We start from the raw sequence: 60,146 nt of genomic DNA on the forward strand, positions 1-60,146 counted from the left end.
TCTCCTAAGCATCTGCGTCCATGTTAGATTCTTTATAAACATGGATAAAATGTACAGTCTCCTCCTCAGAGTATCTTTGATTTCGCAAAATTCCTGGTATAATCACTTTTCGACATGTAATGGTATTTAGAGACCAGTATAAGAACCGGTGCATTAAAAATTGTTGAAGCATTTTGAATTTTTTTTAACATATAAACCGTATAAACATACTAATTAGTAATTAACTATATAAAACTTATATCTAACACAATTTACTCAACTGAGGAAAGGGAAGAAAGAGAAAGAGAAGGTCAGCCACTTCCTTTGTGTCTCTCTCTCTCAACCCATTGTATTTGTCAATTTTTATCGAAAATAACAACCATCATTTGCTAGAAAGATAATTTCATGGCCCATGTTTACCTTTATATAACATCACAAGTAGAGGTAGTTGGTATTATAATGCCATTTAATTATTTTCATTTGGATGGCTAGATCTAAGTATTTAAAAACTTAAAATCCAAATATTGTTTTTTTAATAAAAATAATAAGGGATTCTTAAGTGAATCTCAGAATAAGTGAATCTCATAATAACTATTTTGCTCGAGGGGATAATATGCTCCTGCAGTAACATGCTATACGCGCTTTCACTGAGAGCATACATCAAGCCAATTCCTAAAAACAACACATTAGCGTTAGGGTCCCAATGAGGTTTCACGCTAGTAATATTTAAAAAGGTATATATATATATATATATATATGAAAAAAAGCTTCTATACTTCCTCTACAACATAAAAAATCTATGCTTCCCCTATCAACCAGCCGTTCAATTTTGATCAAGAGAGCTATTCACCGTTTGATCTTAGATCTGACATATCAAAGTATTTTGTTTTTAATTTTTTTTATACAAATTGTATGAATATGAAATTTGGTATGTACCATTTCTCATTGGGGTGCACTTATTAAAAATAGTTTTCAATAAAATATAATGACCAAAATACTCCTTGAAATTTTCAGGGGTATTTTGATCATTTTATTTTATTGAAAATATTTTTTTATATTTTTCGTTAGTACGAGTTTAATAGAAGATTGGACGTCCAAAATTTGATGTCAAAATAGTTTATAGAAAAAAATTAAAAATAAAATAATATAGAGATGTGATATTGTGATTGGGGCAATCTTAACCCTCCATTAAGAATGCAAGGTTGGATAAAGGGAAATATAGAAGTTTTATGCGATAGAGGAAGCATGGAAAGCTTGCCTGGACTATTTTCAAAAAATTATTTAAGAAACAAAAACACTAACAAGGAAAAACACTTGACTCTATTTTTGGTAATTTCTATTATGAAAAAAAAACGAATTGAAGAAAGCCATCCAACAAAGATATAAAGACCAAAGAACTGAGGTTTTCTTTTTCTTTTTCCCTTTTAAGGAGGATGATAGAACATCAGGAGGTGATTGGACGTAGAGTCATCTGGAAATGAGTTATGCCCGGGGACTAACACCCTAATGACAAAATAGATAAGGACTTGGGGAAACCGTCCACGTTTGTCAAGATGACCTCTTTAGGATTATTCAGCTTCAACTTTCAAAACATGTGTTAAACCCAAAATTAAAGAGAATCATTATCCAGATTGACGACTGGGACGGGTTAGGCAACTTTACATATTTTATAACCCAAAGAAATTAAAAAAGGCGCTGAGAGAGAGAGATCTCAATTTGCAAGCAGCAACTACTTCATAAGCTGAAGCCAGTCAGCAAGAATTGTAGATGGGACATTGCAGATACTAAACTTCTGCAAGAAGATCGACGAGTAATACAAGCTGATTTTCACGTTGAGCATTGGTGTCCCCCAAGATGCTTAGCATTTTCTCAGCTGAAAGAAGACCCAACTGTGTTAAGTTGGATCAGTCCTTTCGTGTACCACGTGTTCGAGAAGCCCAAATCCCAAAAACAAGAAACCAGAATACAAATAAGATCAGCCAATAACGTGCAGGCCCATACTTGATTCTTGGCAACACTACCTGCATGTTTTCAAAAGGTCTCACTTGCTAAGCAATAGACTCAAAATCAAAGCTGAAAGAACACATTATTCGCTATAATATAATAAGAGACATTGAGCAAGTACATGTACACTTGGAGCAAGTACAAGTGCAACATTCATACGCATTGGTGTCTATCCTAGTGATTTTATCTCGTGACCAAATTTATATGCAAAGATATGTATATACAGACATTTAATTATAAGCTGCACTTTGGTGCTCAAGACTAAAGACCCAAACCACTAGACTACGCACCCATATGAATGTATGTGTATGGATACTGCACCCAAATTAAGTTTAACATGTAACGAGTGCATGAAAGGAACAGGAACATGAAAAGAAACTGCAAAAATTAAATCTGCACAAGCACAAAACTATAGTGAGAATGGCGTCAGATACTTCATCACAGGGCTTATTGGTACTACCGCGAAGGCCCCAACCCATTCTCAACTATAGCAAAACAAGAGATGTAGGAACGATGAATAACCATCCCATTGAGCACTGGGACACAGTAAATAGAATCATTACAAGAGTAAGACATAATCTGTGGAGCATATACTTTCCTGTCTGCTAACTGAGATTACTGACATTATAATAAATAATAAAATAAAAATATTTAACGAAAAAAGTAAATAAAAAAAAATGAAAATGTTATGCATCCATGTACCATCCAAACAACCAAAGTCTATTTTATAGGAAATGCTTTTCTTGAAATACATTTCAAAGGAAATAGATTTTTCCAGGTAATATTTTTCCATGGATCCAAACGTTGAATACATATCATATTCTGAGTACCAAACTGTACTTCTCGTGAAAAACCGACTTCAACATTGTTCAGGACAAGAATACCGAACTAATGGGCATGTTGCGGAAAAAGAAATGGACATTTTAAAAGGGGCACTATTATAAAATTCAAAATTTTAGCATGTCTTTCAAGTATCTCCAAAAAACGTATTTAGGGAAGGAAGAAAAACAAGCAGAAAAGATACATGAACTTTGAAATCTAAGTGCTTTGATCATGTTCTAGGAGCAATGCTGCTCCAGGTATTCCGGAACGAGCAGCTGAAGGACAACTTTTCAGATGCAATCACCACTTTGAGAAAGAGAGGTCAAGGTTTTAGATCTCATTTCCATTCTATATAGCATGGTGCATCTTATGAACAGAAAACAAAACAAACAATTTACACTAACACAGATTCGGTAGGAGTTATACATGCATTTGGAACCATTTCATAAGAAATCTGGAAAATCTCTCACAAAGTAGAACCTCGACTGGCCCCAACATGTTTGAAGGACGCATAAACCACCTTTTAAATGAGTAAAACAAACTTATCTTAATGAAAAACTCCTCAAAAAATTTGGCACAAGAGATTGTAAAATTAGTGCATAAAGTGATTTCGTGGCTCAGGAAATGTAAGATGCGATGATTTACGGTTGAGGGTAGTCTTGAAGCACTAATTTTAAATCCTTTTGATAGATGATCAATCCCTCAAAAGAATAGAAATTAAGAACTTCAAATTTAGCCAAAGACATCAATAATGAACTTCCAAATCAAGAATTTGATATTCCTTATGTGCAGAAAAATGCATATCAAGTTCGAGAATCTGCATGTTTTAGAAAATAATTAAATGAAGAACAAAAAAATGTCAAAACACAATGTCCACTATGAATTTTCAATATAAGAGAATATTTGCTCGTGTAGGGGAGAGAGAGAGAGAGAGAGAGAGAGAGAGAGAGGAGTTTTCAGAATAAGAGGTGGGACGCTCATGTAAACCTGAGTCTCTTGTAAGTTTCCTTTATGGAGGGAAAGGACAGAAGTACATGGCAAACAAAAATCCCTAAAACAAAAACATTGAATTCTTAAAGTAACAATGATGTAGGACCATAATTGTTGGAAGCAAGAGCGGCTGTGGAGCCAGAGTGACAGCCAGGGATAGTGATCGTCCCCTGCCTAAAGTTCCCTACCTTGGGATGACATGGGATTGCTTGTCAGGTGGTGCCCTAAGAAAAAATGTATTATATTTTGTACATCATATATCTACCTAGGAACACATGCCAGGTAGCGCCCCTAGAATATGCATGTGCGAGTGTACAACAGCTATAGCTGTTCAACCATACCCTTAATATGAATGAAAATTAGGGGCATCCACTGTTAACATGAAATATCTAATTCATCCGCATTGTGTTATAACATACACATGATGTTCATGAAAGCATTCACCATTAAAACAAGAAAGCCTTGTTTCAAAAAACGGTCCACCCGGTGCTAAGCGTGGGGCGAACCCCAGAGCACGCACCCAGGCTTGGGCACCATTAGTGCCCTGTTCCTACACCCTTGTTTTTAGAAAAAAGGGTGCAAGAACAAGGGCACTAATGGCGCCCACGTTTTTTTTAGAAAAGGCCTTCAAAGGTGTTCTAAACCTCAAAGTAAAAAAATATTGGAATCTAGGCCCCAAATCTATTGATTTTGAGATCTTTGTGAATCAATAAAAAAAAATCTGAGATTTTTTAAGTTTTTTCACTAAATCGAAAAAAGAAATCTTAAGTTTTTTCTTAAGCCCCAAATTTATGGACTTTTTAAAGTTTTTTCATTAAATTTTCTATGATTTGAAGTTTTGAAAATGTTTATTCTTAATGTGTGATAAGTTTGTATGGAAAAGGTTGGTTAACATTAATATATGCATATATGAGCATTCGGACAGCACATATATGCATATGTCTAGATAGCTTTCAGGTCTGGGGGCCTGCCTAGGCAATGGGCGTGGGCGTTGAGTGCCAGGCCGGCCACCTAGTGATTTTTAAAACCTTGCAAGAAAGTATATCATACACATCAGGTAAACATCCAAATACATCTTGAAAGGAGCAATGAGATCTGGGCCTTATGCCACATGTATGAATGATTGCTCTACAACTATCGCAAAAATTTCAAGCACGTGAAAGTCACTCATGGATGGTAAACAATAAACTGTATATTCAAAGTTCCACCTCTGCCATGGAAACTAAAAACTAATTTCTTTATACATGAAGCTGCCATGATCTTATCCAAATATTTTTGTTTGGAAAATTAAGGAACTAAATTTAATTGGATAGGTCCTCAATTCTTATGAAGTTCCATGGTCATCAATAACCTTCCGAATCTATAATTTAGAAATTATTGAATATGAGTGAGAGAAATGCTCTATTTATCAGCGTGCATAGTCAGGCCTAATAGTTGTCGGGATCAAAGCAGGATCAAGAGTGATTTAAGGATTTGAAGCAGGGAATTTGAAAGGGCCCATGGTTGGTAGTAGTGAGAAAAAATATACGGACTTATGGCCTCACTGAGGGTAAGGCCCTTAATAGAGCAGAATGGCATACTAATTGGTTAGAAAAAGGCTATGACGATGATGATGATGAAGCAGGGGATTGTAAAAGCCCAGAAATCCCCACAGCCATGCACACAATGTATATTTTAGGTGATCTTGATCCCAACCTCACTATACTATATAGTATTCTATAAAATGCTTCTATGCTATATATAATGTACAATTATACTTGTACAATTATGCTAATTCTATATTGCTATACTATACTACATTACACTATAGATAGTATATATATATATATATATATATATATATATATATATAATATGATGCTATGGATTCAGTATCCCAGCGATAACTTGGGATTGTGATCCCCAACAATGGGGATCAAGATCCAAAAGTTTAAAAATCAAAATCCTTTGAAGACCCCTCTCCTGAGGCACGCCAGAATGAGATTCCAGAATGGGATCATCATCTCGCTAAGGTGATCCCAATAACTATGCTCCGCCCCTTGAGGATAATAATTATTATCATCAGCAAGACGTTTCTCAGATGAAGAATATAATGGGTCATCATCATATGTTGATGTGATCAATCCTTAAACATGCAACCTTATAAGACTTATCAATTATCAACGTTGTTAAAATTTACAATATCAACATATCAGTCGTGCATCAGGGGTCATTAAATGTGCCCATCACTTTCCCTATATAATTTAAAAATGCTTGTTTGATATGAGTAAGAAAAGTGTATTGTTTTACCAAGCACATCCCTTTTGCCTGTCAAAATTATAATTATCTTGCCAACAACAAGAGATTTCTTGGATGAAGCGTATAATGGGTAATTCATAGACATTGATGTGATCAATCGGTTATGAAGGTTGTTCAATTTTAGAATACTAACATGTTAATGCATGCATCAGAGGTCATTAGTACATCCATCAATAGCCTTCCGTAGCTAATCTAAACTATTCTTGGACATAAGTAAGAAAAATGTGCTATTCTGCCCACGCATACCCTTTGCCCTTACAAAATTATAACTCCTTGCCAACAAGAAGATATTTCTGAAATGAAAGATGTAACGCATAATTCATCCTACATCGATATGATTGTCTTTGGACATGAAGGTTGTTCAATTTATTAGTCATGCATCAGAGGGCATTACTGAACCCATCTATAGCCTTCCAAATCTAAATTAAAACACTATTGGATGATCGTCATCATCATCATCATAGCCTTTTCCCAACTATTTGGGGTCAGCTAAATTAAAATATTATTGGATATGAGTGAACAAAAGTGCTATTTTATCCATGCACATCTTTTGCCCTTTCAAAATTATAACTCTCTTGCCAATAGCAAGATACATTACTTTCCCTTTCCAGATTTTATTCTATTACCACCAACAAGATGTATCTTAGTGAAGGGTATAATGGGTAATTTAATAATTAATATGATCAAATCTTTAGGCATGCAGTAGTACATGTCTTTTCCAGTGTAATTAATATGCTCAAACCTTTAGGCATGCAGTAGTACATGTCTTTTCAGGGTTATTTAATTTTAGAATGTCAACATGGTGTCATAGGTCATTAGTGCACCAGAGCTCCCAATGCATAGGTCCATATTTGCCGTATCAATAATCTTAAGGTAAAATGATTTAAGCTTTAGAGAATGCACAACTACATTTGCATCCCCTGAGGCATCCCACATCCATCTCAAAGATGGTTGTGGGGTTGTAGTCTCTCCAGAAAAAAAATAAATAAATAAATAAATAAAAATATCAACAATTTAGAATTTTTCTTCGAAAAATTGTTATTTTTTTTTACATATTCATGTCCTCCATGTTAGAGATTATACATGCACAAAAAATTAGGTCCAAAATCCATGAAAAATGGATCATGAAGAGGGGATGCATATCTATATATGAGTCCTAGAACTTATAAAAACTGTGTACTAATCTTAACATTCCCAAATCGCCAACACACTCTCTATTGGCAAAGGGTCAACGTATTATGGAATATGGTGGGGGGAGCATATGTTCCAAAAGAGAGAACTATGTATGATTGGCACATAGGGGTAAAGTGAGCCTAGATCGGACATGGAATCCACACTATACCAAAGATAAGGTTGACTCAATGCCTCTAAGTCAGAACTGAAGCTAGGAAGTGGAGTCTGTCCCCTCTGTCAGTTTTTTGACCTATAGTAGGGTTGTCCAATGCAAACCCAGGGGCTCAGGCCTTTGGTAAAGCCCCTTGCAGCGGATTGGAAGAGGGGGGCTACCATGCATTTCCTGTCAGATGGCACGCAAAGTCTTATGCAAATGGCTTAAATATGCAATAAGAGTATTGTAAGTGGAAAGGGCCTTTCTTACAATGATCCACAGAGTTTCAGCCCCATGTCCCACCAATGTGTAAAGGTAAAAAACCTTAGCAAAAAAAGGTTAACCTCAATTTATATACAATCACCACCTACAAGAACTAGAAGGGAACAATACTTTTTCTAGAATCTGCACCATACAAAGATCCAGTTTACTTGTGGCCTCAACATTGAAAGAGAAGGTTGAGGAATTGGCAACTCAATGATACAACCAATACAACTGAAACTTACAGAAGTTAATTTTATTCCACTAATCATTGTCACACCATAGGCCCCATACAAGTATTTAAACTCCCAATTCTTAAGCTATCGTAGTCTACTAAAAGTAAGACTCCTGTTACAGAATGAAACTCCAATTACATCCAAAAAAAAAACAAAACACATTCAACATAGGAAACCAAAGCTTAAGGAAGCTCACAACTACTGCGTTAGGATTTAGGAAGGACTAAAGAGTTTTAGAATCAAAACTCTAATTAATCCCATAATTTCATCATTAATTTCATCCCTAGGATTATGATAAATATTTGAAGCCTAAAACACGCATGTTAGGAAAGAATCATAGAAATAGTACTTTTAGTTCAATGAAAGCTCTTCACAAACAGCTTTGGATCACCCAAATGGACATGCGGGTGAAACATTATTACATCTAGTAGCAGTCTCCAAAATCAAGACGCTAAATAGATCTCCCTCTCTCTCTCTCTCCCCCCCCTCTCTCTCTCTCTAAACTTGAAGTTAGAGTGGATGATGTTAGCTAATGACAAGGCATATGAAATTTAGAGAGAGAAAACAATAAAACTTTGCAAAACTGAGAGAGGTCTTGTTGAGAAAACCAAATAAAGAGTGTGCCTCTTGACAACATCATAGCTTCCAATACACCAGAAAACACACACACACACACACTCTCACCAACTAACTAATATCAAAGATATCATTCTAAGGCCTAAGATCTCCCTCTAGAAGCAGAAGTCCCTGAGAGTTTTTTTATGTAAAGAGTTAAAAATCAGATAGAAATAATATTTTAAAGAGAATCGAGAAAGAGCCCACAGCGAACCAGGTCATATCTCCTACAGATTTTCCACAATCCAACTTCTCAATCATTCTGTTTTTTCGAAAATTGTCAATGGCATGTTTGGATACCACTTCATTGTTTAGAAGATCAAACCACGGTTTAAAATAAATAAAAATAAAAAAATAAAAAAGAGGTAATTTGACCATTTAGGGAATGTGTGGATACCCATGTGAGCTAAATAATCATTTGTGGTCACAGGGCCAAACCACAGATGATAAAAAAGTGCTCTTACCCTCTATTTCTAACACTCCATCCATGGTCCACCAAAACCCACACAGTAATAGAGGAGAGAGGAATAGGCAGAGAGACATGCAGTGCAACCATAGCAGGGTAAAACCTACACACAGAGATAGGAGAGAGGAAGAGAGAAGGCAGAGAGACAACCATGGCCTGGCAAAACCATCACATAGAGAACCATCACACAGAGAGAGAGGAGAGAGGTAGAGGGAAGACAGAGATGCAGATAACCTGAATATTTTGCTAATCAATGGACTGAGTTTAGTAAAAGAAGGGGTTTTAGAGTGAGAGAGAATCACAAAACAACAAAGAACCAACCTCAATTCACCACATAAAACCATCCATAAATCATTATTCCTCAATATTGAGCGGATCGTTTATCCAAACCCTAATCCCCCACAAATATCGAATTTTAGCCCAACCAGGAAACAAAAATCCCATCATAACCCCTGAATTAAACCAGAATCCCCCCCCCAAAAAAAAAATGCTAAGCTGAGGAAAAAAAACAGAATGGAATCAAAGCGCTCATGAAAACTATCAAGAACTGAGACTTACCTACTTGACGAGAGTAGACATGCACATAATCCAAGTAACATCAGGGAGCCCCAAGAAATTAAACCTCAAGAACAGGGCCAAAAATGCCAGAGCAAAGACCAACTTCCAGGTGGCTACCTGTTGAGAATAAAGGCTCACAGAGAGCCTTACACTATGAAATGGAAATGTTGTAGTCAATTTTTATTCCCTGTATTTCTACTGAACTTTTCTGAGTAGGGGAAATCGTGTAATGGATTTCAATGTAATGTGAAGAATGATTGATTTTGGATGAATGATTGATTTTAGATGAATGATACATTTTGGATCGAGAAAATTTCCTTGATACCACTGGCTTTTATTATTTCTCCCTCCTTTAGAGGGAGACAAAGGTTTTAGAGAGGGAAGGAGGAGAGGGAGGTGGAGTTTGCAAAGAAAGAGGTAGATTATCAGTGACTTTCGGAGTTTTCCAAAATTTCAGAAGGTTTCAATAGGGGCTCACTATTCAGGTAAAATGGCACTGGAACTACCCTCAACCTTTGATTAAATTTAAATGTGGATGATGAGATGGATATCTACATTTCTAGCTTCATTTTCATTTTCAGCCAGACATGCCCCAATTGTTCTTTAGATCTCGGGCAATCTCAGTCTAAAAATCTGAAGTGTTTGGGATGAAGAAAAAACTGCTTATTTCTATGCAAAGAAATTCAACAGGAACACTGAATACGGACAGTTTCCTGCAAAACAATTTCACGAGTCAATTCAGACAAATGCAGACGTGAAGTGCATCAATTATGAATTAGCAAGGGCCAAGTGAAGAAATGAAGATATCAGACCATATTTACATATGGCATAGATTAGAACTGCATCACATGCAACTCTTGCAAATGACACACGTAGTACTTCATTTAAGAGTGTAACTCTGTTGCCCATTTCAGAGGGTCAGGGAAATGGCATTCATTTAGCATAGATTTCTGTGATATCCTTTAGGGGCCACCGTTTGGATACCTGGAAATATATTGTTTGTGAAATACATTACGGACATAATACCTTACTGGGTAATACATTATCTGCAAATGGATTGTCACTGTTTGGGTAGTATTTAGATGCAACTTGGGAAATACATTGCTACTGTTTGGCTATGTCTAGAAGAAATATGAGAAATGCATTACCATCCAAATATAAAAAATATGGCTATGTTTGGCTAACATGATTAGACTTTGGTTTCAACATGATAAGTCATTGGAATAATATGATTGGAATAACATGATTTTATTGTGCTAAGCCTTATTTTTATTTATTTTTTATAGAAGTCTTTCAAATGTCTCTCTATATATAATTTCAAATAAGCAATAAATTTATGATACCAAAATCAAATCTTTATGGTACAAGTTAAAAAGTAGGAAAAAGTTTGATTAGTAAACTAGAAGGTTTGCTAATTGCAGTAGAAAATTTTGAAGCATTAGAGGAGACTAAAGAGGTATCTTATTTCAATTGAGCTTTTACTAATCTCTTATGAGGATTATGTTGTGTTGAAATTTTTTATTATGATTGTGTTGAGTAATTTCTCATCGATTACCAATTATTATTTTTAGTATTTTTTGTTTTTATACGAGAGCTGATGGCGGGCTACAACCCAACTTGGGGATAGAGGGATGTAGAAATTTTTTTATTATGATTGCAGTAGAAAATTGTCCCTCATCAAGTTCTACAACTGTTCTAATCAATTTAGATTTCCCCTTACTTTCACTTACCAATTATTAAGATTTTTGGTTTTTATATGAGAGTCAGATGAGTGCTACAACCCAAATTGGGGATAGGGCAGAGAGACGCACGCGAAGATTTCAAAAGATTACCTTTCAACCTCGTAATAGATTTTTCACCCCTCACCGCGTGTAATGGATTTTGTGATTTTTTAGGAAATCTCGGGTAATGTCTTTCCATTTCCTTACTATTAAAGTGTACCCAAACAGTGTAAATGTCATTTTTCCGTGTAATCTATTGTCACGTAATAGATTTCCACGTACCCAAATGGCCCCTTAATGTCTGTTGAATAGAGCTCTGAATAAGTAGTAGTACACACTTTCCCTGAGACAAATACCAGAAGATAGTCATTCATGCCATACAACATAAGCTTCTTGCATATAAGAAAGCAAAAAAAAATGGCATAATGGATATATTTTGTGAATAAATAATCATAACAACCAAGCCCCACACAAAATCCAATAAACTTTTCCAGTCAGTAATGATCTAGTTAGGTCTAACAATATGATCTTCACATTAACAAGGAACAGCTAAATTAAGTTTAACCACGGTGATTATTATGCAAGAAAGAAAAAATTACTTTGAATAGGATGACAAATCCAATATGATGCTCGTATTGGCACACTATTGAATGCATAGTATCTAGAAAATATAAACAAAATAAGCTCCAAGCCTACGGGACATAGTACTTACAAAACGGAAGAAAACACTAACTGTCAGTGCACAAAGCCCACCAAGAAGAATGTGAAGACCACTCTTTGCTGTTTTCTGTCAATCACTGTTAACATTTGTTAGAAAAGAACGGAGATATGAACATATATTGAAAGAAAGAATCCAAATATAGAGTAAAGCTGCTTGAAAGAAACATGAACAAAGCTTCAACTCCTCATGCTTAGCCAGACAGCAAAATGAAATAGCCATGTATCATATATCAAATGCTACTCAACATTGACAAAAAATACAATACAATACATTTTTATCTTAGGGGGAAAAAAAAGAAAAAAAGAACCAATGTTACCCCCATAAACATAAGTTCCAACATAAGGAGAATATTGAAAATAAACACCCATCTTGAACAAATGTCATCCATACCCATGTAGATTTGTTCTGAATCTGACAGTTCGATCTATCCCAGCAATCATGTCTCAACCAGTGTTACCTCGACACCTTATATTTCTCATTGTATTGCAGTCGACACATGCCAACTCTTATACATGTTTCGACATCCATAGACACTTCATCAACACATGGACCGTACATGTCTGAAAATATCTGACTCATCCAGTACATGTCGAGGACAGAGCGACCTTTTCTATACGTGAAAGAAGCCATCCGATGTGATTTCAATGATGACTAATCTGATCAATCTAATGTGTGGCCTGATTGGATTGATGGACCGCGTTGGCCATGGGCTGTCTTTTTTATATGCAATGGGCTCCTTTTTTTACTATTTACAAATTACCACGTGGACTAATTGGAATGATGACCACATGGACCAAAGGCTCCCTTTTTTATATTTTAGAAAACTTACTTTGTGTGTAGGTCTTTGGCTTTTTTGCATCCCCGTTTGGTTGAACCAAGGACAGTTTGATTTCAAACTACCACTCTATCACACAGACTATAGACACTTTGACGATAGATAAGTGAGAAATTTCATATACTACATTCTAACAAAATTAAGCCAATAATGCACATTCAAGTATACCACTCGTTTGTCTCGAAACTTGAAGTTACAAGCATGGAAAGCATGACATCTCCATGCCGAGAATACAATTCAAGAAAATGAAGTAGTCCATTTGGGTTATTTTAAAATTTAGTTTAATCTGGTTGTTTTATACCAAGACACGAACCATTCGCTTGCCACTATTTCGGAGTTGCCAAAGTTCTTAAAAAAATCCCTTAGGATGCCAATAGTATAAGTTGCTTTTTCACCTTGTTTGATTAATTGAATACCATGATAAGGGGGACTAGAAAGTATGATAATTGATTAAATAATTTTTCTTACTAAAAACAATCGCATATAAAATTTTCGTGATCATACTTATTTTCTGGTATTTTTCAAAACTTTTACTAGTCTTTCTATTTTTCTGATTTTTACGTATTTCTGTAAAATAAATAATTTATAAATTAGACTTGTATGGAGCTTTTTGGCTCCACATACTAGATACCCTAACACATACGAGACAGATAGTACGGTGTCCATGTAACATTTGTCTTAGCTAACTTATTTTTTGGGGATGGAATCACCTGATAGCGGTAGGGAATGCATATAATGCAATAAGCCAAGTCCCGTTATGGATATCTTATAAATATATCTTGATTTTAATGTTAGCAACCAAGCAGCATCATGGTTGAACTAGGCTTGCTTTATTTAATTTGTATGGCACCTTGACGTGACAGCTGGATAATTATAAAAAACTTCTAATTTCACCAGCAAATCACATCAAAATATGGTATACAACAAGTTCAATGTTCCTCATATTATGCTATAAAAGAAACATATTTGTCTTTTCATCGCTTAAAGTGGGAACTTGGCAAGCTCATCAAATACTTCCTACGTTCTAAGCTCTCCAAGTTGTTCCTATGAAAGCTAGGACTTTCCCTCAAATTTCTTTAAAAATTCAATATAAAACGATGAGGAGAAAAGTTGCACTAATGGCTCTGTCCGACGGAGTCAACCCTTCCTCTCTCCTCCCTCCTTACCACAGCTACGTCCACTGGTTTCGTCCCTCCAACCGCCCTCCTCGCAGCCTCCTCCACAAGCCCCTCCAGCCCCTTGTTCCTGCACTACACCATCTCCAACGCCCCTACATCTTCCTCTCCTCATATTCTCTTGACCCTTTCTCCTCCTCGTTCTCTCCCTCTCTCCTTGGTTCCTGTTATTCTGGTGGCTAGCCACCAAGTTTCTAAGCTCAAATGCAAACTATGCTCATCCTTGGTGGGGAGTTTCAGTCCTAGAAGAGACGATATCCGCGGGATAGAAAAAATGGGGCCAAGCTTTTTGGAAAGACTCAGACATCTCCTGTCATCACCTTTCCAACAGTTCTTTTCTCCTTACCTTTCCCTCTGAAGTTGCAGCCTCCAAAGCCCTGAACTCTAATCCCCCTTTATTTTAGGGTGCCTCTCTCTCTATGGCTTCCTGGTCTCATCTTCTGGGAGCTTTTGTGAAGCAGAAGGTATGGCTCACCGCCTCTGGCATTCCACTATACGCCTGGCATTCGACCGCTTTCAAGCTCGTAGGAGAGTTGTGGCTCCTTCATTTCCATCCATTGGAAATCCACGAAAGTCCAACCTCTGGGATCCATTCAGCTGCTTATCAATGTCCTCGACCCACTCTCCATTCCCTCCAATATTTGGTTAAAAGGGTTCTTCTATCATAACTCCATCTCTTGGGCTTCAACCTCCCCTCCCTCTTCTCACCATGTATCCCCTCCACTTCATTAGACTCCGGCGGGTGAAGCAATGTCCAAAGACGTCAACTAAACAACCGTAATCGCAACCGCCCTTCTCGCCACCACACCCCTCACCCCCAGCCTCACAACTTGACCCCTCCTCACCAGCCTTGCCTGGCATCCGCCACTCCCCACCCTCCTCCATCGCCTAGGCCCGCCTCCCCTTGATTGACTCGAAGGGGTTGCTAATTTTTTCCATGTGCTAAGCTCTCCCTCTTCCACTCGCTATCCTATGCTCCCTCGCATGCCGAACATGTACCCAACCTTCTTCTTTCCCCTTCTCAACTCCCTACCTACTCCTACGTGATGCCTTTCATGTGGATCAATCCTGACCTTTCCCAGTCCACACTATCCCTCATTGACGAGGCCTCTGTGTTTCTTCCCTCCTCCCCTCATGTGCCTAGCCCCCCCTCTCTCATTGCCCATCACATCACTTGTCAAAGGGTACACCTACCACTCTTTCTCTGTCATCTTGCGTCCTACACCTGGATGCCGTCACCTGCAACAACCCCTCCTCTTTCCCTGTCGAGCCACCTTCCTTGTACAATCAGGGTAGACATGTCATCTCTGCTTCACTTCCGGCCTCCTCACTCCATCCTTGCCCTCCCTCCTCTTCACATCTTCCCGAGATTTCGTCCTCGCCTCTTCCCATCAGTACCTCCTCCCCCGATACACCATTTCCTAATGTCTCCACTACCCTCACCATTCCCTCCTCCTTCCTCCCCACAACCTAGAGTGGGCCTTTCTCTCATCACGGATCTCTTACCCTCTCGTCCACCCATCTCCTCCTTTGGCACCATCCCCTCTGCTTCCCCTTTGCCCCTCCCTCTCAACCCACCTTCCTATGTTTCCACCTCCCTCATCGCTTCTCTACCACCAAACCAGATGGATGCCCGCTTGACCCCTACGACTTCCTCCCTCCTCCCTCCTCCCACCTCATTTCTCATCCCGTCGACTCTACCTCCATCTCTTCTTGGGTCTAGCCCCTTTTCACCCTTCGACCCCTCTAAGTGGCTTACCTCCTCTCCCTCCCCATTTTTTGGCCCGGCACCTAAGGCCTCCCCAAGATATCCCCACTCCTACCATTTATTCCACATGCCACTGCCCTAGCCGTATCCTCTTGCCCCCCCCCCCCCCCCATTTCCCCCCTTTTCTCCCCGTCCGTTCGCCTGTTTTTTACCCCTCCCACCCGACTACCCTTGGCATTCTATCTTCCCACCCCAACCCCCGATCTCGTTAGTTCTACAACCCTCCACCCTTGGTCCCCATTCCTGTTCCATCTTCCTCCTGCCCACCCTCCACTTCTTGCCGGCTGCCTCCCAGCTCTATCACCACCTATCTACCCCTTGTGCCTGACCCTTTCCCTTCCCTTCAGCCTGCGCCCCGAGTCTGCATCGCCTGTGCCTCTTCTATGGATTCCGTCTCGGCCTCAGCCTCCTCTTCCTCTCAATCACCCCTCTCCGTGGGCTCCAGCTTTGTCAACAACATGGATATGGCCCAGGGACATCAACCAGATTATGAGGATCATCGACTTCAAGTTCGATGGCTCACCAGAAGGCGTCGACACTTTCTTCCGCTCTGACACCCAATCTTGCTTTAAAGTAAGTAAAAAGAAAGGCCAAAGAGAACTCCACAAGCTCAACTTTGGGATAAACTATGATTCAAGCGCATCCTCTAACCTAGCTCCTCTGTCAGAGCTCTCTTAGAGACTAAACTCCCCCTCTATTCTCGGTCTCTTAGAGACTAAACTCCCCCTCTATTTTCGCTCTCTTAGAAACTAAACTCCCCCTCTATTATCGCTCTCTTAGAGACTAAACTCCCCCTCTATTCTCACTCTCTTAGAGGCTAAACTCCCCTCCCCTTCTCTCAGCATGGTGCATCAAGTGTGGGGCAGACAACCCTGCCAATGGGTCTCCCTCAACGCGAATGGAGCTTCAGGGGGCATATGAGTCATCTAGGATCCTGCTTCCCATTCCCTCTCTTCCTATCATATCCCCTCCTTTTCCATAACTCTCACCCTCTTTAGGGTGTCCTATGGACTCCCCTAAAAGTTTACTACTGTATATGGATCCAATTCAGACATGGCTCGAAGCGCATTGTGGGAAGAATTGGACAACATCGCCTCTCACCCACCTACGAGGTGGTGCCTTGGGGGTGACTTTAATGTAACCAAATGGTCATTTGAGAGGAATTCCGCAATCAGGGTGTCTCAATCGCTGATGGATTTCTCAGACTTTATCTCGTTCCATGAGCTCTTAGACCTTCCAACTGAAGGGGCCACTTTCACGTGGTCCAACTACTCCTCCCCCTCCCTATCCAAGATTGATCGCTTCCTCTATAGTGCAGATTGGGACTCCACATTTTCCTGGTACTCACGTCTCAGCTCTACCCAAACCCACTTCTGACCACAAGCCCCTCCTCCTCAATACCCTCCTAGCCACTGGTGGACCCAGATCCTTCATATTCGAGCTAGCATGGCTTGAAGAACCTAATCTTCCCTCTTTGATTTCTTCTTGGTGGTCGTCCTTCTTTGTTACTAAAAGGGATGGATTTCATCTTCAAAAGAAACTTCAACTTCTTAGGGCTTGCCTCAAAGTGTGGAGCCACAATCTTCCCCGGAACAATCCACCATCTGGATCTCCTCGAAGATTCCCACTCCCTGAGCCCCAACAAACACCTCCTTGGAACCCAACTGAAAACCGACTTCCAAAGTCTTCTTAGAACCAAAGAAATCAAATGGGCCCAGCAGTCCAGAATAAAATGGTTGAAACAAGGCAATCTTAACACGGTTTTCTTTCAAATAATAGCCAATTGTCGTAGGAGGGACAATACCATCACCCAAATCAAGCTCCATGACACAGTTCTAGATCCACCCCCTTTGATAGAAAGGGTCCTTGGCTTCTTTTAGAACCTCTTTCAGGCCCAACCCAAACCCACTACCACCATGGACGACCTGACCTTCCTCACCATCTCCCCCGACCAGGCCGAGTGGCTAGAGCGTCCATTTTCTGAGGACAGAAGCCACAAAGCAATCAGCGAATTGGACCAAGACCAGGCTCCAGACCCATATGGGTTTCCAATAGCCCTTTTCAAACATTTTTGGGGGAGGTCCTCCGCCCAGAACTCTTGGCCTCCTCGAAGAACTCCATAATAGAGGAGTCATCCACAAGAACATGAATGCAACATTCATTGCCCTTATCCCCAAAGTCGAAGGAGCCGAAGAGCTCAAAGATTTTTGACCCATTAGTCTCATAACAGTTCCTATAAAATCCTTGCCAAGGTGCTGGCATCTAGATTCAAGGAAATCCTTCACTAGGTTATTTCTCCTCACCAGGGAGCCTTTGTCAAGGACTGTCAGAACCTCAATGGAGACCTTATCGCCCATGAGTACATCCACTCTAAAATGGCTTCCAAAGAAGAACCGGGCTTACAATCAAGCTCGGCTTGGAAAAGGCGTACGACCATGTCGACAGGTCAGTCCTAGAAGAGACCATGATAAGGATGGGTTTTTAAGTCTCATTGGAGAAAGTGGATTAATGGGTGCATTCGATACCAATCTTTCTCATTCATTATCAATGGCTCACCCAAGGGCTTCTTCGACTCCTCCAAAGGTCTTCATCAAGGAGACCTATAACCCCTTTTTTATTTGCCATTGTCGCTGAAGTTCTCAGCAGATCAATCGCTAGGATGTATCATCACGGTCTGTTGGAGGGATTCAGGGTCACAAATTCCAGGCCCACTATTTCCCACCTCCAATATGCCTACGACACCCTCCGTTTTTGCAGTGCTTCATCACAACAGGTGGACTCCCTGCTTCTCTTTCTCAAATGTTTCCAACTGGCCACAGGCTTCAAGGTCAACCTAGCCAAATCAAAAATGATCTGGACACCATTTCAGACCTACCATATCCCACTACCACACAGGCACACACCATATACCACCATTAAAAAATCTCTTTCAAGACTTAGGACTGCCCAAGTCCACTCTACTTGGGAGGCTGCTGGGTCTTAAACCGTGTCACTCAACCCACAAGTCTTTAAAGACTTGTCTGGGTCTCTCAGAGTCTCATGAGTATGTCGAAGATAACCGATTATGTCTTACAAAATTTGTGAATATTCTGAAGAATACCTTACTTTCCTAATATAAAACCCACCAACTTGAATCACTTCAGGCATCCGGCAAGTCCCGGAGACTCTGAAGTTTGAGACAATGCCTTATATTAACAACCTAGGACCCAAGGTTTAAGCTTGCATTCTGTGATACAATACCTCAAAATTCTGCCTCAAAGGCACTTTTTGTAAGAGAGTAACCATGCTCCCAGTCTATTGGTTTTTTCTTTCCTGCTCATTTTTTCACTACATCTTTGCCTAATCGTCCAGTTATCATAGACTCAAATCATGATCCATGGCCAGGTTCACATAATTTTATTGATAAAACAATCAAAAACACAAGCAGCATCTCTGGAATGAGAGAACAGCTTTAATCCTACAAGCAAAAGAAAATGAATTCCACAATGAACACACCAAAGAAAATGAATATTGCAGCAGAATATTTTGATTCTGTTACTTCAATAAAGACACTGATTTCTAGGCATAATAGCAGATATTCATGCAGATAGAAACCACTTAGCAGGTGCAAATGCACAATGAGAACTTCCACAAATTTCAAAACTGTATCATGTTATTTTATTTGCATATATGACATATAACCAGAAGAACTCAAATGACAATGGATGCAATGGAAGTTCTACTCTGCTTACTACATAAATGGAAAAAATTTCTTCAACAAACACATTGGACACAGGTTCCAAGCTCATTTTTAATGAATGGGAAAAAATGAGATTTGCATGACTTAAACCAAAATAGAGAATCAAATGACACAGACCTTTCCAACATGAGGGGCAATCAACCATGCGAGAGTGATAGTGAGAAGCCCAGTCGCAAGAAGTATGGCAGTACCTTCAACTGCCCATTTAGCTGTGGAATTTTCAATTGGGGTAGGATTCTCAGCAGGAACCGAGGAGTTCTGCTCAGTGATTCCAACAGACATTTGTGCTGAATTGTTTTGAGGATTAAACCACATTGAAATTTCAGTAAGCCTTTGCCTTCGAATTGCAGCAACAGCATCAGGATCCACTCTCACATTAGCTGGCACATTTGCAGGAGTGACTTCTCCTGCTGCAGTCCTTTCCCTTAACCTCTCACAATCCTTAAGGGATGCCATGACTTTGTTAAAGTCACTAGACCTGACATTTTTGGCTACGCTGGCACAGATCTCACAAACAGTCGATCCATGACTAATGAACCACTTCAAAGCACAAGCATAATGTGCAAGAGCAAGATCATTCTTGCAAGAACATCCTAAACTTATAAGAGCATCTTGATGGTGGTAAGATCCTGCCTCTACATCAGTACCACATATAAATATCTCCCCATCAGGACCTCTGAACTCCACCAAATTTGATCCCTTATCCCGAATTACCATCTGGACGACATCCTTTTGGAGATCATCATCGACTTCTTTCTCATCTGAACCCTTGTCATTGCTTTGAGCCACATCCATTGATGGAGGAGTGATATTCAAAAACCCCAGGGCAGCAGTCCCTCTTTGGTCAGGTTCTGCACATTGGCACACTCGACAAAGTTCCAAATATCCTTCCTTATCAATCTCTTTGTCCAATGTGGGGGAGCTCTTTAATGCTTCTCCCTTGCCACTTGAAGGCAACTTCGCATCTTTCGTTTCAGGATCACTGGGTTGAACTTGCCCCTTATTACTTTCCATCATATCAACTTAAAATAACTGAGAATTCAAAAGACGCATTTCCCATCCAATAACATATGGGAACAGATGTTTCTTATAGACTACAAGCAAATAATGATGCAACAGGTTTGAATACTCCACTAGATGGTGATTGTCTGGTTTGAAGAAGATGAAAATTTTAGTGCAATTTTGAATTACAAAGCTAAAAAATAGAGGTGAGTTGGAGTTCCAAAGGGATTAAATCACAATGCATAAGCGTAATTCTGAGAAATCAGCAGAAGACGCATGGAACAAACTTGATTACTTGAGTTGAGCTCCCATAGCAGTCTCTGATTCTGAGTTTCTGACATTCTTGGTTTGATTCATAAAATCATAACACTACATCTCTGAGTCTACTCTTCACATCATAAAACAACCAATATTCTTCCCTGAAAATGCAGCAAAACAAAATGCTATGAGAAGCATATAGTGAACTGTTGAATAGTACTGTACCCCTAGTAAACACGGTAAAACTAGAATGATCTGGAAAATATGTCATGACGGTCAACATAGTCAAATGCCATCGTCATCATCCAATAAAGACATCAGTAATCACTTCCAGGGAAAGGAAGTTAAATGTTGCATTCAAATGCATTAAAAGTATTTTTATTGGTGTTCATGAACAATTGATGGAACCAAAACAGCACGGGCATGTATCAACCACGAAAAATAATATGAAAAGTGATACTTGAGCACTGAAACAGTAACCATACATTCAACAATCTTTGAAAATTGAATTTGACAAAATTGATGATCAAAAACCAAATTAACAGAGAATGGAGAGCCCTAAATAAAGATGGCACTATTATTGCCCTGACAAAACCTGCAGGGGAAATCATTTCCTTTTATTTTCTGATCCTTGGGAGTTGTTTTCCATCTTGAATGTTTAGATAACAATTTTGTTCGCTTCAGGTATCATCAGATAAATGGAAACCATGCCCACCAGTTGTTAAGGTATTTGCATAAAAGCCTAGTTATTCTGACAAGAGGGCAAATAATTGTACACGCAGGTCACACATGGCAAGTGTGACTGAGTGCATTGATGCTCAGGCAGGGAAAGGTACTGTAGATGACATAAACATCATAACAATTAGCAGAACGCTGCCAGAGTCAATGTGGTGAACTCGAACAAGTAGATATTGCATATAAAGGCTAACTTCAATCTACATATTAGAAGATGGAACTGATCTCCCCAAGCTGATACTTTGACAAATTTGTTCTATTCCTTGCAGCATGTAAAGCATGAATCCCCTAACTGCAGCGGCAAGGCTCGGATGATGATGATGTAAAGCATGAATTCTTAGTAAATTATCACTAACGGAAGAAGGCTGAGGTGCACCTACTAACAATACTTTAACATGATGGAATTTGTTGGTAAGCAGAAATTGCAAATGCATGATCTATAGTCTGAAACATGTGATGGAAGCTTCTCTAAAATACTCTAAAAGTGTTCAAAGTGGTTTTTGTCTTGCTGCAAGAACATCAGCAAGTGCCAAGTCCAAGCGACATAAAAGTAATCGCCCACCAGTTATAAACCAATCTCAACTAAGAATGTATTCATTTGGCAGCTTGAATCGTGCCAACTCCACCCTCTTTGTTATGAACATGTAGCTAAAGAACCCGCTAATGTCCAGACAATGTTTTTCCCTGCACCTTCACATACCCACATTTTCACAGGCATAACCATGAGTTCTGCTAAACTCCACAAAGGAGAATAATGTCTCAAAGTTGATTATGCAATCCATTTGGTGACTACAGAAGCCATGGTTAGCCACACTCGGAAGAAGAAACTTCCTTGTCGCAATTGCAAATTCTCACAACAGGCCCTAGTTATCCCACTCAGAGTAGGGACCTGCAGTCTAGCTCGTTCAACTCCAATTACCAAGGACAGAACTTCCACACCATGTCCTAATATTCTAACTGACATGGAAGCAGGAAACTTTATTGGATTCTAAACTTCTAGCTTACATTGAAGTGAAATTTGCAGCAACTTTTCCATGAATTGTATTCAAGAAGCAGATCATAATCCAAATCCAGTTTATGAATTTAAAAAAACAGAGGGATTTGTCATTCTTTCAAATTTTCTATGGGAATTTCAGGGATTTATAAGAGGATTTAATCAATCACAGTGAGATCACATTGGTGGAGTTTTAAGTATAAAATGTCGATTCGAGATTTTCTCAAAAGCTAAACTTATCTATTGTATCCATAGTCAAGATTTAAGAAACCTACAAGGGTATATTGACCTTTTTCCTGGGGGATAAAAACAGAAGGTCAGCTTTTTTGGGTTCTAGAACAAACTAGAGTCAACACTTAAAAAAAAAACTGTTGAAAAAAAAACTTCAAGGATTTGAACCCTTGACCTCCCTCACCCAGACTAGGACAACTACCATTAGGCTGAAGCCTAGGGGACAAGGGTAATACCCATATTACTTTTGCTACATAAGTTACTTCATTAACAGAGGGGGTAACTAACAAGGACATCAGTTCCTCAAGCTCTTGTTTCTTTTTTTTCTTTTCTTTTTTCCTTTTTTTTTTCTTACTTTACCCTCAAAATATTGATTTACCACCAAATCTATGGATTGAATCAAGGATTTTCTAGGTCTTCCTATGAAAAATCAAAGTGTAGATACTAGCACAAACCATATCCCTAACCAAGCAATTACGAGGAATCATTTACTAAAAGTCCAAACAGCGAGAGAGTTCAATGACTGAAAGCAAGTCTCACTTTCCATAAGATTTGTTTTTTATCTATTGCGTCCTTTTTTTATGGTGACACTTCAAACCAGTGTTTTAAAAATCGGCGAGTCGAACCGGACTCGCCCGGTTCGACTCGGGAACCGGCACAGCCCGTGCCGGTTCCAATACGAAACAGGGAACTGCCCGGTTCTAGAGAAGAACCGCCGGTTCCCATCCGGTTCTGTTCGGTTCAGCCCGGTTCCCTCCCTGCAAGCGTGCGACACGCACTTGCACGCGTGCGACACGCGTGAGGTTACGCCAATATTTCTACACAAACATTTTAATTTATATTACATAGGTATTTATATATCAAAGTGGAATACCCATCTTTCGATGTAAGATAATTCCCAAACATCATTAAATGAAAAGGGAATTTAAATATATTCTATTAATCGTCAAGTTATAACCACATATGGTGAGGTGGCGTGGTGGTTAAAACCTTTGCTTCTTCATGTGATGTCTCAAGGTCGAGTCCCCCTGTGGGCGTTTTTTCTTTGTGTTGTATAGTTTTTGTTGTATATATTGTATAAATATTTTTGTAAATAATATAAAAAGCATAAAAAAATGAAAAATAAAAAAGTTAATTTTTTGTATAGCAGTTAATTTTTGTTGTATATAGTGGTATAATTATTTTTTTAAATAATATGAAAGGCATAAAAAAATAAAACATAATAAGTTTATTCTATTTGAAATATCTATCTTTCTACTAACAATCTCTTTCACTAAATTTATTATAGAAACCTAAAAAAATAAATTTTTGAAAAATTGAAGTGTTATTTCCAAAATTTGTACACATTTTATTAATTTTTACATTGATAACCAAATCTTTTATTTTATTTATTAATTTTTACATTATAAATCATGTAATATACTATTTTTCTTACAGTTGTCAATAATACATTTTAAATTAGATAATATTATAAAATATTTTTAATTTGTTATTATTTGTCTGATAAAATAATTATAAAATGTAAACTTATAATTATAATTTCAGCATATAATATTATAATTAGTTAGGTTTTAATAATTTTGGATTATAGTTAGTTAGGCTGTAATAATTTGGATTTTTTTAGCGGATTAGGGTTTTTCGCCAAAACGAGATTTTAATGGCCATTCTTTTATTGATTAGTCTACTCTTTATAATTGTCCATGTATAATTATATATTTTATCTATGATAATTCTATGATTTTTCTTTTATGTGATGCAAATTTAATGGTTAACATAAGTTTATACAGGGAAAGAGCATCTCAATATTCACAAATTGATGAAAAAAATGAAAGTTAATAATGTAGTACCTTCATTTCTTATTGGATTCCTAAAAAACAATATTTATAATGAATTTTAATAAATTTTTTGGATTTTTTTTAAGCTTTAATCTGACCGACTCAGCCGATTCCCGATCCGGATCGGTTTTTGAGATGCCCGATCCGGGTCACCGATCCGCTTTTTAAACCATTGCTTCAAACTTCATTTTTAGATTTTCTTGGATGGACATGCTAGAAAAACACATATATGGATACTTTAACATGCACATTGTGGACACAATTTATAATGCAAAAAATTGCATCTAAAAACCCCCATATGCCAACAAATACAAATGCATGAGTTGTCTAGATATAAACAGATAGGGGAATACAGTAGATGGTAAGATAGATAACATGCGTAGTTAGTAGTTAGTGTATTGTAAAGTTGCGAACATAGTTTATCAAGATCAGCATACAAATGTAAGGGCATTAAAATCAGCAGAGGAGGAAATAGCACAGAGAATTTCAAATCAGAAAATATTGAAAGAGCAAATTGAAGACAATATGTAACCCATAACCAAGCAACTCTGCAAATAGTCATTCGAAGAACTCATGACTATGTGTCCTACGACAATAATAAGAGTAACCAACTAAAATGGTGCAGAATGAGTTAAGCCATTGAAGAAGCCCAATAAGCCCAATAGTTGGCATCATATAGGCTACTAAATGAGCATTGCAGAGTTATATGCTTCATTTTTTTATGGGTATTACTTATTGTTTCAATGACAAACAAATCAGATACATGGCAGATCCTTTAGTAGTAGACCTTAATATGCTTTCAATTGTGCCATGTTCTTCAGGAACATATCCCAAATAAAACAAATGTAATCATGCATCTGTCCCTCACTTAAAAAAGTCCCTCTACCAAAAATGCTTCTCAATTCATAGCTATAACTGAAAATTAACCTTCAAGTTATACATGAACCAGATTAGAGTCATAGGAACAAGCATCCAAATCTAGACTTCAGAAATTCACCATAATCATTCGTTTTTCCACTCAATGTTCAATTACTTTTTAGAAATTCAATAAACCTTTTCTTTTAGCAACTGAAGATCCTAATCTTGCTTCATGGAACAACAATCTAGCCCTAAAAACTAAAACCTCAATTCACAATGACAAATTACCACAGCCACAATTCATGCCTACAACTGCTACCACTCCATACTCTAATAAAAAACTCACTTCTTCACATTCCGACACCGCTGATTCCAAGCAAAAACCACAAAATGAAGTACAATACATCCAAAAAAAAGACAAAATAATATCTCGAACCAAATAATTCAGAAGATCCAAGCGAAACCACAAAACCTCGACATTAAAATACAAATAGAGAGGTAAAGGACTCAAAAGAAGAAGAACCGACCGTGCATAGAACGGCGCCATGGAAGAGAGGTCTGCAAATGCAACCAACAACTTCTGAAACCCTTTTATCGTGACAAAGGAAAGTGAGGGAATTCTAACACGGAACTTATGGTTAATTTTCAGTCGTAAATCATTAATCAAACTCGTTAATTTCAGATAATATCGCTGCAAAATGAACTTTCTTTTTTTTGTCTTTTCTTTTCCTTTTTCTTTGATTGCGGTCTGGGAAAGTAAATGTTTTTGATCCCCAATCTTGTATACAACAAGAGAGCGGGGAATCTTGGAAATGAATGTCATTTTTTGTTCAATTATTAGGACTAGGAAAAGGAGGTTATAATTGAAATCAACGTGGGTGTGGGCCACGCCTTGTTTGAGTGTGGGGCCATGCTCCCTCTTGGAATGTACGATGAGGAGAATGGAGGATTTGGACTTGTTTGTGTGGGAGCTCTTGGCAATGGAACAATTTGCAGAGAATTTGGAAATATTGTAGCAAATAGATTTCTTGTTCCGGCGGGAGTATATTTTCCATATCCTTCCACGGGCAAAACTTACTCTAGGATAACTTTTTTATCCTAAGTTTTGGGAGATGTGATCTCAAATGACAGAGAAAATAAATTGAACTATCACTCTCTTTCTTCCTAAAAAAACAATAGGGAAAAGTTTATATAGAACTAGGCTCTAAACAATCAAATTGGAGCCTATCACAAAAATTTGACTAGAAGAGGTTGTTTTGATATTCAAACATTCTTAAATTGATCATCTCAACATCAAGATGCTTGGACATGAGAAAAAAATAGATTTCAAGTTTTGGAAATAGTATATTGTTGTAACGCATTTTTGGACCGTCTCCTTCCAGGGCCTATCCGAAAGAGAATTCAATGCCTCTTGGTCGTGAATATCTCAATAGGACGAACGGGCCTACGTTGATATCGTTGCTTTGCTTCGGGACAAAACAATTAGAATTAGGCTCGATCAATTGGAATGTGTATTATCCATATAGGAGATATTCCAATTGAGAAGATCTATCGACGTGAGACGAAGAGAAAGATCTATCTATTTGATTTAGTTATTCAGTTTAACCAATGAATTTCAAGATTTTCAAGTTTTAATAGATCTGACGATCTACACTATTTTTGAAGCTTTAAACTTTATAAATAAAGGTGAAAATATATTTTGAAAGCTATCACAAAGATTTACAGTATTGAAACCACATTTCTCGACACTATTTGAAGGTAGGCTCTAATTTGATTGTTTAGAGCATAGGCTCTATACAAACCCCACCCAAAAAAATATCATCCTAAGATTGCACCAGCCATTTTTAGAGGGAATGATCTAGATGTTTATAAACTCAAATCTAAAAAAAATTAAAATAATCTAGTTATAATTAGATGGATCCCAAAACTTCAAATATAAAAAAATCTCCCAAGTTAGTGATTTGCCTAAGAGAGTAAATCCATAATATGCTCCTGAAGGAGCATAGTATATGCACTCAATTCATAGTGCTTCAGTTAGCTATCTCTCCTGACATGTATGCTGTTTAGGTTGGCAAACCTTTTATGAGGGAGTGGACCTTCGACCTTGATCGACGATGGTGCAGTATGGTAAATGGGTTCACATGCACATGCCGATTAGCGGCAAGAAATTTTGGTGTGAGGCCGTAGGCAAGTGGTATGGACAAATGGCCAAGTCGGTCGGATTTGGTATACACCAATAAGCTAGATTTGATTGATTGGACAATGGGCAACCTAACTTAAGAGAGATGGGCCACAACATTTAAGTGTGGTAATTTAATTTGAAATATGTAATTGCCCAATGCGTAGCTTGGGTAAAGGTTATGGCCATGTGAAAGTGGTTGAAACCATATGTAATTGTGGAGATTGCAATAAAAGCAATCAAAGAGAGATGGAAATAAATCAACGAGGTATATGCATGGTTCGGCAATAATGCTTATATCCACATAGGGTAATGCAGATTCGCATTTTTGGGACTACCCTGATTTACCAAAGATTTATAGAGTCACAATTTTGTTTTAGAAACAAATTTCATTAGAATTGTAATCCCCAAGATAGGAAACTCAATATCTCTTACAAAATAAAAAACTCTATTTTATTGCTATAACTTTCAACACTCTCCCTCAAGTTGGTGCGTAGATATCCACAGAACCCAACTTGGACAGTATTTGATGGAATTGTCTTTGGAATAGCTTTGTTAAACATGTCTACAAGCTAATATTCACTTCGAACATAAGGAGTACTAATAATTTTTTTATTGAATCTTTTTTCTTACAAAATGACAATCAACTTCTATTGCTTGATTCTTTCATGAAAGAGTGGATTGGAGGCTGTATGGACACCTGCTTCATTATCACATAACATCTCAACTGGATTGGATGTTTGGAACCACATATCTCGAACTAGTGATTTCAAACATAACCATTCATTTGTAGTTTCAGCCATAGCTTTATACTTAGTCTCTGCACTAGATTGTGCAACTACATTTTGTTGTTTTCTTTTCTAAATGATTAAGTTCACCTCATGTCCATTGGACTACCTGCCCAACCTACATCAGAAGAACTAATAATATTAGTGTGCCTATTTTGTTTCATCCAAATACCTCTGACGAGTGACAATTTAAGATTTTTGAGAATCCTATCGACAACCTCCATGTGACATGATCTATGATCATGTATAAATTGGTCACAAGGCTAACTGCATATATTATAATTAGTCGTGTCATAGTCAAATAAATCAATCTGCCCATAAGTCTCTGAAACTGATCAACATCTTCATGAGGTTTACCATTATTTAAATTAAGTTTTCAATTAAGATCAATGGGGGTATCAACGGATTTGATTCCCATTTTCGCAGTTTTCTTCAATAAATCTAAAACATATTTCCTTTGAAAAATAAAAATTCTTTTTTTTTAATGAGCTACTTGAATGCCAAGAAAATATTTTAGTTAACCTAGATCCTTGATATCAATTTTTTCTTGAGTATAATTTTTAAGCTTCATAATGCTCTCTATCATCACCTATAATTATAATATCATCAACATAAATAAATACAACTATTATACCTAAGGTTTCACTTTTTATGTACATCGAAGAATCAGCTGAACTTCTAAGAAACCCGACACTCATCAAAGTTGAACTGAGTTTAACATACCATGTACAGGGTGATTGCTTAAGTCCATCAATGCTTTTTTTAATTTGTAGACAAAACCTTTCTCATTTTCTTTAGGATGGATTGGAGGAAGACTCATATTGACTTCTTTTTCAATATCACCATATAAACAGACATTTTTAACCTCCATCTGATGTAGAAACCATCCACAATTAACTGCGGTCGACATAAGAACTCGAATGGTATTCATTTTGACAACTGGTGCAAAAGTATATTTATAGTCAACTTCATCAGTTTGGGTACATCTTTTGGCCACCAACATGGTCTTATATCTCTCGACATACCCATCACTATTGTATTTGATTTTAAAGATCCATTTACACTCAACTATTTTCTTTCTTGTAAGTAACTTTATAATGTCACAAGTATGGTTATTGTCAAGTATTTGTAGTTCCTCTTTCATGGCATTCTTCCACACAGGTTGAAAAATGGCATTGTGAAAACTTGATGATTTATAATTATTAGAAATAGAACTCAAAAAAATAAAATAGTCAGGAGAACTATCATTATGGGAAATAAGATTTTGAATTGGATAAAAAAACTGCATGGTAAGTATCTAAATGTTGAAACCTATAGTAAGGTGGAGAGACACAAGCAGACATGAGCATAGGGGGTTCAAGTGGGGCCACGACGGCTTCATCTTTTTCCAAACCAGCATGGTGAGTTTAAGAAATATCTTCAACTTCGGTGTGATCATCATGATCATTTTTTTTAATATAACTTGATCTAGATCTATTGGAAACATCATTAGTATTAACATTTGGCAAGGACAGAAAACCTCTGGAACACTCCCTCTGAGTCTTATTTTCAAAACGACTTTCTGGAGTGTCATTGAAATAGAAATCAGTTTCAACAAATTGAGCATCTCTGCAAGCATACATTTTTCTACTTGGTATACAATACCAATATTACATAGATACTCAAAAAAGAAACTTTGTTCACATACTTTGTGTCATTACCAGTTCGCAGAATTTTAATCTTGCCATTATATTGATTGAAATTCCAATTGGAAAATTCTTTTAACATAGCAAAAAATTATACTTTTGATTTTAATAAATACACCCAAGTAGCATGAGATCAATCATTGATAAAAGTAACAAAAAATTTAAAGCTATAATAAGAATCAACATGTATCAAATAAAAGGGTTTCTCTGAAACATGCATAGAAGACCAAAAGGGAAGTCTTGTCAGTTTTGAGAATTTACAAACTTCACAAGAATGAGATTTTAAAGATAAAGAAAGTATTAAAAATTTTAAAACATTATCTGAAGGATGTCCAAATCTCCAATGACTTAACTGACAACCAAAGCCTTATTCTCCTGAGTAAATAGATATAACTCATGAAACAGTTTTCCTTCACCAATCTTCCTCCCAGTGGCCTGGTCTTGAAAAGTCACATAGTTATGAGAAAATATAATATTGCAATTCATGCTTTGAGTAATTCTACTAACAAACATCAAGTTAGAGAAAAAAAAAATATATAAATAGAACTCTAAAATTATCAGATTTAGAGAAAAATTTAATCTTACCAACACCATGGACAGGAATCAAATAATCATTGGCAATAAGCACATGGTTCATACTACCATTATTTTTGAAGTTAGATAAGTACTTTAAGTTACCAGTCATATGATCTATGGCCCCTAAGTTTATTACCCAAGGAAAAGTGTCATAGGAAGACATGAAAGCACAAAGATACATGTATATCAGGAGGATGAAAGATGATACTGTGCAGAGGAAGAACCAATTTCGTTATGTAGTTGCTGACAATGATCACAGTTGTAGCGATGAGTCTACGTGGTTGCGTCCTAGGTAGTGGCTCTGTCGAATGTCTTATTATTGACAGGCCTTAAGTGTGGGTATAACATCCAACATCTATCCTTCACATGTTTTATGTTGTTGCAATGGTCGCATCTTGGACGTGTTCTATTACCGCGACCTCTACCACTACCGCGATAATTGTTAGGACCTTTACCTCCACCACTATTTTGAGGTTTTTTTGTTTCATATTTTTTTATTATTAGCAATCAAAGCAGATTTCTCAATACTTTCTTCAGATTTTGAAATAAAGATTCTTGATTTTCTTTTTAGTTTCTTCACATTGAATAGTAGCACAAACATTGCTAAGCGATCATTAAAATTTGACGCCTTACGGGTTTATATTCATTCTTTAACCCCAAAACTGAAATATTTTCTCTTGCTCATCACATTTTTGTTGAATTGCCAAGTCGGTACTTTTGGATGAGTACATTGCCAACTATCTCGCATACTCTTGAGACTGCCAAGACATTTAGCTAATGATTTATCACCTTGCTTTGTTTGAAAAATTATCTGTTTTAATTGAAAATTTTGAGCCAATTATTTTGTTGACCTTACATTTCCTCAATGGAGTTCTATAAATCTTAGGCATTCTCAGTCAAAGTAAAATTTATGAAAGATTAGGTTCCATAGAATTCAAGATCCATGACATCACAATATCATCATTGGATTGTCATTCATCAAATGAGGGATCATCCTTGCTTGGAGCCTTTTTTGTCCTATTGTTGTGTCCAAATTTAGATTTTTCTAGAAAGAGAACGACAAACAGCTTTCAACTAAACAAGTTAATTAAGTCCATTCAAAAGAATAGATGTAAGTTCCTTATTGGAATTATATTTTGAATCTACCATTACGAAAACATAAAAAGAACTAGAAAATTGACCTGATCAATATAGCTGAAAGCGATTAAATAATATAAAACATCTCAATTAAAACCAACAAAAATAAATAAGCATTATTGTTTCTCTCTCTAGAAATGACCAGCATGCATACAAAGGCCAATGAGTGTTAAGAGTCGCAGATGATTGAGCAAGATTGTGGAGCCCTTCCAGATGAACAAGGATGGGCAAATCTTCATCCAAGCAAAATATGGGAGAGGAAATAAGAAATCGTTTTTGTGGGTTATAGATCTTGAGGAAATAAAAAAAAAACACTTTATGGATTGTCTCTTTCTAAAAGCTAGAGAAATAAAGGAGCCTCTTTTGGGTTATGGGTTTCGTCTCCTCCTAAAAAGCTAGAGAGAGACAATTGTTAAGTCAAGAGATGTTTCCCCCCTATTCTATTGCAAAAACATAAGAGATGCAGAGAAAGTCAAAAGATACCATCGATTGTTTATTATATGTTCCGCTGCGTATTTGAAAAGAAGTAAACGATGGTGCAAACTTCACGAGATAAGCTCAAAAAAAAAACGGATGTCGATCTCAAGTGTTAGAGAAGACGGTGACATACTCATCGGATAAGATTACTGTGCAGAACCATTGTTGGCCAGCAATAGATCGTTGGAGATCAATCGTCGTGCTCTGATACCATATGGAGATTGCAATAAAAGAAATAAAAGAGAGAGATAAATTAGCAAGGCATATATGTGATTCAACAATGGTACCAACGTCCATGGTGGATAAACCAATCTCACATTCATAACATCATTCTGGTTTACCAAAAATTTATAGAGTTATAACTTTTTTTATAGATAAATCTCATTACTAGTATAATTCTCAAGATAGAATACTCAATACCTTGTAATTCCATCAAATAGGAAACTCTATCTTGTTACTATAACCGTCAATAGTATTAGTCAGTTCAATGAGCAGTAAGAGACGGCATATTTAAATTAGCATGCATAGGCAACAATGAGCCATGTAGGTAGTCATTGATGATGGGGTGTAGGAATGTATACTTGAAACTTGAAACATTAGATGGTGATCGTAGCACAACCCTTAATGGTTCATGTAAATGAAAATGGGTGCATACGTGGGGCTATGTACACCTTTTTTCTAACTCTATGAGGGCATCTATGGTTGTTGATGACTAAGTACATAGAATAATGATTTAAAAAATACCGGATTGGCATGGAGTCATCTGGTTCGACTTGTGAATCAATCATTCCGTTTCAATTCTACACATATATAGAAAAACGGCCAAATTTAGAAGGGAATCGGCGTTTATGCATAGTAAACGGTGATTCGCTACAATAAAACGATGGTCCAAACCGGTTTTTTGCCGGTTCACTGTTTTTCACATATTTGTTTGCTGGTTCACATTCTTTTCTACACAGTAAAACGGTGATCTGGATCATTGATCCAGACCAATTTTTGGGGTGCCCAATCCGTGTCATCGATCTGTTTTTTAAAATAGTTAGTATATAACAATAATTGTAGGTTGCAATCAATGTTATCAAAGTCTTCTCTTCTCCCACATTGGCCAAATTCTTCTTCTCTAGGCCCTAAATCGAAGAAAAGCAAATCAATCCCCTACTAGTATGAATATATCAATAAAATTATCGAAAGCACCCCTATATACATAAGAGCAACCATAAAATATCTAGAATTTCCTCGCCCATTGTAACAATATATTTGGTTGCATCTAGCATTTTCAAATCTTTACACTATGAACCCGCTTCATTATTATTAATAGAGATGCATATTGGAGACTCCCCTTTCTATCTCAAAGTATCTCTAAGGAACTCTACCATATGCACTTTACAAGTTTAAGGAATAAAAGATGACACACTCCCACTGCCCTTGACAATCATGAGAACACTCTCACTATCATCTTCTAGTAGCGGCATCTCCTTATCATATGATGCATGAGGTTCAATCGTCTCATAGAGGTCTAGGGTGATCCTAGATTGCTTTCTTTTTTTGAACGTTGACTCAATGAAGTCCACATCACGGGATTCAATTTCTCTCTACCCTCTCTTTAGACACAGAGCACAAGACATTATCCCTAGGTATCAAATGGGATATAAATTAAACCTACTAACCGCCAAGGACATTAGGGGTTTTAAGTGCAAACTTTGAAGGTACCCTTTTCAAGATGTACAAAGAAGTCAACAAACATAACCCCAAAAACTCATAAGGAGATTTACTTGTACTATCATGGACCTCATCATGTTTATGTGAGTATCATTCTTTCTCTATGCAACATTATTTGACTATAGAAATAGGAGGACATTTCAGGACCAGGAATCTCGTGGTCTTGACTGAACTTCTTAAATAATTCCGAGATGTATTTGCACCCTTTTATAGTTTTAAAAATCTTAATATTCTTCCTTGACTAGTTCTCTTCAACTTAAATCTCTTGAACCAATCAATTGCCTTAGATTTTATGTAAGATTCAGTGTACATAACCATAACAATCAGTAAAATTGATGAAGTATTGGGATATATCACGAGCCTTCACATTAAACGGACCACAAAATGTCTAGGTGGTTGATTTCTAAAGATTATTTCGATCTTTGAGCCTTGGAAATGGCTTTCCAGCTGATTTACCCATTAAATAGGATTCATAAGTGGGTAAGTCTACTTTGGTTGAGGATCCTAATAATCCTTATTTACATAATCTAGTCATCCTATCTTTACTTATGTGCCTCAGTCTAGCATTTCACAATGTAGAAGCAAAGACATAATCATGCACAGACTAAAAAGAATGAGAAGATGGGGAGGAGGATGCATCGTTAATTAAAGATAAAGAAGGAAAGGATGTAGAATAAAACAATCTTCTATATCCAAAGTAAAAGTATGTCCGCTAGAATTCCACTAAAAAATTGTATCACCATTAAGTTTAATTTGTACTCTATTGCCTATAACGGAATAAGTTGTCCATGTGGAGAGGGTATGGGGACTGAAAGTAGGCTCCTCCATGTCCTAAAGGTATAGAGAATATCATGAAGAAACATGGTCCAACCAAATGAAAACTGTAAATGATAGGACCCTATGCCCACCACATCCTTGACAACTTTATTTCTCATAAAAATCGTCATGCTTCGCGTTGGAACTCAATGAAGCTTCACAAAACCATTCGCATTCCTCGACATGTGTTTTACCGCTCTTGAATCTACAATCCAACTATTAGAAAGCGGATGAGCAATTAACACCTCTATGCACCCACTAGCAAACTCACTGAAATGCACAAATTTTACTTGCTTTGGCTCAATGCACTCACAAGCAAGTGACTGGTTTTCCCATAATTGCAGCAAGCTAAAGCTAACTTGTCCTTGAGAGCATTGTGTTTGCCCACCCCTTTGCTTTGGAATTTTTAACCTGAGCACCCTCAACCTTCATTTCCTCTCTCTTAGGAGGATTGTTGCCGTAAGGATTTCCCTTGGATTTCTTACCACCCTTTGGATCACCTGGCTTGGCCAACATGGCAAACTCCAGCTCTAGCTCTAGATGGCAACATGCCAACATGGCAACATGCCAACATGCCAACATGCCAACATGGCAAACTCCAGCTCTAGATGATGAGATAATGAAAAATGTTAAGCATTGTAATCTTCATTTGCTCCCAAAATTGAGGAAGTGATCTAAATACGACTAAATTTTGTTGCTCATTACTTAGCACGTTGTCCGTTGCACTTAGGCCACATATCATTTGACACAACTTTCTCAAATGCTTCGTTATGGAGGCATTTGACAACATTGTATATGTCTCGAATGCCAACATGAATCCGCAAGACTTGGTGGCTGAGGTGCCCACAAGCTGGAGTTACAATACATGCCACATCTCCTTGGCTATCAGAGAAGTCCGAAACTGCCCAATCAAGTCCTTTTACATGCTACTCAACATAGTCAAGTGTGTGCAATGATCCCTTTAGAGTCGTCATGCATGATATTCTTCCATTTCAAAATATGCCTCGGCCATGTTCCCGTCCTAAGGGGGAGTCCTGCTAATGGTCAAGCGTTACACGTCCAACGAGTATTGAATCCTATGATGCACATGTTGTAATTCTTGCCATCCGGTTTCTCCCTTCTGAGATGGTCATTTGATGCCATTGCAGTCTACTAAACAAAGGTAGAATCACAATTACATGGATGATCGAGCTGGTTTACACATGATTGTACAATAACATAAAGTCTTCAAAGATTGAGGTATAGCCAAAGCTTCAAAATACTTAGACTCAAAAACTTTGCACAGCCTTACTGGCCAGTGCTAATAATCATTATCAAGTAAGATTTTAGAGGCTCAACACCTTGATCCTTGTCATCAAGTGAATGTTCGTAACCTTGATGCAAAATCTCATTATTATGAGCAATCTAATGATGGTCGGCGCCCCGCCCAAAATCAAATTGGCTCATTATGGCCAGTACAAAGGGTGTCCTGAATGTTTGCATCCTTGATACAAAATCCCATGTTGGGGCCTTCGGAGAGTAGTCAGATAGCGGACCTTGCTGGTTGTTTTCTACTGTTCGAGCTTCCTTTAAATCACATATTACATGGCTAATTCTAACACAGATGCAAAGTTTGCCAATTTTAAAATCGAGCTTGAAATGCACTTTTTGAGGCCACACACAATGTCTGCAACAGCCACTGTGTGGCTGCATGCAAGAAAGGTGCGGCCTCAAGGAAGCATTTTGTGTGCGGCTGAGGATATACCGTTGCCGCCAATGTACAATGCTGCTACGTCTTTAATGAGGTCATACCAAAAGAATTAAATTGTGCAGCCTCGGTTCCCCAATAAGGTCGCACAATAAGGTGTGTTATCACGGCCCACACGTGTCATTTCTGGTTATGCAACAGGGCACTCACATGTATGCTTCGCTCACAAGTGTTGGTATTTTTTGGGGTGCTAGACCACATAGCTCCCGTACATCAGCGGTTCAATAAAGTGGGAGCGAGATCACCCCAGGGAGCCATGCAGTCCAGAGTGCAGGTGTACGCACTTGGTGCCAATCCCTTCCACTTTGGTGGATCGTAGGACCATACTGGGTTCACCCCGAGGGACCACGTAGTACAGGGTAAATGAAAGGCGCCCGATTTGTGCATAACGCACATCCAATGACTCTCAAACGCATTGCCTAGAGAACAATGTGAGAGTAACACGGTCGAATGTGCGGCGGGAGTGGCCACCGGACGGGTCGGGTCTGCGGCCAGACCCGGACCCAAAAAAATTGTGGGACCCTGATCCAACCGGATTCAATTGGATCTTACCCAAAATTAAATTAATAAAAATATTTAAATAAAAATATTATATTAAATATATCATATTATTTAAAATTATAATTAAAATTATATTTATTAAAATATTATATATTAAATATTATTTAAATAATAACATTATTCGGGTCGGGTAGACCCGGACCCGCTTTTTGACCCATACCCAATCCTGAGCCGCGTCCCACTCAGGCCCGGGTCCATTACCGCCCCTTTATGTGCCCATGAGCATTTTCCATGCTCAAGCACACTGTTTCGTCGCACAATGCGGCTCATTCCACCATACGGGCTTGTGGGAGGAGCTAATCAAGTCCCACAAAGGAACACACAGAGCTGTGAATAGAATACGACAAGCGGACCCGAGAGGCAAACCTCTATCGAATTGCTTTGCTGCCAAGGTTACGCCCTAATGCAGTAGCAACAACACCCAAAACACATACACAAAGAACCGACGGAGGTTATGTACCTTATTGTTCCTTTTTGCATATTAAAAGTTCGATGTCGTCTCCTCAAGTCTACCTCTTTGTTTGAAGCTCTCGAGATGGATGACTTGAAAGTTTTTATGTCACATGGATTTTTCCTTATCAAGATTGGATATGCTTTTTGTCTCTTTGGAGACATCCGATAAGATTGGATATGCTTTCAACAAACAAACTTTATTAGAAAAGATTTTCTAATTTCCCACCAATAATAAATAATTTACTTTCATAGAGGTCCACCAACCCATAAGGAACAAACTGTCCAAATCCAATAAAAGATTGACAGCCTCGAACCACAATCAAAACCTAAACAAGATCCAGGATGGTGCTAGGGCGGGCATTGGGCCAGGCCAACCTTGGCCGGACTTGATCCCCACAAGGCCAACCCAAGAGCGGCCCAGCATTGGCCCTATAGGGCCAGGCCAAACCAAATAGAAAAAAATGAAAAAAAATAAAATATAAATATAAAGGCCAAAACGATGGGGCAAAATAGAACTAGGCTAACCCTGGCCTTGCTATCGGGCCACATTTTGTGGCCCAAGCCATGATGTTTTAGGGTTGGGCTAATCGGGCTAGATTGGGCCACTCAGTCCATTGCCACCCCTAGATAATGCAGTCCTAGGGTAGAAATATTGAACCGCTTGGAGAGTTCAAACATGGACCTTTCGAACACCCCATAGGGATGGCCATAGGTCACTCTCAGCCATTAAGTGCCCCATGGGCCCACAAGAATTGATGTATCAGTGTTAGAATCTGAACAAGGTGCATGTATCATAGTAACGAGCAGTCACATCCATTTCTTAAAAGAATTTCTTCGCACATTGATGTATCACAATTAGAAATGTTAAGATATGGATATCTCGGGTTCATATTGATAGGCATCATTATGGGTGTATGGGTATATATCTCTTGATAAGATTAGGTATTTAGAAAATAAGAAGAAACCAAGTCAAAGTTACTTGATCATTAAGATAGTTTGGTGATAAGGCCTCCTACTATTTACCTCTATATCAAAGAATCATATCATATTTATCTCCTGCAATTGTGTGATTGTCCTCTATATATAGAGGTACTTCTTGATGTAGTCATTCATCAAAAATAGTGAAGATGTAGCTCGTTGGGCTTTGGATCCGTGAACGAAAAGCTTCAGCCTGAACCACCTAAATATTGTGTGCTCTCTTCTTCTCTCTCCATTCTCCATTCTCCCTTCAATGTATGTGCATGTATGCTCCCACGAATTCTAATAAGAAAAATTGGCCGGTTCAACTTGGAACTGTCATACCAGAACCGGGCACCTACATATCCTGGTTAACCCCTGTTTAGGGGTTCCATTCAAGGATTTGATCCCCCAATGACTACATAACTGCAAGATTTTGAGTCCAAACCAACTGAGTAATCGGCCTGTTGTCCAAAAAACTAGGTGGTTTTTTAATAATATCACTTTTTTTTTTCTATGCAACTCAAGGGTTGAACTTTACTTCACGGGTTCGATTTTGGATACTTTTTCAAAGCTTTTTAGGCCATTATTGAAGGAAATTATTGTGCCAAGGCTATAAAACTAACATCTAACATTGAAAAATTATCTTAAAGAAAAATTGTGGGCATTGTTTTTGGGTGTTTTTCAATGGCTCCTAAAAAATCCCCCATACAGTTGATTTCATCCTCGATTTTGATCGGTTTTATGTCAAAATTTATGCATTTGAAGATAATCAAGTTCATCACATGATCATTGTTTTAGTTTGATTTATTATACAAAGTTTAGTGCTCGATTTTGGCTATTTTGGTCTGAGACTCAAAGTATGAGTTTTGAAAAATCCGTCCAATTGATGATTTCCCCCCCCCCCCCCCACCATTTTTTATTGGGTTTCTATCAAAATTTGTGTTTGAAGATAATCTGTTATGTGCTTGATTTTCCTTAATAAACTCCACCACGTATGCAAGGTGGAAAGGGGTAACGTGGCTTAGAGTGGATGAATCCATGTAAGGGTGATTAACCCAAATCAGTAAGAGGATTTGAGAATCCTAGTCTTTAGGTGGTGTGAGTAATAAGTCAGCAGAAGGTTGTTAAGAGTCCTAGTCTTTAGGGAGTATGAGCTGAATGAGTGCTAAAATAAAGGAGGGAAGTTGAAAATTGGAAATGGGCAATATAAAAGTGTTATAGCCGATGGTGTGGACAGATTTTTTTGATTCCATTAATGCATTGTGTTGGAGGTTAGTTTATCTCGAACAAACTGTTTGTCTCTCTTCCCCTTATCTTCTTCCATGTTACAAATCTACCAAAATAGGTAAGAGCAATAACAAATGAAAGAATCGTGAACTTTTATACTTTGCTTGTGATCAAGTCCAGGGCGACTTGGACTCTTCTATTCGGGTTACCCCGATCTGGTTACCGAGTACATCATAACTTGGTATTGTTTATGATGAAAAATCAGAGAGAACTTCAGAGGGCCCTCGGATCAAAACACCACAAATTGTTTTTTTAGAATAGATAGAGATAGTGAAGACAATCAAATTCTGATATGAGGCCAGACCTACTTAGAAATGAGCATATCTGCTTTCAAATCAGTGGCAGAGCCAGCATCGATCTGAAATACGAAATAAATGTAACAAAATTAATCTAATTCTAATTGAAATGAATAAAACCGAAAAGAAAAGCAGAATGAGTAAAAAAAAATTATCAAATCGAGACGGATGCTCCAAGACTCCCGAGGCTTCAAGGCCTCGCCCAGACCAACTAGATTTATGTCATGCGTTCTCTTAATCTCTCTTTCTTCAAGTTTTGACTGGACCTTAGCCTGGTTGAATGGGTCTCTTAACCCAAGGGGTGCAGATGGCCTAAAGTTAGGGTTTTCCTAGGTCTAGGTTAGGTCTCAGGTCTAGGGTGTCACAAGAGTCTCACCAGGGTCTCAAATTCTCAGCCCCTCAAACAACTACAAAATCACATTCTTATAGCCTGAAAATCATCTGGGAAGGGCAACATGCCATAACCAGCAGATCTCCTAGGCTGGACTGCCCTTTTGGTGGTCCAAGGCTTGGGCGACACCAGGAGTGTCGCCCAGCCTAAAATGGTCTAGGTTATTTGAACTTGACAAAAAATGGCTTAGGAAGGGTTGGCATGCGGAAATTGCCATTTGGAGCAGTCAGATATGGGCAGCATTAGGAGTGTCGCCCACTCCAAATCTGCTCAAAACTGGCAGATTTTGATGCATGGTAGATTTTGGGGCTGTTAAGATGATGCTTGCCAAAAATTGACTGATTTGGGTTAGTCTGGGCTGGGCGACACTAGAATAGTCACCTAGCCAGATCTGCTAAAAACAACATATTCCAGTTCATGACTGGTCTTGAAGCTGTCAGAATGCTACTTGCCAAAAATCGACTGATTTGGGTCAGTCTGGGCTGGGTGACACTAGGAACGTCGTCCAGACCATATCTACTCAAAACGACAGATTCTAGTTCAAGACTGATCTTGGAGCTGTCAGGATGCTGCCTGCCAAAAATCAGTGAATTTGGGTCAGTCTGGGCTGAACGACACTGGGAGCATCGCCCAGGCGACATTGCGAGTGTCGCCCAGTCTGGTGGGCAGCACTAAGTGTGTCGCCCAGTCTGGGGTGGGCGGCAATACGTATGTCGCCCAATCTGGCGTGGGCGCCACTAGGTGGGTCGCCTAGACCAAACCTGCCCAAAATAAAAAATTTTCAGTTCAGGTTTGATCTACATGCTCTTGTGATACTGCTAGCAAAAAATTGGATTAAAAGTTTTAAATGATTTTTTACTAAACCAAGGTATTCTACAGGATTCTGGATCACCGGGTAGGTAGTATGGACTATGGTGGTCTATGATCTAGGGGGTTGCTAAGATAGTGTGGTCCTAAGGGTTCAAGAAAACCACATAGTTTGCCAGTTTAAAAATGAGATGTCTATAGGTATCAGAGCCAGGTATGGCATACTAATGCTTAGATCACTTGGAGACCGAGATGGGGAATCTTACAGCTACGCAAGACAGGAAGTTTAGGGAGATGATGGAGGCGATGCATCAAATGTTCGTTGCTGTCAACACCAAGCTTGATAATGTGACTGGCAGCTGTGAGCAATGCGAAAGCTCTTATAATCATCCCCATTGAGATGGAGGTAGGTGCTCTGCAGGAATGGCTGGTGCATTCTTATCCAAGGTTGTGAGGCTGGACTTCCCTAAGTTCAATGGTGAAGAAGACCCCACCAGCTGGGTCTGTCGTGCTGAAAAATGAGCCTATCACTTGGCATGTTTTCAAGGAGGATCTCTTTGAAAGGTATGGTCCAACCCGCTATCAAGATTTCTTTGGGGACCTAACGACGCTTCGGCAAGCTGGAACTGTGAGGGAATACCAAACCCACTTTTCCATATTGTTGTTACGAGCAGGGAAACTCTCACAGGAGCAACAAGTCGGGTGTTTTATCAGTGGCTTGAAGTAGAGTTTGAAGGTTGACGTCCAAGCTTGCAAGCCCGTTACACTGCCAGCAACAATTGGTCTTGCTTGGTTGTACGAATCACGCAACCAAGCAAGCAAAAGTGTTGGACCAACTCAGACAAAGAAGCCTTTCAATAACCCCTAGAACTCGAGTCATTCAATGTTGCCGATTACAAAGCTTTCCCCGGCCGAATTGAGCGAATGCCGACCCAAAGGATTGTTCTACAATTGCAACGAAAAATTTGGGCCGAGCCACCGTTGCAAGAAGCTCTTTCTGATTGAAGGGAGCTGGTCAGGTGACGAAGATGAGGACCCCACAGAGATCGAGACAACTCATAACGATGCTGAGGTACCCGAAATCTCCATTCATGCCATACCGGGTGTTAGGAGTTCTCAGACAATGCGAGTCCAAGGAAAAATGGGGCTACATCAAGTAATCTTTCTAATCGATATTGGCAATACTCATAATTTTATGAATAATAAAATTGCTAGGAAGACTGGAATGACAACCAACAATAAGGGGAGTTTGAGGTAGCCGTGGCCAGTGGAGAAAAATTATTAAGTCCTATCTGTTGCAAGGGGATTTGTATGTCTTTGCAGGGAATTCCTATTTCAGTGGATTTCTATTTATTACCTCTTGAAGGTTGTAATGTTGTGCTTGGTACTCAATGGTTGAGCTCATTGGGGCCCATTGTGTAGGATTTTTTTAAATTACAGATGGTTTTTACAATTAATGGTAAGGAGGTGATGTTTTACAAGCTCCTGCAAATAAAATAATAGATAAGATGGAATTTAGCAAAGAAACAAAAAAAAGGAAAAGAAGGACTCATGTTGCAAATATACTTGTCCATACAATAATCGCAAGGTAATTCTCTCCTTGCAAACTCCCAGAAAACAACTAATACCCCCATTGAGTTCCTATTGCAGAACTATGAAGATGTGTTCCAGGAACCGCATGGACTTCCACCACCGAGAGCTCAAGATCACCAGATTCCATTGAAGGTGGGAAGTGAGCCAATCTCTACGCGCCCTTATCGATATCCTCATTATCAAAAGGAGGAGATAGAGAAGAAGCACGACGTCCCCTAGAATCTGGTGTGATCAGGACGAGCAACAACCCTTACTCCTCACCTATTTTACTAGTGAAGAAGCACAACATCTCCTGGCGCATGTGTGTCACTTATAGAGCTCTCAACCAAATTAAGGTAAAGGATAAATTTCCAATACCTATCATTGACGAGCTATTGGACGAGTTGCATGGAGCATCCTTCTTCACCAAAGTAGATTTGAGGTCGAGTTATCACCAATTTCAGATGAATCCGAGGGATGTTCCAAAGATCGCTTTTCGAATTCATCAGGGTCACTATGAATTTTTAATAATGCCAATCGGATTAACAAATGCTCTGTCCACTTTTCAATCCTTGATGAACTATGTCTTAAAAGATTACGTCAGTAAGTTTATCTTGGTATTTTTTGTTGACATTTTGATTTGTAGCAAAAATTAGAAGGATCACTTGAAGCATGTTGAAATTACATTTTCTATTTTAAGATCTCACAGGTTGTTTGTAAAAAAGGAGAAATGTAATTTTGGACAAAGAGAAGTGAAGTATTTGGGACATGTCATCAATCAAGAGGGAGTGGCCATAAACCCAAAAAAAATTTTGGCTCTGATGGATTGGCCGAAACCTACCACTTCCAAGGCTCTGCAAGGTTTTTTGGGGTTAACTGGATACTATCGTAAGTTCATACAAAACTTGTAGCCACCCCATTTTAAATCTGATAAATTCTATGGTTTTTTGAACCCTTAAGAACATATTATCCTAGCCCAATTTAATTATCCCAAAACTACCCAAATCTATCCTAATTTTAAGTAGAGCCCAAGAGCTTTCCAATGGTCCAAGAATCGTCTGAATTGGACCTACGGATAAAAAGATATAACAAATAACAATTTAGTCCATGTGAGACCCAACTGTCGAGCACAGGCCGGGCTGTAATGAACCCGATATGCTCAGATGCAGGTTGATGATGTAGTGGATCCATTTGATGATGCAGTAAACGTGTTTTCTTTAATTAGATAAGGCTAAAACTTCAAGATAAATCCAAAAAATTCTGAAAAAAACTCCAAAAAATTTAGGGAAAATCACCAATTGAATCTTTTAAATACCCCCTCTCCCTAACCCCAAAAGAGAGAAAAAAAAATACCAAAAAATCCCTAGAAATTTTTGAAATTAAGAAAATTACCCAATAATATCAAAAATAGGAAAAACCCTTAGAAAATTCTTAAAAATTTAGGAAAAATCCAAAAAGATAAAAAAAAATTAGGAAAAATCTTAAAATTCATATTCAACATCTAGAGACCACAATACCCTTAAAAAACTAAGGAAATTCTCCTCCATACCCCGAGAAAGACCGATAGTTATAGAAAAACCTCTAAATTGAAAACCCTAGAGAATATAGAAACCCTAACCTCTTGAAGTCCTAACCCAAGACTGAAAAAGCCTATACCTAGGGCACAAAAACCCTAGATCAAAACTAGACATAGGGCACAACAACTCTAGATCTACCCTTCTACATCAGAGATCTGCTGGTCAACATCCGAATCAAAGAAGCAAAGAGCACCGTTTCTGATATGGGCGAGCCCTCGAAGGCTCGGGAACCTTGGGCTCGATGACTCAGTTTGGTATTGTTTCGTCCTCTCTCTTTTTTATTTTTTATTGTTTTATATCTGTTTTTACTTATTTTTATCTATTAACTTTGTCTTAAAATTGTAATTTAATGCTTTGGATCATGCTGGCTCTGCCACAGATCTGAGAGTAGATCTGCTCTTTTTCAGGCAGATCTGGCCTCATATTTGAATTCAATCAATCCCACTTTCTGTATCACTTTATTTACATATATTTTATTAGTTTAAGGTGTTAAAATTCAAGAGATCTCTATGGTTTTTTAAACCCTTAGGACCTCATTATCCTAGTATATTCAATTTAATTACCCCAAAACTACCCAAGTCATATCTCAATTTGAAGTAAGCCTAAGATATTTTTAATGGTCCAAGAATCGCCTGAATCGGACCTACGGATTAAAAGATATAACAAATAACAATTTAGTCCCTATATGACACAACTGTCGACGAGCCCGGCAGGCCCAGACACAATCTGATGATGCAGTCAACGTGTTTTATTTAATTAGATAAGGCTAAAACTTCAAGATAAATCCAAAAAGTTTCAAAAAAACTCCAAAAAATTTTAAAAAAACCACCTATTGAATCTTATAAATACCCCATCTCCCTAACCCCAGAAAGAGAGAGAAAACAGACCAAAAAATCCTTAGAAATTCTTGAAATTAGGAAAATTACCTAAAAATATCAAAAATAAGAAAAACCCCTTAGAAAATTCCTAAAAAATTAGAAAAAAATCCCAAAAATTAGAGAAAATCTCAAAATTCATATTCAACCTCTGGATATCACAAAACCCTTAGAAAACTAAGGAAATTTTCTTCCAGACCAGAGAGAAACACAAAGAAACAAATAGAGATTCAAACCTTAGAGCTTCAGAAAGACAGAAACCTTAACCTCCTGAGACGCTAAGCCTTAAGCTTGAGAAAACCTAGACCTAGGGCACAAAAACCTAAGATCTAACCTTTCTACACCAGAAATCTGCTGATCAACGTCCGAATCAGAGAGGCAAAGAGGACCAGTTCTGATATGGGCGAGCCCTCGAAGGCTCGGGAACCCCAGGCCATCCGGCCTAGTTTGGTATTGTTTCTTCATCTCTCTTTTGTATTCTTTTATTTTTTTATTTCTGTTTTTATTTATTTTGATCTGTTAACTTTGTCTTAAAATCATATTTTAATGCTTTGGATCATGCTGGCTCTGCCACAAATCAAAGAATAGATCTACTCGTTTTCGGGCAGATATGGCCTTAAATCGAAATTCGAGCAGTCTCACTTTCTCTATCACTTTATTTACATCTTTTTAATTAGTTTAAGGTGTTAAAATTCAAGAGATCTTCATCAGAAGATCTGTCAGATTTTCATCGTAAACAGAACTATGGTAAAATTGCAGCCCCATTGACGAATATGCTCAAGGACGGCTTCCAATGGTCACCACATGCTGAAGAAGCATTTGAACAACTCAAGGGGGTGATGACCAAGGCCCCAGTGCTCGCCCTACCGGACTTCTCCAAGCCATTCATTATTGAGTGTGATGCTTCCGAGGCTGGAGTAGGAGGGGTGTTGACGCAAGACAAGAGATCTAGCACAGTTTTTAGTCAAGACTACAAGGAAGAAATCTGTTCATGTCAACTTATGAAAAGGAGATGTTGGCCTTGATTCTTGTGGTGCAAAAATTGAGGCACTATATATTGGGGAGGCAGTTCATTGTAAGGACAAACCAAAGAAGTCTTAAATACCTATGGGAGCATAAAATCACCATCCCTGCTCTACAGATGTGGTTGATGACGCTCATAGCATACGATTTTCTCATTGAGTATAAAACATGAAGGAAGAACTTAGTGGCTGACGCTCTCTCCTAGGTATGGACCGATTTATCTATGGATTTTGTAGATGGGCTTCCAAAGCCAAAAGGAAAATCTACAATATTTGTAGTAGTAGATCGGCTGTCAAAATTTGCACATTTTATTTCCATATCTCATCCATTTACCTATATGCCAGTGGCTCAGTATTTCTTTGAAAATATCTTCAAATTATATAGTATGCCAAAATCCATAGTTTGTGACAGAGAAGTTCACAAGTACCTTTTGGAACAAGGCACGAATTTCAACTTCTCTTCAGCTTATCACCCCCAAACCGATGGTCAAACGGAGGTGGTGAATCGGACTATTGAAATGTACTTTAGATGCTTCACTAGTAATAAACCTAGAAATTGGGCTCGTTGGATGATATGGGTTGAGTACTATTACAATACAAGTGTCCATACTTCTACAAAGAAGACGCACTATGAGATTGTTTTATGGTCGGCTTCCACCCACGTTATTATCCTGTTCCAAGTCCAACTCAAGTTGAGTTGGTTGACAAAGAGCTTATTGATCAAGATCAAATTATTAAGGATCTCAAGATTCAATTTCAAGCAGCTCAAATTCATATGAAGAAGTTTTATTATATGCATTGAACTGATAAGAGTTTTGAAGTGGGTGACTTGGTTTATCTACGATTGCAACCATACAGGCAGATGTCAGTTTCACTTAGAAAGAATTTAAAGTTATCGGCAAGGTATTGTGGGCCATATGAAATAATTCAAAGGGTGGGACCCGTAGCATATAAGCTCCAGGTACTAAGTGAATCAAGGATATATCTGGTTTTTCATATATCATGCTTGAAGGAGAAGGTGGGAACTAGTATACAAGTGCATCATGAGCTACTCAATCTTCAAGAGGAAGAAGATGTTATTATAGCTCAACCACAAGCCGTGCTGGAGCGTCGAACTTAGAAGCAGCGTGATAAGGTTCTTATACATTGGAAGGGACTCTCTCCATCTGACACAACTTGGGAGGACGTACAACAAATGAAGATTAGATTTTTCGAGTTCGCCCTTGAGGTCAAGGGTGATGTTTAAGAGGGGAGGGATGTTATGTGCTTGCTTTTCCTTAGTAAACTCCACTACGTATGTAGGGTGGGAAGGGGTAACATGGCTTAGAGTGGATGTGTCCATATAAGGGTGAATAACCCAAATCAGTAAGAGGATTTTTAAAGTCATAGTCTTTAGGTGGTGTGAGTAATAAGTCAGTATAAGTTGTTAAGAGTCCTAGTCTTTAGGGAGTATGAGCTGAATGAATGCTAAAATAAGTTAGTGAAGTTGAAAATTAGAAATGGGCTATATAAAGGTGTTGTAGCCGATGGTGTGGGCATATTTTTTTAATCCATTAATGCATTGTGTTGGAGGTTAGTCTCCCTCGAAAAAACTGTTTCTCTCTCTTCCCCTTACCTTCTTCCATATTACAAATCTACCAAAATAGGTAAGAGCAAGAACAAAGGAAAGAATCGTGAGCTTTAGTACTTAGCTCGTGATCAAGTCCAAGGCGACTGTGACTCTTTTATTCAGGTTACCGGATCTAGTTACTGAATACATAATATAATAAAGTTCATAACACAATCATTGTGTTAATTTGGTTGATTACACAAAGTTTCGTGCTCGATTTTGGTTGTTTTGGTATGAGACTTAGAGTTTGAGTTCTGAATTCTGAAAAGTCCACCCAATTGATGATTTCTCTATTGATTTAGATTAGTATTCTGTCAACATTTATGCGTTTTGAAGATAATCAAGTTCATCACATGATTGTTATGCTAATTTGGTCAATTACACAAAGTTTCGTGCTAAATTTTGGTTGTTTTGGTCTGAGACTCAGAGTCTAAGTTTTGAGTTCTGAAAAGTCCACCCAACCGCTTATTTCTCCCTCTACTTAGATCAGTTTTCTGTCAAAATTTATGCATTTTGAAGCTAATCAAGTTCATCACACGATCATTGTACTTATTTGATCGATTATACAAAGTTTCATACTTGATTTTGGTTGTTTTGGTCTAAGACTTAGAGTCTGAGTTTTGAAAATTTCGCAAACTAATATTTCTCCCTCTATATTTTTTTGACCCATTTTAAATTTTTTTTTTTTTTGCTTGACCGACTTGGACCGGTTAACCAACCTGGTTCCGAGTTACTCAGAACCGGCCCACGACCGGTTGACTGGCCCAGTTCGATCTTTCTAAAACTGATCACAATCATTTTCATATTGTATCTTCTTTTCTTTTTTTTTGTACATAGCCTACCCCAATTAATTGGGAAAAGGCTAAAAGGATAATGATGAACTTTTTTTTCTACATAAAAAAGTTAAATTAGGATTTATGAAAAATAAATAAAAAACTAAAGCCTTACCTCAAAATACATTTAAAATTATAGTTCTAGTGTCGGAAAAACTTCAAAGTGATCAACTTGACCTTGATCATTATAGTTGTGGAATTTTTCAAGATTACAACCCCTAAAAATAGTATATATAGTAAAATGTTCTCTAGAACATCTATTTTCGAATGTTCATGGTTCCACAAAATCTAACTATTTTTTTAGTTACAAATTTCATAATTAGTGGTGGAAATAGATCTTAGAGCCATCTTAGGCTCTATTTGGTAACTGAGAAAACAGGAGAAAATTACTTGTTTTCTCGGTTACCATATTTTTCTAGTGTTTGGAAATAAGGAAAAGCATGGAAATGACATGTTTTATCAATTTCCACATTTTCTGGCTTTTCCATGCTTCTCCTCATTTTTGGGAAAAACTGTAGCGCACCCCGATTGGTGTGCAGCTGATTTCTCAAAAAATGAGGAAAAACGAAACCGCCTTGTTCGTTTTTATTTTTCTAACCTCATCATCTCTCTCATATCTTAATCTCTCTTTGCCCAAGCTCTAGCCCAAGCATTCCCTAGTTTTCACAGACATGTTACCAAATAAAAGTTCTCAGCTTCAAACGAGATTTTTCTACTTCTACCATTTTCTCTAAGGCTTCTAGTTTCTCAAAGATTCTCTAAGAAAACAACTTTCTCAATTACCAAATATACCATGCGACGCAATTTAGCAAAACAAGGGGAGGCTTTACTTGTTTTTCATAAGGCATAGGACTTATATAGGAATTACATCCATTTTCTTTTATTATTAGTGAAACTGGATGGGGTACCTTATGCAAGCTAATTTTACACCAAAAATGTTTGTATGTCCACATTTGTTGACACCACTGCTACTAAAGTACCAACATCAGCCGGCTCTACGACAGGCGCACTAGTTTTGGGGTAAATAACCTGTGCTCTAGTGGAAGGGATTTGTAAATTTTAATGTCCTCTTCACTTAATTTTCCTAACTATTTTCCTGTTCTCTCTCTTTAAACATGTGAGTAGGTTTAGATTCCTCGATCATCTTTTTTTCTGATTTTCCATTATCTTTCTCTAACAAATTTTTTCTCTATTTTAAAATCTAACTAATTTCTAAACTCTATCTCAAAAATGTCGAGAAAATAGAGCAATTCCCTCTTGTATAGAGAGAGAAAAATAAAGATGTTGTATTGGGATATGTTCATTATACATATAGAGGTGCCTTTTTTATTTTTGTTTGGGCCAAAACAGTGCAGTAAAAAAAGATAAATTGTCCTTATGGAACCTTTTATTTTTTTGACAACAAAGAAAGATGCAACCTTATAATGTAAAACTACGGATGCGCCTCAAAAATCCATCGAAAAAGGTAGTTTTATTGATTGATCATCTCGACATCGAGATGTATGACCATGAAAAATAAAAAGATTTTAAGTCTAAAAAATAATGCATTTTACAATATATTATCTACATTGTCCATTTTCAAGATTTTTCATATGTTTATAGATCTACTTGATTTTAACCATTTTTAAAATTTAAAATTTTATAGTTAGATATAAACATAGATTTTGAGATAATCCTAAAAACATTTTACATCAAAATTATATACCATGATAAAATTTGAAGGTGCATCTTACCTCTACAGCTACGGATGCATCCGTATGCCAACTGCACCCTAAAAATAAAATGGGGGCGCTCACAAGGCAAACAAAGGAACCTCATGCCTCTTCAATAAAAATAAAATGGGGAGGTTCACATGGCAAACAAAGGAACCTCAATATTTTCAGTTCTCTATTGAAGTTTTAAACTGGCAAAGCTCTATTATAATGTGTTGTTTTCTTGTAATTGTTCATCAAAACTAAAAGAGGTCTTGGACATATGTTTTACACTCATTTGTTAAACAAACACCATTGTGAACCCCTATTTTATTTTCGATAAATGATCTTATATAAGATAGCCAACCTCAAATAATTAGTATAAAGCTTTGGATGATGATGATCCTATAATGGGTTGTGTAGGACCATCTAGGATTTACATCCCATACCTTTATGCTCTATTGTCACTGTCCCACTCATCCAAAGGAGCTGCAGATAAGCCCCCACCATTTGCATTGTAGAAGTACGAATTATGTCCACTAATGTAGAGATCCAATGGTACAGATTGGGTTCGTCTATGGTTTTGTAGGACAAGATCCTACAATATAACTAACCATGTTTTACTCGTACTACAAGGTATCAGACTTTGGTTCTCATTTGTTACCCGTACCCTTTTCATTTATTATTTTCAACTGTATGCGTGAAGAGCTGGTCCATAGCCTCATGCTCCCTTCATCAAGATAATAACATTTCCTTGGAGCAACCCTCACATTTACCAAATTGACCATCTTGGCCTCCATGGTGTTTCACATGCAAGTAAGCACCATTAGCACCTAGAAAGGGTCGTATGAGGTCTAGATCCACCAGGATCCGGATTTTTATCTGAAAAGTCTACATAGGATTTGGATTTGGATCCAAATCTGATTGGATCCAGAATATTCAGATATTGATAAGGATCTGAAAAGTATACGTAGGATCGGGATCCAAATATGGACCCAATCGGATCCAACAAAATTATTTTATATATTATTTTATATCTATAAAATAATACATACCAAAAAATATTATATAACATAGAGATTGTATACAATGAGACCATTTATCTTTGATACAAGGAGCTCGCAATTACTTACAACCATTTGAGCTTAGGTGTGTCACAAAATTTGAGTTTGGTCAATAGAATAAACACAACCATCAAATTTCATATCCAATGGTCAAGATTACTTGTGACCACCTTGTACCAAAGATAAATAGTCTCATTGTATATTTTTCCTATAACATATGTGTATATATTTAAAATATATAATATTTCATAACTGGATCGAATCCGCATATACCCAGATCCGACTTGAATTATTATTTGGATCTGAATCCAACCCATCAAATGGATCCACACCCATGTCCAGATAAGATCTAAAATTCAGGTTTTAGATCCAAAACAGGTTAATTCTCAAACCTATCCATCATCACTCAAGGCCATGGAGTCCTTGATCATCTTGGTTAACCGTGTGTTATATGTCGAAAAAGTATACCATACACAATCGTAATATGGTGCACAATGAGGGCATCCTTATCGATGCCAAATTGTGGTAATGAAGGATGGCTTCAAGGCCAAGCTATTTAGGGTGCTACAGCATAATGTCTAGAATTTTATTCGTACCAAGGTCCCAAGTTAACATATAAAAAAAAAGGGGAAAAAAATTAAATATTAACCATAGGACTCTCTTAATGAATATCTGCTGATAGTTAAAATAGTTAATGAAAGTATGCATTTTGATGGTTTGCTTTTGTTCTCAAAGATGCGTACACGAGAAGAGAAAGATGAGAAAGATAAAACCATGCATTCAATTTAACATTTTTATTGATCTTTAACCAATGCCTCTCTGAACTTACACACCCCAAATCACATTGAACTAAAAAATGGGCTCTATGGTCTCTTAACCTTCCTTTGTGACTTAGTACCAATGCCTTTTTTCTTACTTACTAAGTGTCAGGCCTCTCTCCAAAGCACCTCTCCATCCAACTAGGGGTGGCAATGGACCCAGACCCAAGACCCGAGGGGTAAACCCGATCCTGGTTTGAGTGTGGGTCTAAAAATTGTATATGACAGGTCGGGTTCGGGTTTAAATCTTGGACCCAAATACTATTCGGGTCTGAGTTCGGATCTAGGTCAGATAATACTTTTTTGGGTCCTAATATATGAAATATATTTAAATATTATTAAATAAATAAATATTTTAAGTTTTGGTTCGGGTCCAGGTCCGGATCCCACACTATATTTGTTTCGTCTAGGTCTAGGTCTGGGTCCGGTGCGGACCTGACCCCACCCCTTGCCAACCCCTACATCTAACACCCTCTCTCACCTACATGTATCCCATGTATTTATAGAACCTCAAGATGAGATATTTATAAGAAGATAAAATCGAAGGGATACCATCATCCACATATAACCTAATGCATGTGTTTTTTTAATATATAACGTAATGCATATGCCTGTTGACATATTTATCTAAACCAAAAGATAAACCGAAGTGCAACACCAACTCTATCATAGATTAACTATTTACTGTTAAGTTGTACCCGCATCGGCAGGTATGCCCATCAAAGCAACCTCATCTCTCAACAATTTCTCATGAACAAAGTGATAATACACTTCAACGTGCTTTGTACATGAAAAATTAGGTTAAATGGAAACGGAATTATGGCAAAAAAATAATTTGCTAGCATTATTGAACCAATATTAAGAAACCATGGTCTATGACTTCTCTAAAATCCTATGTAGATCAAGTCAGTCTCAACTCCCAATACTTCTCATGACACATGACAAAGGGACAATATACCTTAGTATATACTTCATATATGCATGAAAGACTGGATTTGATGCCAAGATGATTTAGTTGATATTGTCATTCCTAGTTGATATTCTATAATCCATAGCCTCTTTAAAATCCTTAACTAATTGGGTCAGCCACACACTCCCACATGTTAACATGGTTGCCCTACATTCGGTTTCTATGGATGGAAGCAAGGTTGTAAAAAACGGATTGGTGACTTTAATCAGCCACCCCAAAAGCTGAGTCAGATCGGTAGATCGGTGATCCGGATCGAAAAATAGGTTGAATCGGCCGATTTCAACTTAAAATAAATTCAAAAAATCACTAAAATTTTAAAAAAAAAAAAATTTAGCTTTTGAAAAAAAATGGTATTGCACTATGATTATTTATTATTTTTTAAAAATATATAAATATTGAGAACATGTGCCATGTCTGAGTGTTTGTTGTATTAAAATAATGGTATATCTTACCACAAATAATAGTATTGATTTGGGGTTGTTAGGACGGCCATAAAAGGCAAAATACTAATTAAACTATGGAATATGGATAACACTATATATCTTAGTAGTGCATCCTCTTTTCTTTTTATCTAGTAATTAATTTTTTATATACAGTGTATATTATATATTATAAATTAACCAATGCCCCTCTCTCACCTTACCTATCTCTCTCTAATGGCGTTGGGGCTCTTTCACCTATTCTCTCTCTTGTGCTTATACCATCTCTCTCATTGCGTGGGGTAGTCTTTTCTCCCACATCGAGGTGGCATTCATTACTTTCATTGCAGTGTTTTTTTGAAAAACTCACTGTTGTGGCTAACTTTCTTAGATTTCTAAGTATTTTCAGTTGTTTGGCATTAAGGAAGCTGATAATATTATATTATTATATTATAATATTATTATATATAATATAACAATATTTTATATAATATTATTATATATATTATTATAACGTCAATGTCCCAGTGTTAACTTTCACTGATGAGAAGAATTTTGCTGAAAGTGACAGTGATACGGTACACCCAAAGCAATAGCTTTATTTAAGGAAATGGTGAATAGGATGAACTTATGTCCTGATTTTTTAAAATTTTTATTATTTACAAACAGGTGAAAAATATATTAACGAGAAATTAAAGGACTTTCACCGCTTTACACGGTTATCAAACGCCCCAAAATATCACGGGGGCTAACTCATTATAAAATGCAGAGGTGTGGGACGTGGATGGGTGCTCATAAATGTTAAAGAGGGGTGTGGTTCATCCTATTGAATAGAGCCTTTGAAGTTTAAATGTAGGATATGGATGATGAAATTTAACAAAGAGATATAAAAGGGAGGAGGGCCCCACCGCCACCTCTTTTTAATAAAAATTCACACTTTTTAAACCAATTTAACGAGGGTTAAGTTCAAATTTGTTGATCCGGTTCAAGGATCGTTCAGCTATGTTTTTTTTGACAGAATCGGCCGGTACGAATTGTATGGTTCATCGAGGTAAAAAAAACTGATTAATACTCGATATTATAAAGGATCCAAATCGGCCCTACTAATTACCAATCCGAATTAACCGGTTTCAATGAACACTGACTTTCTGCTTGCCCCCAATACACATCAAGATTATAAAACGTATCCCTATCCGGAGCATCCAGCAATGGGCAGTTGGATCTCCTACCCAACTCCTATGATATGCTTTGCTTGACAGGAATTCCTTGCTCAAAAACAAGCCGTCATTGATGACTATCCTCACATACATTAATATCCACTGCATTGCATCCATGTGCGCTTTTCTTATCTCTCATCTGAACTAACTCATAGTCCCAACTAAATATTCTAAGTTTTGTATGGTAATTATTAAGTAAATTAATCTACCAATCATCCCTCTATGTAATCCATAATATTTTAGATTTTATATTCTCTCACACAGGGATAATTAGGAATAAAATAATGATTAAAATTTAAATCTTTTTAAATCTCTTACAAAATATTTTCCTTAAAAAATTATTTTTAGAGGAAATATCTCCATACCCTTTATTTTTTGTTTTCATGTCTGAATAGACCCAAAAATTTAAAATATATCTCTTAATTTCCCTGACTAACTTTAACCAATTTTAACTATTTTTTTAGTTTTAACAAATATAAAAAAGGCGTGCTCATTTTAAACCCTTCATCTCTTTACGTGATATATTCCTCCCAAATTTCTTTCTTCCTTTCTCTTTCTTGCTTGAGATTCTCCTAAACTCCTTCTCTCTCTCTCTCTATTTTTCTCCATTTTCTCTCTTTAGGTCTCTCGCTCTCTGTCTACCCTGTGTTTCCCGAAACTCCTCTCTCTCATTTTCGGTTCAAAAAACAGGCACAATTTACATACAGTTAATCATCCATGCGAATAATATCAAACCAATCAATAGGAAAAATCCACATAAATCAAGTAAATATATAAAGAAAAATAAACTATGGAGAGAGAGAGTGGGAAAATAAGGAGAGAGAGAGAGAGTGGGAAAATAGGGAGAGAGAGAGAGAGATTTAGGAGAAGATCACGTGCAGAGAGAGAAATGATGGTGTTTAGAAAGGATATATCTTTATTATATTTGTTTGGGGGCAAAAAAATAGGTTTAAAGGGGATAACGTTAGCTTAGGGGGTTAGAAGTTACAAGACTTAGAATTTTTATGATCTAATATATGTTTTGAAACCTTGGGTCTAGTGAGATATAAAACTTAAAAATGAGGGGTATGTAGATATTTTCTCTTATTTTTAATGAAAATATTATCACTAAGAATATTTTAATATAATAAGATATTTTATCACCATAAAAAGAAAATGTGCCAAACTAAAATGGGTCGTCCCACTTATGGGGTGTGCAGCCCTAGTGGGTTCCACGTGACACCTCCCATGTAGGGCCCACACGTATGGGCATGGGCCCTTAGCCCCTCCACGTTGGCCCCGCACCATTAAAATTTATGATTCCTAAAGTACCATTATTATTTAAAAATCATAAAAATAGCCTTGTAGGTTTCTTACACATTTTAAATTTTTGAAAAAAATAATAATCAAAATTTACAATAACATATTTTTAGTTAAAAACATATTTTTGAAGTTTAAAAATAAAATCCAAAACATACATAAATGCAATTTAGAAGTGGATGGGTTCCTAATGGATAAAAAACAAGTGAATATTAGGGTACTCCACTTGTGCCAAGATCCATAATTTACAACTGTCTTCTCAAACTAGCCCTACAAAACCCATGACCCACAATTTTGTGTAGCGGCTCATAATTGATTCGTCAAAGTTAGCCAATAAACGATGGAACCATAGTCTCAATATGTGGATTACAGGTTCTTTGTCAAGAGCAAGTCAAATGTACACATAATGCAAGGGGGTACTCTCTATATGTGCATGTACACGTATCCCTCCATACAATGTTGTTTTTTAAAATGCGATTGTCATATGTACATGTCGTGTGGAAGTTTTATTGATAATTTGATCATCGCTCTCACATATCTTTTCCCTATAAAATAAAATACAAATTGTAAATCCTAATTGCACCATTTTCCCTAGGTTAGGAGAAACTCGACTTTGGGCTTGTTGTGTTTATCACATCCTTCAAATGCCATTTGAATAGCTGATAATAGAGTTCCATATTTCACGGGTATTTTGTCTTCTTCAATGAACCAATTAATCAAACATTTTATGTGTAACTTATTATGGAATTTTGGAATGGCAAACATAATTTTAATTTCTCTTTCAAACTCCTTATAAAACTCAGGATGATCGACCTTGATACCAAGATTAATGGATAAGTCATGTTTTTTGTCTCAAAATTTGCTCATTACATATAATATCGGCATATGAAACCAATTGTAAAGCCCAATTCATCCATAGGGAGAGTGTTGGTATCAAATCTAGGAGATTGCGAGCATTTCTTCTTGGTGAGCATTTCATCTTGGTGATCCATATTTTTAACTATTACAATTGCTGATTGATTTAACCAATCTTTTCTCGAAGTTCGTAGATATCAACTTGAATAGCCTCCATGGATTTATTTATACTCTCTTTAATTTGTTGCTTCACACTCTCCATGAATTTTGGTAATATTTCATTGATTATAAGAGCAGGTTTTGATAACACTTGGAAGAATGAAACTTTTAAGCCTGTTACCAATCGATGCAGCGAAAAGGGAAAATAAAATAAATAAATCCTAAAAATAAAAGTAAAAATAAAAAGATGAGAGACTATATCCTCATTAAGGGTCTGGTAGGGGAGAGGTTTAGAGGTTAAAGAGCCTATTCTAGAGAGGGAAATCATTTAGAGTGAAAAGCCAACAAGCCTAAGTTCTAAAGAGAAAGGTTTAGTGGCCTTGGAGCCTATTCTAAATAGAGAAAATAAATTAATATTATATATCCTTAAAAACATTGGTTTAAAGATCATACATAAGTGTACGTGTGTAAGCATATCTGTCTCTTATCTTCCTCTTCTCACATGCATATCTTCCGGATCAGCCCATCACCATCAATAACTCTTGCTAGGTCATAGAAAATCCAGGTCATTATGCCTAACAACAATTCGGGGCACATTTGCTGACAATGGCGACAAACGATATGTTTGCCGACAACTTTGCTACAATTCTCTCTCCAAGCTGCCCTTAATGCTTAATGCAACTCTCTCTCTCTAGGCATGACTAGGCATGGGGCATGGACCTGGCCAGGCCTAGTACCCATAGGGCCAAGTTAGGCCTGGCCCAACCCTAATCGAACCAAAAAAGCCTCCGTCTAGGCTTGGCCCTAGCCTTATCTGAGCCTTGCCGAGTTATGTAAAATCAAGATAAAAATAAAAAAAAAAACAAAAAAAAAAAAGAGGGTTGGGTCAGGGCGAACCAAATACTCGAGAGATCGTGTTGAGTCCAATGGTGGTTGTCTAATCAAAATTAAACACTTATTTAAGACTGCAATATGCTGTTTTTTTCTTCCTAATTATAAATACTAGCTATTTCTAACATACTTGGTTTCCAGGGAAATTTGAGAATACTGACATACTCGGTTTCTAACATCTTATGATTTGGGAATATATGATTTTTTAAAATGAGGTATTCAAAATGTTTGGAACATCTAGGGAATATCTGATTTCTTAAGTTTAAATATTTGGGATGTCTTAAGAATATTATGGCTTGGACTATGGACCAATGTATTATATGGTGTATTGTGATAATATACTTCAGGGTTTTAAAATTCAGAGATAAAATTAAAATTCAGAGGGGTGTCTACACCAGCCTCTAACTTGTTGGTTGTACAATGAATACAAAGGCATTAATAAGTTAATAAATGAGCCATATCCCTTGTAGTCCACCAATCCCAGCCCAACCAAATTCTGAAGTTAAGCTTCCATAAAAATGTAACTTCACCATTCCAGGGTTGCTATATGACTTCTTTCTGGGCAACCTCCCAAAACTAGAAATGATGTTGCCTTTTGCAACCCTAAAAAATCATTCTAGAAAGTGGCCCAATCTATGATGGTTGCTAGGACTTGAGCTTCAATGTTCTCACCTCCAATGAGATACCTTCAAAAGTTTTTTTTTTGTTTCTTTTGGTCTAAAAATGACGAGTAGGGGTATTCTGTACTACTGAGGGAATTTTTTATTTCATTAATCAAAATATCATCAACAACTATTGCCATATTACATCAAATAATAATTTAAATAAAACTCGCAGCTCAAGGACCAAAATACCTCAAAGAAATCTAAGTTCCGGTGTTCCGAATACCCTCTATGCAACCAAATTTCCATACGTAATTTTACTCGTTGATTATACGACTGTGCACCACTCTAGTCTATCCTTGACTTTAAACTAAAACTCACAAAATACAAAATGATATTTTGGGATTGTATATAACGAGACCATTAACCTTTTATACAAAGTGGTTACAATTATGTACAACTATCCGATGTGAAATCTGATAGCTTAAGTGCGTCACAAAATTTGAGAAATTTTTTTTGAAATTTGAGCTTGGTCAATGGAATAAATGTAACAATTTAATTTCACATCTAATAGTCAAGATTAATTGTGACCACCTTGTACCAAAGGTAAACGATATCATTATATACTTTTCTATAACAAGTAGAATAATTCGAATACATTCGATATAACAAATAATGCAATTTCCTACCCTTGCAAAATCTTGGACCTTGAGAATAGGGAGTTCTGAAATCCTGGATGCAAAGTGACCTGCATGTCGAAGTCTGTCATTTCACAGTACAACAGTGAACTCACCACGAAATCCTGACTTATTATAAGTTCCCAAACGATCTCATCCTTCCTGGATGGACAATAATAGTAAAAATCCTGCGATTTTTCCATGAAATGAGTGTAATGAGAAACAAATTGTTCATCTTGCTATATCTGCAAACAACATAGCACACCGAACCCGTACTAATAATGCCCTGGACACCTCTGTGAGTGCCTAACATCAGTTATAAGAGTGAATTCATATGAGGAGAGATAGAGAGAGAGAGAGTTAGTTGTCTGGTTTGGAGGTGCATATCTATCGTAGTGAAAAAGACCGGAGGAGATACAGAGAGGGATCACCCTACATGGAAAGGACACGAAAATCCCAAACAGCAAAGGTGGTGGGCAACGCTATGATAGCGTTATTGACCTCAACTTGGTAGACAAAGGGACCCAATATCTTTTAGAAAATCGATGCGAAATAAATGAGCAAGCCCAAACTCTCTCTCTCTCATAAATGAGCGAGGCCAATCCATCAATCTCTCTCTCTCTCTCAATGTTAAAAATGGTCACTAAGTAATGCTATTAGCATCAATAAAATGTTACCGATAGTAGGGG

At 37.4% G+C, this 60,146-nt stretch overlaps 1 protein-coding gene across 8 annotated transcripts; it reads right to left on the minus strand.

Annotated features, from left to right (window-relative positions):
• Positions 1-1,523: 1,523 nt before the first annotated feature.
• LOC18436925 (RING/FYVE/PHD zinc finger superfamily protein) lies at positions 1,524-25,990 on the minus strand. 8 transcript variants are annotated; one of them, XR_016043592.1, is made up of 5 exons: positions 25,956-25,990; positions 20,813-20,936; positions 19,633-20,663; positions 11,990-12,074; positions 1,524-2,000 (listed from the first exon to the last, which is right to left on the minus strand). XR_016043592.1 is itself a non-coding variant. In XM_088850741.1 (5 exons), exons 3-5 carry the CDS (start codon positions 20,530-20,532, stop codon positions 1,884-1,886), a joined length of 1,092 nt encoding a protein of 363 aa, XP_088706867.1. In that variant the 5' UTR covers positions 20,533-20,663; positions 20,813-20,936; positions 25,956-25,990; the 3' UTR covers positions 1,524-1,883. The 8 variants fall into 8 exon arrangements, 5 of the variants coding, with proteins under 5 accessions (XP_088706867.1, XP_011624379.1, XP_088706868.1 ...); XM_088850741.1 differs by having other exon boundaries at positions 11,990-12,064; XR_016043593.1 differs by lacking the exon at positions 1,524-2,000 and adding an exon at positions 9,325-10,269.
• Positions 25,991-60,146: the final 34,156 nt, after the last annotated feature.

Source organism: Amborella trichopoda, chromosome 11 (genome assembly GCF_054954075.1).
Source record: "Amborella trichopoda isolate Santa Cruz 75 chromosome 11, AtrichopodaSantaCruz75HAP2 v2.0, whole genome shotgun sequence".
Classification (NCBI taxonomy): Eukaryota; Viridiplantae; Streptophyta; class Magnoliopsida; order Amborellales; family Amborellaceae; genus Amborella; species Amborella trichopoda.

Bases quoted from the DNA above. Each gene is read 5' to 3' on its own strand.
- LOC18436925 (XM_088850741.1), bottom strand. From the start codon at position 20,532: ATGATGGAAAGTAATAAGGGGCAAGTTCAACCCAGTGATCCTGAAACG. The intron at 12,065-19,632 runs GTCTGTGTCATT...AGTGATTGACAG, and splicing joins TTGCCCCTCATGTTGGAAAG to AAAACAGCAAAGAGTGGTCT. The intron at 2,001-11,989 runs GTAAGTACTATG...GAAAACATGCAG, and splicing joins TTAGTGTTTTCTTCCGTTTT to GTAGTGTTGCCAAGAATCAA.